At 37.6% G+C, this 72,089-nt stretch overlaps 2 protein-coding genes across 2 annotated transcripts; both read left to right on the top strand.

The window, feature by feature from the left end:
• Window positions 1-25,572: 25,572 nt before the first annotated feature.
• Window positions 25,573-30,565, top strand: LOC113309776 (protein FAR1-RELATED SEQUENCE 3-like). Its single transcript, XM_026558287.1, has 6 exons — window positions 25,573-25,889; window positions 26,041-28,373; window positions 28,517-28,606; window positions 29,323-29,472; window positions 29,807-29,923; window positions 30,220-30,565. Exons 2-6 carry the CDS (start codon window positions 26,121-26,123, stop codon window positions 30,265-30,267), a joined length of 2,658 nt encoding a protein of 885 aa, XP_026414072.1. The 5' UTR covers window positions 25,573-25,889; window positions 26,041-26,120; the 3' UTR covers window positions 30,268-30,565.
• A 4,953-nt stretch (window positions 30,566-35,518) lies between these two features.
• On the top strand, window positions 35,519-38,671 carry LOC113307909 (calcium and calcium/calmodulin-dependent serine/threonine-protein kinase-like). Its single transcript, XM_026556375.1, has 8 exons — window positions 35,519-35,629; window positions 35,780-36,770; window positions 36,898-36,952; window positions 37,097-37,207; window positions 37,373-37,605; window positions 37,704-37,911; window positions 38,305-38,364; window positions 38,444-38,671. The coding sequence occupies exons 2-8, from the start codon at window positions 36,046-36,048 to the stop codon at window positions 38,618-38,620; spliced, it is 1,569 nt and encodes a 522-aa protein (XP_026412160.1). The 5' UTR covers window positions 35,519-35,629; window positions 35,780-36,045; the 3' UTR covers window positions 38,621-38,671.
• The last annotated feature ends 33,418 nt before the right edge of the window (window positions 38,672-72,089 follow it).

The following is a 72,089-nucleotide window of genomic DNA, read 5'->3' as shown; positions in this document are numbered from 1 at the left end:
ATTTCCCACCTTGACTTTCTTTGGAAGATTAAATTTACACTGAGGACAATGTAAAGTTTAAGTGTGGGGGAGTGGTTGTATTTGCATTGTAAATTTTTCAAATTTTTCGACTTTTGTGTAAAATAGTGAATAAGAAAACTCCAACTTGTAGTTAGTTTAGAGTCACATAGTATACATGTCGCTAAGATTACATCGAGATTCTCATAAGTGTGACTGAACTTAGAGATGACAGAGAACATGATCGGGTTTCTTACTTGTATGACAGTTAAAGTTGGATTTAACCATCCCAGTGGCAAATGAGGTGCAGACTGAATTCAGTATTAGATTTGTGATCCCCTATAGTGGAGACTACCCATGTTACATCATGAGAGGCACCGACCTTCAATTTTTTGTACCTGTCTAAATATGTGCTTTTAGAGTGTGTGTCACCGTACGTAAACTCCGGGTAGAATGGTGAGCTACCCAACCTCCCACCAATAGAAACACTATTTTGATCTCTTGAGTGCTATTTTATCAATCATGAATGGTGACATCGAATTGCTAACTTACATACCACTTGTAATCTTGTTCGCAGTTAGCACCATCCACTTTATCTCTCTCTACACCAACAGGTCAATAGAAACACCATCATCATCAACAAGAGGAGCATCACAAATTCGAAGGAAAGTTGAAGACGTTCAAGGTTTACAAGCAACAGTACAGAAATAAGAAGATTTCAGATTCAAGTATAACAACAAGACAAGGAGCAGAATTTTTACAAGTTGAAGACTATTGTACAAGAGCGAATATTATCAAGATGAGAAATTAAGAAGTTTATAATATCGAGACATACAAGTTGTGAAGAATCAAGCGGTAAAGTACTTAAACCATGGCCTTTGTATTTGGGTTTTTATGTTATCTTTATGTTTATTTGTTAATTTGTATTTTATTTTCTCTTGTCCAAAAAAAAAAACAGGAGAAAAGTTTATTAAGTCCATCATGACTTTTAATTTTTTGTTTGTTTTTGGTTTTACTTTATTTATCTTGCATCTCAAAAAAAAAAAATTCATTGCATCATATTTTGGTTTGTTTAGTTCATGTTTGGTTTTGTATTCATTCAATAAAGCCAACGGAAGAAGAAATATCCGTAATGAAGTTTCAAGCAACAAGGAATTAGAGGAAAGAATCACATTGTCAAGATTCTACGAAGTTCAAGATTTCATCATCAAGAGTTGAAGACCGAAGACGAAGATGAAGACACCGATTGAAGACCGAAGACGTTTCTATGGATGCTGTGAGAGTGGTGCTAACTGCACGCCGAACGGATAACGAGGTAAGTAAGCATATTCCCACCTTCGTTAAGTGGTTGATTTCCTTTCTTAGAGATCGTCAGAAAAAAGGGTTTTCAAAATGAATGAAAGATGTGGGTTTTTAAAACAATTCGGAGGGTTTTTGCCTTCCTACCATTCAAGGTGTCGCAGGATTCTCTCTTCATTCCTACCTCGACACATGTGTGACCCATAAAAAGTTGTTTATTATTGAGAGCAAATTCATAAAATCCTTTCTTGTGAGGCAGAGTCGAGACTTTTGATCACTCCGAACCCGAATTTCTTTCGAGAAGGGATGGTTATTTCTCTCTCAACTTTTAAGGATGAGATTGTGTTCATTTATGTGTCTAAATTCTTATGACTAGTGTGCAGAATCTCTATGTCTTCTTAGCGTGTTGGATGATATCCTTTCGGAGAACTAGTAAGTTGGAAAAGTAAGTTTTGTGGGTATATCTCTAGTAAACCCTCACGAGAGTTGTATGTGTATTTTAGAATAAGTTTTGTTTGATTTGCTCGAGGACTAGCAAAGTCTAAGTGTGGGGGAATTTGATAGCTGTTGTAAAACACCTAATTTTATATGTAATATTTATGCTTTATTTGCTATTATCCTTGTGAATTGCATCTCTTATGTTTGTTTTTTGAGTTTTATAGGTGCTTTGGAGTCATTTAGAGCAAAAGAAGAAGAAAGCCTTCAATCGGAGCAAGAAGTGAAAGAGTATCATTTTGCGCAAGAGTGATACCCGGAGCCCAGTCAAGGATAAGGGACCATCAGTGAAGTATGATAAGAATCACTAAAAACGCCCATGGGTGTTAATAGCTGTCCCAGACTATTAGACCTAACTAGGTCGAAATGGTCTTGTTGTTTCAGACAACACAGCCTTCTTCTCTTCAAAATTCAGACACCTACAAATGAATCAGTGAGGAATTTGGATGGGATTAGAATGAAGATAAGTAGTTGTTGTCGATTCTGTTAGTGGACTGAAGCTGAGAGGATAGTCGGAATTCAGATGGGTTCAAGTTGTTGCAGATGGTGGTGAAATTGAAGCTGAATCGAGAAGAACTGGAAGTGGCTGAGATGGATGATTTAAGACGACTTTCTAGTGCTGTTAGGGTTAGAATGAAGATGGGTTTGAAACAGAACTCAAATTTATTAATATCTATGGTGAATTCTGATGTCAAGAAGAACACAGGGAAAAACTGCAATTAGGTTTTTTTTGATGATGGTGATTCTGGTGTTCTAAAGAAGAAATTGAGAGCAGAGTTGAACTGGGTATGCTGGGTTTCTGAAGCTTTGTGTGTTGATGGTAATATTGGTTTCAGATGACGAATGAATTTTTTGATTCAAGAAATCTGAGAGATTCAGATGGTGATATAAACTGGAAGAAGAAGCTGTAGCTGTGATTGGCTGAGTTACAAGGGTTTTGTGGAAAAGATGCAAGTGCCAGTGGAGAAGTTGTGATGCTGGAAAGTCAGAGATGGAGTTAGTGCAATGGCTAGTGTTGTTGGTATATGAAATGGAAGATGCAACAATGGTAGTGATGTTGTCTGTTATGAGTCAAGCAAGGCATTGGTGGTGTTGCTGTTGAAATGCAGTGACAGATGCATGTTAGGTTGCAGGTTTTTGAGCTGAGCAAGGATTGCAGTCAAAAGCTAAATGTGTTGTGTGTTGTTTGAATGAGGCTGGTGCTATGAGATGAGGTGTTGAGTTTGTTGGCCTTTGCAACAGACTGAGGTTGTTGCTCAGATTAAGCAGGAATGGTTCATCTACAGGACTGTGTAGCTGTAATGGTGTTGACAAGCAGCTGATGGAGTGGTTAGAGTTGAATTTGTGGAGTGATGGGTTTGATGATTAAAATTTAAATTGGGTTCTGGTTGTTGGATGAGTTGGTTGTGCTGCTGGTGGTTGTGAGCTGTTGTGAATGGAATTGCAGTGCCTATGGTGTTGTGTGATAATGAGCTCGACAGTGTAGATGAGGTTGCGCAAGAAGAAGCTCAGGCTGGTAATGGAGATGAGATGAACTTGATGTTGAGTGGAACTGTAGGTGGGATTGCAGGTCATAATGGAGCAGTGAGTGATGTTGTTGGATTGTAAATGGAAGTGAGGAAACTGAAGGCAAGTGGAGCAGCATAAGTTAGTCATGCTCATGTGCAATGAACAAATGCAGATTCAGTGATGTTGGTATGACAACGAAATGGGAGAATGTATGATACTGAGCAGGGTGCATTAGTGGTACTGTAATTGGTGAATGAACTGGTGGTACTGGTCTGGAGTAATGGAAGATATAGAGAATGCAGCTGGTGATGCTCGGGTGCTGAGATAGCTGTTGCAGCAGCGAGTTGCGGATGGTGGGATTGCAGTCGAAGTTACAAGATGGCAGTGATCTGGGGCAGTTGAGTTGGTGATGTTGCAATGTATAGATGAATGTTAGGACTTAGTGTTCATTTACAGATGCAGCTGTGGCTAGATCGTTTAGATGAAGTTGCATCTCAGGTGGAAAGGGTGTAGTTGAAATGTTGTCAAATGTGAATGTATGGTTGAGCAGAAAATGAACTAATTGTGGTAATTTCAATTGCATGTGAATACAAGATGAAGTGAAGTGATGGTGGTGATGCAATGAATGCAAGGGAAGATTTGAAATGTTGTAGGAATTGCAGGATGCATATCCATCATGGCTGGATATGAGTTGGTGATGCACAATGATTGTTCTGCATAAGTTCAGGCAGTGCAAATGGCTTTGGCCATGACCACTCAGCTGAGTCAGGCTTGTTAGACTCTGGATCAGGTCTGACTAGACCACCTGACACATTTCAACTCGGTTTGACCGAGTTGACTCGTTGACCGGTGACCGGTTTGACTTTGCCGGTCACCTGAGCTCTTTCCAGTGACTTCTTCGGCCAATTTCCGGCACTTGTACCCGTTTTTAGACGACCTTTGTTGGGGCATATTTTCATATGGGTTCTTCACACACATGGGCTTGGTGGACTTCTTGGTGATGGGCTTTTGAAGACTTGACCTAAGAAGAGCTACAAAAAGGAAAGTATTCTACTTCCTTTGGATCACGTATTATTCTTGGAGCTTTGAGGAGATAGCCGCGACTAGGGTTTGCTTTCGTTTATTTTTCATATTCTTCAATTTATTTTTGATTATGATTATGTTGAACTCAAAAGTTATGAGTAGCTAAACACATATTATTGGTTATGGGATAAAGTTGATTTCCAACATGTTATTTGATTCAATGAATTAGTTTTGTCTCAATACTTTATTGTTTATGATTCATTATTAATATTGTCATATGATTTGATTGTTTGTTTGGTTGAGTCCGGAATCAATCCGATTTACATTCATCTATATTGCTAGATTAGGGTTTTCAATACGAAATAGTTGTTTATCCCTGATTCTAAGTAGCATAGTGTGAGTAGTGCTTGTAATGATATATCCTACTAGTAATATATGAATCATAACCTTTGTTAAAACGAATTAGTGCTTTTACACGTTTGTTTGCATTGATTAGTCTTATTTCATAGAACTTAGTGCTCTTAGATAGTTAAACTTAATTGTGCTTTTACACTTTAGGTTGCTTTCTAGGTAGATTTCACAATAACATCTTTTAATGTTGTTTGTGATAAAATTGGGAAATTAACGAGATATACTTGCGATCAAGATATCCTAGGACTTTTAGTAAATGAGAGATTAAATTCCAATTCTAGTCGTTGATGAAAATACATGTTTGTGAATGATACTATCCCGTGACGAATATTTTCTCCTTATTGATTATTCCAATTATTTACTTTTCTTTCAATTACTTTTATTGCTTAGATAAAAACAAAAATCCCCCCCCCCTTGGTTACTAAGAAACTGAAATTTTATAACAACAAAAGCCTCTCTGTGGGAACGAACTCTTTCTTATCTAGTTGAGTGAGAAAGTGAATTATTTTTGACGCATACGACAACGATCAATAAACCAATCCATATATAATAATGAAACATATCAATTGTATCGAAATTTTGTTAAGTAAAAGCAAAATATATGCACTATAATCAGGCTTTTCTTAAACATGACAAACAATTAACTAACAAATAAAATCGTTACCTCAATTTCCACGACACTTCTTCCCAGAAAGATATATCATTAAGTGCAAGTTCAAATAATAACTCCCCCCCCCCCCTGTGTGTTGTCATCCTATCGCAAGAACAAAAGAACAACAACAAAAGAAACCTTTACCAGAGACAGGTTGAATCTGTTTTAACTAATGCGTGCCAATAGCAAAAGTTGAAAACCCGAAACTCATATGTTATGTTAAACACAACTTATGTAAATATAAATTGATATCAACATATTGTGACTTTTCACACATAAGTTTCAATCGGAACCCCTTATGATCCTTTGATAAAGCCTACCAACATGGGCTAGAACTTAATCGCGCTAAATCAAAAAGCCACACAAATCGTAAGGGCATCACAATATGAGATCGAATATTTTTAGGTTAATAAAAACTGAAACAAAAACATCTTATAGATCCGAAAGCAATAGCAAAAAGATATTCATTCACATAGGCTATGCAAACGAAAACTATCAAATACCAAAACAAAGATTATAAAATAATAATTTTTATTCGTAATAATATTGATAGTTTTATTCAAATAGACTTTACACAAGTCATGAAATAAATCAAAAACTGATTAGTCTATTCCTGGATTAAGTATTACATCATATGACTTAATCCTTAGTGGTGCTTTGATTGTTCACTGAGGTTTATTCGGTGTTCAGACTCTTGAAGCACGTCGCGAGAGAATTGTCAGCAACCACTTCTTATTTTTCTAATTTCAACTTGTTCCTTCATGATTCCAAGATCAACTTTTGTCTCTTTAATTCTATCCTTTAGCCAATCTTGATTTTGAACCATTGTTATGAGATGGGTTCTTAATTATTCAAAACCATTGATAAAGTTTAGCATACTGTCAGTAGGTATCCACTTGGTTTCTTTAGGATCTTGATAATTGAAATCCAAAAGGCATGACTCATCTTGGGATCCGCTAGAACTATCGGACTCATAATCAGACATTTTTTTTGAGATGATCTTCTTCTCCCTTTCTGCACCGATTCCTTGACAATCCTTAACTCTTTGAGCTTCCTCCTTATTTACCTTTGTAATACTGCGAGTTATTGGAGGTATTCTTAAAGATTTAAATAAAAATTAATCAGAGTTTCTCAATACAAGAAAGAGAGAATTTTCTCGGAAGAAACTTTAGGAATGGAAATACCTAGAGACTTCCGTAAATATACAAAGTATATATTTTATTTCCCTGTTGCCCGAAACCCTCATGTTAGAAGATTATAGGATGATTATTAAAATTCAAAAATATTAAATAAACCCTAGTTATGAAAGACCAGTGATAAACATGAACCTTTCTTAGACAAAGATGGATTCACAGTTACCCCAAAATTGTCGAATTTTTTTTATGATAAAACACCGTACATGTGCTCTTGTTTTATATACTTCCTCATCCTATAAATTACGAGCACTAAACTGAATGAGGATGAAAAATCTCCATACAACTAAGTTGTGTTAGAGTAAGCCTTATCATGCTTACAACGAGTATCAGAACCATAGTTCATGTGTCTTCTTGGAGATTTCTGCCCAAGATATTTTCTCCCAAAAGTTTGATCTCTCCTTATGCAAGTTGGATCCTGAGGAGAAAATGGACTGATGCGAAAATTTTCAGAGATAGACAATTTCATATGATTTTCTTATTTTAAGGATTTCCTTATTATGCACATCAGCTTGATCATCAGAAACAATTATTGGAATTTTTCCCTGATTGTTTCTCTTAGCAGAAATTATCTCCTTCCCTCTCTTCTGGAAATTTTTAGTAGGTGTACAACCTTCATGTAAACAGACACTGTTTCGACATAAGTGAGGTGGAACCTTTTTCCAGATTTGAACATCAACTCTTTGATCCGATCCTTTTGAGTTTATTTTATTGGGTTGGGGTATATTATGTCTTTTTACTGAGGAATGATCTTTCAGTTTTTTAAGACAATATACTTCTTTTAACACTTTTATAAGAGTATTTTGAATAAGTACCAGTTTCTTGTCAAGTGACAGAAATCTATATTCCTTAAGATCTTTTCACGGAACCGATTCAAAGTATTCTTTGAACAAGATTTCGTTTGATCATCATTACAGTAGTTGTAGAAGATGTTTTTTCATTCTCTTCTGACTTGATGTAGTTAGGCAAACTACCATCATCATGATCAGTTTCAGATGTGATCAAACAAGTCTTGTCATCACGATCTGCAAAAGCCGAGCAAGGAATTTTGGTTTCTTCATTTGAAAAAATTACAAATAAATCATTGATCAGAGTCTTAAAATGAACCTCTTGTTTTTGAGTGATCTTATCAAGACATTCAACTTTGACAGTGAGATCCATATTCTCTTTGGCCGGAATATTTAGTTGAATGTCTTTTTCTCTGATATCTTGCTTAAGAAGATTAGATTCTGTCTCTAATAATAACATTCTTTGTAGCATCAGAATTTCGCAACGACAATATTTCAGCGAAATTATCAACAACACAATACAACAACGTTGCAGAACAATTTCAGGAAGAATAAGATCACGAGAAAGATGTGATAGTCTTGCAAAAATTAGAGAGCTTGCGAAATTAATATTTGTAAGGTTGCGATAATGTCGCAGATCATACCCGAAAATAAAGGACAGATTAGCTGTCATCCACTATGTATTTCCCTATAAATAGCCGTTCAAGTTGTAAAGAAAGAGAGAGAGATCTTTTTTGAGTAAGAAACAAGTAAATAGGAGAGAGAAAATCTAGAGCAGAGATCATTCTTGATTTCTTTATCTTTTCTTGTAAGAATATTCAAAGATTGATCAATAAAATTAAGAGTGTAAACCTAAAAAGGAGTTGATTAATAATGAAATCATATGAGGGGTGTAGTGTAGGATTTCCTGCAACTACATAATGGCGCTAGAAACAGGGAGATTGAAGATTGAAAATTGAAGATTTTTGTTTAGAATATTCAAATCAAGAAAGTGATTAAATTTGTCAGTGAACCAGTTAAAAGAAAGATGAATAGAATTAATGAAGATGACAAAAGATTGGAGTGTAATATGATAACAAAAACGATGGTTAATGAATTCCATGAAAACATCAAAGGAAGAATACATAAACGAAATTTTGAAGGAAGGAAAGTTATGGCGGTAGAAAAGAAAACACCCTTGAAAGATTGGGAAAAGTAAAAAATTACATTCATGGCGGCAGAAATACCAAAAGAAAATTTGAACCACACATCTCCATTGGTTATCACAGTGCCTATTACGCGAAAAGAGAATGAGACAACGACAAAATCCACATGAGAATGGATATTGAACAGAACTTTAATCGATACAGGAAGTTCAGTGGATATAATATTTTATCACGCATTCCGGGGAATGAGATTTAAAGATGAAGAAATGACCAGTTCAACATATTTTGTTCACGGCTTTGGAAAATCCACAACAAAACCTAAAGGAGAGATAGTGGTACGAATTCCACTTGGAGAAATCGAAACACATGTAACGCTGTGCGTAGTGGATATGGAATCGCCATATAATATGTTATTAGGAAGACCATGGATACATGCGATAAAAGCTGTAGTATCAACGTTTCATCAATGTATTAAATTCCCCACACCAAATGGAGTAGGTGAAATCAGAGGAGATGTTGACAATGCGAAATTATGTCATCAAATTGAAGTAAAGCATTATGAAGGACAAGCAAAAAAGAAACAGTTTCGCAGAAAGTTGGCAAAGGAAGCAAAGAAAGAAGAAGAATTTAGAGTATATATGATAAGGGAAAAAGAAGGCAAAGGAATACCCAGCAAAATTTCGGAAGAAGGAGAAGGACCTATGAAAACAATAAAAGAACCAACACCAATGGGAGAAGCTAAACCCAGTTACACTGCCGTAGAACCAACAAAAGAAATAAACGTTAGGACTATATAAGAACCTTTAATATTGAGAATTGGAACCAAAATGGACGTGTAAGAAGAAGAAAGAACTATTTTGTTGCGAGAATATAAAGATGTTTTCGCAGGAAGCATGGATGAGATACCGGGAATAGATCCATCAATTGCATGCCACAAGTTGGAGATTAACAAAAATGTGAGACCATTTAAACAGAGAATAAGAAAAATTGCAACAACTTACCATTCCCAAATAGAAGAAGAACTACAGAAAATGCTTGATGCGGGAATCATAAGAGAAGCTAAATACCCAGAATGGATAGAGAATATGGTCATTGTCCCAAAGAAAAACAAAGGAATCAGGATTTTCATAGATTTCACTGATTTAAACAAAGCTTGCCCCAAAGATAGTTTTCCGTTACCAGATATTCCTCAAATGGTGGAATCCGCAGCGGGAAACGATAGAGTATCGTCTTTAGATGGGTACAAAGGGTATAACCAAATCCCTGTCGCTGAAGAAGATCAAAAACATACTGCTTTCTTTGCCCCTAGAGGTTTATATTGTTACACGAAAATGCCATTTGGTTTGCGAAATGCCGGAGCGACATACCAAAGGATGGTAGAGAAGGTGTTCGCAAAATGGATACACAAAACATTAGAAGTATACGTGGATGACATGCTAGTAAAGAGTAAAGAAGCTAAAGACCATGTACAAGACCTGAGGGAGATTTTTGAACAAATGCGGCAGTATAACATTAAATTGAATCCTGAGAAGTGTACTATTGGAGTTGCATCGGGAAAATGTTTAGGCTACATTGTATCAAAGGAAGGAATACAGGTTGATCCAGAAAAAGTGCAAGCAGTTCGTGACATGCCAACACCAGCAACAATAAAAGATGTACAGAAGTTGAATGGGCTTCTAGCTTCGCTGGGGAAATTCATTTCGCGATCATCGGACAAATGCAAATATTTTTTCGATATACTCAAGAAGGGTGCGAAATTTAAATGGAATGATGAATATGAAAAAGCTTTTCAAGGTATCAAAGAACATCTTATGAATACAACTATTTTACAAAAAGCAGAATCGGGAGAAGAATTATTGATCTATCTTGCGACGACGTCGCATGCATTAAGTGTTGTGTTATTGCGAGTAGACGCAGGAGTGGAGAAACCCATTTATTACATTAGCAAAACTTTTAATACTGCCGAGAAGAATTACTCAAATATTGAGAAGTTAATCTTAGCATTAGTTTATGCATCATTTAAGCTGCGCATATACTTTCAAGCGCACAAGATAAAGGTATTAACAAAAGTACCAATTGAATCAGTGATGAAGAATTCTAAAAGATCAGGAAGAGTGGGGAGATGAAATGCACAAGTAGGCCACTTTGATATTAAATATGAAATTTTATCTTCACCAAAATCACAAGTTGTTGCAGATTTCTTGGCAGAATTTCCTTTAGAAGAAGATGAAGCAGTAGAAGAAATGATGGATGTAGAAGAAGAGCATGGAGATCCAAAAGATTAATTAACAGAACCAAATAGATGGGAGATATTGGTATATGGATCATCAAATGGAGTTGGAATTGTTTTAATTTCGCCAGAAGGAATAAAGATGGCTTTTTCATTCAGATTGGAATTTACATCCACTAATAATGAAACAGAATATGAAGCTGTGATACATGCCTTAAAATTCGCAATAGAAATGAAACTAGAAAATGCCAGGATCACTAGTGATTCACAGCTAGTTATTCGCCAAATAAAGGGAGAGTATACTACAAATGAACCATCCTTGAATAAATACAAGAAGCTGGTTGAAGAATTGTCAGCAAAAATCCCAAAAATAAAATGGAGGCACATTTCAAGAAAGGATAACAGACTCGCAGACGCTTTTGCTTTCATCTCAAGCATGATGACAGATCCAACTGTGAGATGCATAAAAATACAAACACTTATGTCACCATCAATCAATAAAGAAGAAGAAGACGTGGATGTGATGATAATAGACAATGAAGAAGAAGAACAAATGAACAATATCGCAGACTGGAGAATGGAACTTCATGCATATTTGGCGAAAGGAGAAACACCAAGAAATAAATTGGAAACACACAAATTAAAAAGTCGTGCAACGAATTATGAATTAAGAGACTCAGATATTTGACATGAGAGGAAGGAGAAAAAGTGCTAAAAATGTTACATAGTGGGGATGCTGGCAATCATAGCGGAGGAAGATCTTTGGCACATAAAGCAAAAACGCAAGGTTATTACTGGCCATACATGCACGAAGATGCAAAACGAATATCAAGACTTTCGAAGATTGTCAGCGGCATGGAAAGAAAATACATGCACCTGGAGCACCACTATCATCTTCAACCAGTGTGTGACCTTTTGGAAAGTGGGGCTTAGATATTGTGGGACCATTTTTACCAGGTTCTGGACAAAGAAGATATTTAATATCCGCAACAGATTATTTCACAAAATGGACAGAAGTGAAGGCAGTACAACATATTCGCAACAAAGATATCTTTACATTCATATTCGAAAATATCATTTGCAGATTCAGAATTCCTGCACAGTTGGTATCTGATAATGGGAGGTATCTGATAATGGGAAACAATTTGAAGGACAAAACATAGAAATGCTACTTAACGCATTCAAGATAAAATGTGGAAAGTCTACTCCTTTGTATCCACAAGCTAATGGGAAGGTAGAAGCAACAAACAAAACAATTGCAGATATATTAAAGAAGAAATTGGAAGGACATCACAGAGCATGGTGCGAACAAGTACATAATGCAGTATGGTCTTATAATATAACTAGAAGAGAAGCTACTGGAATGTCACCTTTTTGTTTAACATACGGAGTTGAAGCGGTGTTACCAACAGGAGTTGTTATTCCGACAACAAAAAGAGAAGCTTGGGAGAAAAATCTTAGTGCGGGCTTGAATTTAAATAAACTTGATGAATTAGAAGAAAGAAGAGAAAAAGGTTTACAACATATGGAGAATTATCAGCGAAGATTAGCCCGAGAATATAATAAACGTGTCAAAATACGCGAATTTCAACCAGGAGATTTAGTTCTGCGAGAAACACCAATATATCAGCGAGAAAGTGGTGGAAAATTAGCGAAAAAATGGGATGGACCTTACATCATTAAGGAGATAGTTGGAACATGAGCTTATAGATTAATGGATCCAGAAGGAAGAGATGTTGGTCATAGATTAGATAGACCATGGCACAGATTGTACTTAAAAAGATATTATCCGTAAGAAGATTTGAGAAGTTATGGATTCTGAAAGAATAATTGCAAGATTACTCATATCAAAACAAGATCATGATGTGCGAAATTTTCGCAGAGATAATCACAGAACAATGACATAAAAGAAAGGGGAGAACCTTTATGGCGTACACCCTAGTTGGCGAATAAAATTTCGCAAGAGGCAAATGTAAGACCTAAAGTACGTCATATTAGGGGGTACCTGTTGCATGGCTCAGGGAAAGGCTACACCGCCACCGGAACCTGAGTCATGGAGATTTGGGGTCAATAAAGCCCATCTGGGAGAGGCACCTTGGATTCTTAACTTAAGCATATGAATTGGGTTTGGCAACTAAGGTAATAAGGACTCTCCCAAGGAGTGAAAATCTGATCAAGGCGCCGAGGTACACGGTTGAGTCAAGAGTGCCAGAGACGTTTGAAGAGTACTTTGCCATTTTTGACAAGTCTTGGCTTATACTGCACTCAGCCTGAAGAAAACCCCACTTAGGGTGCAGTCTCGTAACCATAAGCCTTATAGGTAAAAGGGATAAGAGGATGCGAAAATAACTGGTTGTTGTTAAGACTGTATGGGAGGATCTAACCTTGTATGGTAAAAGTACGCCTCCTTGAAGGGTCAACCAGGGGGGAGATAAGGGCAGCACCCTCCATTAGGGAGCTGATAAGTGTCTTAAGACGCAAATGTCATGAGGCTTTTTATTCGCAAGGATATTAAGGCTTGTCATATTTGTGCAACAATCCTGAAGAGGCAATAATATAAAAGAAAAAGATAAGACGAGATCAATGGGTTTTCGCATGAAAGTGCGAAGACGTCCTGCAATTTCGTCGCAAGACGGCAATGTCATGGGGCTTTATTTTCGCAAGAATATTTAGGCCTGTCATATTGTCGCAACATTCCTGAAGAGGCCATAATACAAAAGAAAAAGTTAAGGCAAGATCAATGGGTTTTTGCATGAAAGTGCAAGGACGTCCTGCGATTTTGTCGCAATGACAAGAGGTGGCATAATAAGACCTTTAATTAAGAAGGCAAAATAAGACCACATGATAAAACAAAATATTTATAAGTATTCGTAACAGATTATTTTTTGCAAGAAAGATAATGATAGGAAAGTATGGGAATCAATATACAAGAAGCATTATCTTTCTCATCAACAAAATATTAAAAGGAAAAGTTGATTCCAAAGTTGGTTGAAAAATGTAACTCGCAAAAGTGATAAAAATAAGACAGTTCAAAAAGACAAAGCTAGATAAGAAGCTCAAGCCTCAATATTAATTTCAGTAGCAGGAGATAACAGAAATTCTTCGCCAATATTCTCGCAAGCCTCTCCTTCATTTCGGTTTTGATCTTCGCCTTGACTAGCATCTTGATTATCGCCAGCAATTACTTCTTCAGGAGAAATTTCTTTCTCATTTTGATTAACACCAGCAGATGCTTCTTTAGAAGGAATCCCTTCTTCATCTTCCAAGAAATTATCCTCTGCACCGCTTTCGTAATCATAATCACTATCAGCAGGACGAGGAACTTCATCATCATCTACTTCTAAAGGATCAATTGATGTAGGAGGAAGAGATTTGGACAATAAAATGTCATTTACAAGGACTTCAGCCCGGAGATGAACTTGACGAAGAAGTGCTCTCTGATGATTCCTATCTTGAATATCCTTAAAATAAGCAAGATAATCAAGTTTTCTTTCTGCTCGGTCGCGAGAACCAGTAAGGGCAGAGACGAGCAATGCATTTTCTTTGCGAATTTTGGAATATTTAGCCTCCAAAACAGAAATGGAAGAGTGAAGATTCTTCTCAGACTCTGTGAAAGATAGAATACAAAATTTCATTAAAATGAAGAATTCAGAAAGATATGACAAAGAAAAGATAATTAAGGCAGTCAAACTATTATGACTACCTTCCTTTTGCGAAATAAGGTGTTGAATCAAGGACAGATAACTATTCTCCCGACGGTCCATTGCGTCATCAAATTTATCTCCAACTAAACCTTTAAGTCGAGACTGAAGATTTTTCTCTTTAGAAATAAGAAAGGCATTTTTCTTCGCAAGAGAAGAATAAGATTCTTCTAATTTGGAATATTGTTCTTTAAGCTGATTCGCCTTTACACTTAAAGTTATTCTACCTTGAATGAGTGTATCTCTTTCAGCGATAGATGACTCTGTTACTTATTTAAGTTCATTTCTCAAAGAGCGAAGAGATTGCTCTTGGTCATCACATACTTTTTGAAGAATACTAAGTTGTTGCGAAGATATCGCCATCTTGTTTAAATAAGTTCGCTTCTCTTGAGATAAGGTTTTATTCTCATCTGATAAAGTTTACATCCCTAAATTAGCTTTAGTTAAAGAATAAGAAATACGAGATACTTCATTACTTAATAAATCTTGTCTTTGAATTAATTGGGTATTTTCATTGGTAAGATTATTTATATGATCAAGAGAATATGAATAGAGGTTATTTAATTGGTTATATTGATCCATCAAGATTTCTTTATCAACACGGGCTTCTTCAACAGCAGATTCAAATTGATATCTCTCCATTATTCGTTTCTGGTTTAAAGCTTAACATGCGAAAGAGGGATTTCAAGGATAATTAAATATGGGAAGGATAAAACCATTAAAAAGGCAAATTAAAGACACAGATAAGAAAATCATACCTCTCAATTCATCATTCTTCTTGCGAAGATTGTCACGATCCAGCAAAATATTCTGAAGCTTCTGATTTTCGAGACGAAGAGCATTACATTCTTTTTCCAAAGCTGTCTGCGAAGCAGCTCTGTCAGAACCCAAATGCTTGCTCAGAATTTCGCAAACATTAGACTTGATAGGATCAATAGAAGACTTCTTAACATCATCCAGAACTTCAGATAAAACTTTGAAGGCAATATCTATCCCTTCCACAGTTTCTTTCGAAAGAGGAAGAGATTTAGGTAGAGAACTGGTAGAGATAGAAGGTTGAGAAACATTCTCAATGCGAAGAGAAGAGGTTTCATTCACATAAGGATCAACAAGGGGGGTTTCAATCATTGAAAGGTCAGCTGAAGAAATAAAGTCCGAGGCAGCTTTTTCACGAATTGGAGATAAAGGTTTATCTTGCGAAGATGTCGCAGGAGATTTAGAAGAGATGAGTAAGTGGAAGGGAACAGAAGTTGGAACAGTTTTAAGGTGGCGAGATTTCTTGAGAGGTTTATTAACATTTTTATCACCCTGCGAATTATAATCCAGATAAGAAACAGAGGCAACAATATTGTTATTAGAAAAGGATAGTGTTTCTTACTACCTTCTCATTCGCAGACTTTCTTTTATGCGCAACAACCTTATGCTGCGATTTGGGAATGTTAGGGTTCTGAACTGTAAATCTAGTGTTGGAGGCGCTTTTGCTGAAATAACAAGAGTATGGGAATCACATAAACAACATCAAATAAGGAAATAAACAAGATCAATTTCAGCAAAACTCATAAAGAAGAAAAAAGAAAACTAACCTTGATGAATCCATGGAAAGCAATAGCAGAGAGATTTTTTTGAAGAAAATTACGAACTATGAAGATTTGCAGAAGAAATAGTATGGAGATGAAGAAGAACTTAAAAAGATTGAAGAAGAAAGAAGAAAAGTTGCAATAATGGAATTTGCAGAAGAACGATGAAGTTGCAGAGAAATAAAAAGAAAGAAAAAGAGAGTGAGAAGGAATATATATAGAGGGAATTTTTCCTCGAGAAAATAAACACGATTAATACGGAAAGATATAAGCGGTTAAAAAGCAACAGTTACAAAAGACGTGTCGAGAAATAGATGAAGAAAGAATACGTGTGATAAATGCAGAATATGAAGAGGAGAACAGCTGCGGCATTTCTCACATCATTCTCTACTTCGCAGAAAAGATATGAGAAGAGGAAAGATGTAGGATCAGAATCTCTCAACGACAATATTTCAGCGAAATTATCAACAACACAATACAACAGCATCGCAGAACAATTTCATGAAGAATATAATAAATGACGTCAGCTAAGATGACGAGAAAGATGTGATAGTCCTGCGAAAATTAGAGAGCTTGCAAAATTAATATTTGTAAGGATGCGAGAATGTCACAGATCATACCCGAAAATAAAGGACAGATTAGCTGTCATCCACTATGTATTTCCCTATAAATAGTCATTCAAGTTGTAAAGAAATAGAGAGATCTTTTTTGAGTAAGAAACACGTAAATAGGAGAGAAAAAATCTAGAGCAGAGATCATTCTTGATTTCTTTATCTTTTCTTGTAAGAATATTCAAAGATTGATCAATAAAATTAAGAGTGTAAACCTAAAAATGAGTTGATTAATAATGAAATCATATGAGGGGTGTAGTGTAGGATTTCCTGTAACTACATTCTTGTAGACAGAGATTTGATAGGCTTTGGGAGTTTTATCAACTCTTTTTCAGCATCTTCTTTGACATCAAAGTTTGACTCAAATGTACAATTGACCTCCTTATCTCCTGGATCATGAGTTAAGGATTGTAGTATCATTCTCAGCTTTTGAGTATTTGCAGTCTTGCATAACGTTAACTGAATCAGTCATAGATTCAAATATTATAGGTTGGATCGCACCAAACACAAATTGTTAGATCTTTTCGTGCTTGCCTGCTTTGATACCAATATAAAACACGAGGGTACCCAAATTATACACCACAATCTTTTAAATATCAACCTATAAGTCTGATACCAAGTGTGATCGTCTATGGACAAAGTCGAGACAATACGACAACTTGATATTCACTTGTTAATAGTTACAGTACGAAATCGATTCACTATAGGATCAATATCAAGTGATTGGGATTAACGCACAAGTGGATTTATTTTATTATATTATAAAACAATTATAATGCGAAAGTAAAGCAAATAACACAATACAAGATTTTGTTAACGAGGAAACCGCAAATGCAGAAAAATCCCGGGACCTTGTCCAGTTTTGAATACTCTCAGAATTAAGCCGCTATACAAAATATAATACCAACTTCCTATAGTTGAGACCAAACAGACTACCCCTAGATACTTAGTTCCCTAAGTATCCCTACGCCTTCGACTTCTAGAGTCACGCACGTGAATAACAAGTCCTTCGGATCGTATTCCAAACAGCAAAGGAATAATCTATTTGGTAACCACTCTAATCAATCTTGCTACATATATGTTGAGTTGTTGACGAAGGCTCTTACGTTTAAACTAATAAACTCCTTTGTCTGGTTATATCAATCTAAACTTTGATTACCGAAATAATCAAATTCTAGATATGCATACATTCAATATAGATTTTAAAGAGAAACTATAAGGTGATGCCGATCTCACACAACTAATCAATCAAGTATATCAAATATAAACAAGATCAAATTTGGATCCCAGCCGATCAAGATTTGTGCACTAAACCACAAGATACGAAAAGTAATAAGAATTCTTCTTCGTCTTCAAATCTTCCATTGCCTTCAAAAACCTGCACAACAACACTTGAATCCTCTTGTGATCAATCATGCACAAAATGGAGTCTGTTAACAATGGATTACCACAAGATGTCTTTAGATCCGAAGATGGTTCTAAAAATCCCGACGATACTTTGATCTAGTTTGAATGAGCCGTATATCCAAAGAGAAGGTTCTCAAGAATAAACAAACTAGGTGCAATACGACAATCTTTAGTCAATCAAATCAATAATCGAAAACTACAATAACAATGCAATTATCTAGTTTCCCACCAACGATACTCGTAAAACTTCTTGATCCCACGGAAGTCTTTAAACGAGCGATCCCAAGAGATTTCGCATAATTAGGGTACTTTTCTCTCATAATAGATGGCTCCATCGGAAACAACAAGAATGAAGTTTGCATGGCTCTTAGGATAGTTTGCAAGAAATGCAAACTCATAAGTTTATAGACCAAGGTTGTTTGGACAACAAGGAAATTCCAAAATTGAAAATATTCTCAAGATATGCAATAAGTACTTGTTTTTCGATATTCCTATTCCCAATTAATGTTAACCAACATTTCCGAAAACTCCCCTAGAAAACTTCTATTATTAGACTAGCACATTAACTAATAATACTTTTCAGAGGATATGTTTTAATTGCTGGTAATTAAAACATATATGATGAAAATCATAATTAAATGCTTTTCAATATTTAGGTCTGAGATCACCTTGAATATCAAGAAATATCCTTGAGCAATAAATGATAAGAGTTATGTACATGTTCAATATGTCGACATCGACAAAACTTCTCATCTTGACAAACCCAAAACCCTAATTCACACACACCATGAAGAAATATGTGAACCATGGATATTGGTTTTGCTCGTGGAACCGATTAATCCATCACTCCAAAATATGTTGTGAATAGTTATAACATGATTCCCAATATAGGTCGTAATCGGTTACACCTTGCTCCATGAAGTAGCTTATGACCGGTTACACCTTGCTTTCCGTAGTATCTTGCGACCGGTTACACCTTGCTTCCCAAAGGTATCTTGTGACCGATTACAACTAACTTCCCAATTCATCTTGTGACATGTTATACCTTGAATTTCAAAGTACCTTGTGACTGGTTACCACTAGCGTTTCAATATAGCTTGTGATCGGTTACACCTTGAATTCCAAAGTTACTCGTGAACGATTCCAATTATCTATATCCATAGGTTGTGGCCGGTTATACCTTAAGTCTCAATAAAGTTAAGATAGGTTCTACCATAATCATCTTCTATTGGTCATCCAAAAGATATTAAATGAATAACAAGACCAACCATGATTTCCATTTCGATTATAAAAACAAGTTCATACATCTATTTCCTTAAACTAATGTAATGATACATAGTTTGCTAGGATGAAATCACACCTATATAATGCACTCATAATCAAGTAACTAAATACAATAGATTATGTCAATGTCGTATTTACGAAGTTCCAAAAGATAAGCGTTTATACTTTGTAATATGTTTCCTTAATATTATGATCATACTGTTATGACCAAGTCTCATCATTAGAGTATTATATACAATACATACAGCTTCGCATGTTATGTTTTCAATATAGCATGATTTGAAAGATACGTTTGGAATGGAAACAAGATCAAGTCAAAATTACTAACCTGAAATGGAATGATGATGTCTTCGTTGTAGTCATTACTTCTTCTTATTCTTCGGGTCTTCAAAGCAATACTTGTATGTCTCAACATTCCTAAACTTTCTAGTCCAACCTAAACGAAGTTGACTCAAGTATTTAATCAAGCGACTCTAGATGAGTTTTGATACTAAAATATGACAACCAAACTTTACATACCAATGCTTAGTGGGTTCAACCAATCTAAGCTATCAACTTTCAGTTGTATTCCAAGAAAAGAAACAAGTTTTTACAGCAAATATTGAGTCAAGCTATCTACATTCAGTACAACAGGAAGCTACAACGCCGATATGAGTAAGAAACTTGATACGACAATGGTAATGTAAATCGTCATATTTTTCTGGAAGCATTTGATGAAGATGATGATTGGCTCATACCAGAAGGTGGAGGATTAGTTAGGGAAGGTGATGATCTTACCTGGGAACAAGCTAATGCAGCCAGTGGAGCTATGAAAGTTGGACCAAGCACAAGAGAAAAGAAGTAAGGAAAGATCAGATACACATCCCTCATTCAGTCTTCTCTCTGAGACACTCAATGCTGATACTCTTCCTCCATTTGATATCGACATTGATGAAAGTGATGATTCAAATTTTCAATTTGAAATGGATTATCATAAGCGCATGGAATCTAATAGAAGTAATGATACTAATGGAGACAAAGCTGAGGAAGAAGATGATATAGTTGAAATTTAGTCATTAGACTTAGCTCAGGAAGCTGGTGCAGGTGTTTTTATTTTTTGAAACCAGTTTTTTTTTAAACCAGAATAGAACTTAGGAAGATGATATAGTGTTCATTCAGTTTGGTCGAGTCTGGCAGAAGTCTAGGGATGTTATGCATTGACAGATTAATGCATTAACACTTAGTAGAACTTTGATGTTTGTTTTTCTACTATTAGAAGACTTTATAGGATTTAAAGTATTTAATCTGATCATGAATTGTTGTTATGCATTATAAATTATATATGTGAGACCTATGACCTCAAATATTCGATAGGAAAATGTACAGGTTTGGGGATCGCCGAATTACTTGGCTGGGATTGGGGATCGCCCTCCAGGCGATCCCGAGCCGTACAACATTGCGCATCAAGGCTAGAGACATGTTCCATACACATGTACTTGACGGTTAATAGTTGGTTACACGAGTTTGTGTTTGCTTTATGCTTTTTAAAGGCTAGGAACTGCGTATGTGGCTTTAAGGAATAAGTTAAGCAAGTTGGCAAGGTTAGCCAACTGCCTTGTATAAAATAAATCTGTAACTGCTAGTCATTTATTTGTTTATAGCTTTTTTAAGGCTATAAAAGTCTGATCTTGTGAAGGTTTGAGTGTCCAGAATAAGGAGAGTTTGTGTAACCATAAGTGTGTGCAGTAATAATAAGACTTCGACCAAGATTAAAGCTAAATTATGTTGGTGCATTTATCCCTTTGTTTGACATATTGTTTTATGCATCAAGTGGAGTGTGTGTACTGATTTGTTGGCTTGAGTGATTGTGAGCAGAACCTCTGTTTAATATGGGTTGAATAGAGTTTTAGTCAAGAAGTGAAGAAATTTTCTAATTAAGGGAGAACTAGATGAGACTGGGGATGTGGAACATAGTGTCGTTGTCAAGATTGGCTGTTGCATTTGGATAGTTCGAACCTGTGAAAATTCGGGTACCAGAGCCCTGGTTTTAGGGTTTCTCTGTTCACGTTGGATTATAGAAGGATGGTTGAGTTTGTTGTTGTTCTTGCAGTTGGTTGTGAATTTTATTTGAAGTGAAGGATCCACATTAAGAGTACAAGGCCTAGAAATGATAAGACGAAGATCATGCCAAAGGTTAGCATTAAAGGTATGTGAACCTTATATCCAAAAATCAGCAAGTAATGATCATACACGAAGGATATTCTCGGAACAACTTGATAAGGGTGAAACGAGTTGTTCTACATATCATAACTACAACAAGGCTACCGGACACGCTGCAAGTGACGATGAGAAACAACACGTCGTTGGGAAGGATCGGCGTGATGTTGATATGGTTCAACATCGCAACATCAGTCGCTTATTAGGGAGTAAGGCACACACCAAAAATAAAATGTCTTCTGGACTGATGTACATTGGTGTGGAGATCAATGGAGAGTGGTATTAGTGATGACTGATACTGGTGCTACTAAGTCTTCTATTCATCCAAACATTGGCTTAACATTGAAATTAATAATCACCAGAGCGGCTAGCACCATCAATGCTATAACAGAACCACAAACCAGTCAAGGGAAAGTTCGCAATGCGGATGTTCAAGTTGGAGAATGGAAAGGAAAACTAGATTTCTAGTGATGCTAATGGATGATTATGACCTTATATTGGGTATGGATTTCTTTTGCGCGACAAAGGCATCGCCACTTCCTCATAGAGATGGGATATTGATTCAGCACCCTCAATACCCATGCTTTGTCCCTAAGGTGAGACAAAGTGATGAACCATACAAGACACTTAATTCATGTTTGTCTGCGATTCAGGTGAAATAAGGTCTACGTAAAGGCTTCACTACTTTCCTAGGCGTGTTGGTTGAGATCAAACCAGGAACTGTAGTAGAAGTTGAAGATGGGATAGATGAGGACTTAGAAGAGGTTGCAGACATGATGCATGCAGAACTACCTAAGACGCTACCGCCACGGCGTAGGATCGATCATATGATTGAGTTGGTGCCAGGGATGAGGTCACCTGCACAAGCACCATATATTATGTCACCGATATAACTCGAGGAAATGCGCAAGCAGATTTTTGAACTGCTGGAAGCAACTTATATACAACCGTCTAAAGTTTCATTTGGTGCTCCAGTTCTGTTCCAAAAGAAGCAAGATGGCTCGACTCATATATGTGTAGACTATAGAGCTTTAAATAAGCTAACTGTAAATAACAAGTACCCAATTCCGCTATTGGTCGACTTGTTCGATAGATTATCCAAAGCTAAGTTCTTCACCAAGTTGGATTTGCGCCCAAGTTATTACCAAGTGCGCATAACAGAAGGAGATGAACCAAAGACTGCAATGGTAACCATGTATGGCTCTTATGAGTACCGTGTAATGCCATTCAGCTTGATGAATGCTCCTGCAACTTGATAAATAACGTATTCTCTAAGTATATTGACCGCTTTGTAGTAGTATACTCGAACGACATAGTTATTTACATCGAGACTTTGTAAGAGCATGCAATGCATCTTCCTGAAATGTTTGCAAAGATTAAGTAAGACAGTTTGTATGTGAATAAGGAAAAGTGTGAGTTTTCCCAGACCACGATAACTTTACTTGTCTATTTGATATCGCAATGATGCGTGCATATGGACCAAGATGGTTAGTAACATGATCAAATGAGGCATCAACATTAAGTTTAAAAATACCAGGTGAGGGAGGTTTCCATTATGATATCTTATGAAAGCTTAAACTAGTATGAACTGACTCATTGCCATGCAGATGAGAGTTTAAATGATAATGAATCTTATGTACAGAGTTGTAAGAGTTTAGAGTGACTCCCTGAAAGATCGATTCACATCTATCTTTCCATATTATCCACGCCCCTATCATTAATATTTACATCCATTTTCATCTTGAGTATCAATGCTGCTTGAGATCATCTCTCAACTCTTTTTAATATGTTGTTGCAGTTGCTTCTAACTTGATCAATATTAACATGTACTCCTATCCAATCAACTCTCGCATGCCTGCACTAAAAAAACAGGTGTTCTATTATTTCTTCACCGTTACTACAAACTCCACATCGAGTATCAATGTACTCATTGTAAAAAGCTAATCTATTTATGGTGGGATTTAATTCTCTTATGCATTTCCATGCAAATAACTTAATTCTGTGGGCATTGTTGCATTTCCATAGTGATTCCAAACTGCAAAAGGAATTGTTCTCCCGTTAATTTGAACCTCTGCGTGATTCAAAGTGAGCTTTTTATACGTATTTTTCACTGAGAATTTTCCGTTCTTTTATAATCTAGCAATTTTGATGTGGTTTTTTCTTCTTAAAAAGAAGTTCTTCTCATAAAAATATGAGAGTAATATGCCGAAAACCTTAAATTTGGTTTATTTTTCCGTTATATTTTTCAGTTTTTTTTTTAAGATGAACGTGGTGCCTCCATGTTTAATGTAATAAACCATTCACGTAGAGTCCGACTTTGTGCACCCCAGCTTAACCGGGGTGCACATTCCTCCTTTCTTTATTGGGTTTCTTAATTAACGGAATATATTTTCTTTTTTTATTTATCTATGAACTTTTTTATCAAAATTATTAAATTCTCTCTAATGATTCATCACCTTCATATGTTTCTGTTTTCAAATCCTTCATCAGTCTATCTGTTTTAGAAGATTAAAATGTTTCAGATGCTTCTTTGCATCTCGCCTTAACAAGTCAATTACTATATTTTAACAGTATTCTTGCATTCAATCTCATCAAAGGGAATATTACTCACTCCATCATCATCCATGAGATCAAAGATGGTATACCCATAAATTATTTAGAGATTCACCAACAACAAAATCAAACAAAGTTGGGAATCAACCCCAACTGAACAGTGAACCCACCTAGGATCACTAAAAATCTTCCACTTTGCTTTAATAACAAGGATCATAATATTCGAAGCTTTAAAATTTCATACCATCATTTCATCAAACAGATTTGGTGCAATACACCAATCTGATAATTTCACCTGATCTGGTATAAAACATATGCATTTTCGTTTGTAAAGGGTGTATGGAGAAAACCCATTGGAGAAATTCAATCAGAGAAAATTACAGTGGATAAAAAAAATAATACCTAAGCTTTGATGGGAGTTTAAAGTTAGGCTTGTTCGTGAATTTGTTTTAGCTTAGAAGTCTCATTGTTATAAAGCATTTCAAGTTCAGTAAGGAGGGTTAAGTAATGTTGGGATGCAGAAGCAACGAAGTAAGGAAGATGGAAGAAGAAAGACGAAGAAAAAAAAAATTACGTTTTGGAACTTGTACTTTCTTTTTTCTCTAGACGAAATTATGAAAGAAAAAATCATTCTTGAACGGTAAAAAATCCCGTTAACTCCAGCAAATCAACTGGGGAGGAATGTGCACCCGCGGATGCACAAAGTCGGACTCATTCATGTAGATAAATTAGTCATTTATAGTTATAGATACTTATAATTTATTATATATGTCTGCCGAATTTTGTATGCCGAACTTATATCTCGGAAACGAATTATACACGTACGTATGTCGTTTCGAACTACTGTCGAACCACGAACTGAAGACCGGATCTTTGACCAAACTTTATTTTTACAAATCCAAATAATACCCGTACGTTTGCCGTTCCGTACGTATGCTGAATCCCGAATTGCTAACTAGGGGCTCGACTAATATGCTTTTTTAGACGCGTTTTTGGACTTAACCCGTTTTTCTTCCTTCTTTTTTTGGACAGTCATTTACCAAATTAAGAAATTACATCTCAAAAAAAGTATCATCCGGCAGGAAATCTAGCAACAAGTGGAGCTCCAACCCCTTCTGAATGACCACATCTAACCTGTGAAAAAGAAAAAAAATAATCCCGCGGGCTATGGGGTTCAAACCCATGCACACTTATGTGCACAAGATCTTAAGTCTTCCCCTTAACCACTCGGGCAACCAGCTGGTTAAATTTGTAAATGACAAGTTAAATTGTATCGTAAGTACAATGCATTCGTAGTCGTACCTCGCCAAAGTTGTTCTCTAAAGTTCACACTTCACACTAGCCGGCAGTCGCATCAATAAGCGTGAATACATGGGTCCCACGTTTTGCTACAGAAACGCAATAAGTTGCCCTAGATGTATTCTAAACCATTGATCTTCATCCAACGGTGGAAAATACACACCTTTTCTATGTCCATCTCCGATCGTTTGGTTTCGTTTCCATCTCTCTGCTCCCGTGCTCCGTTTCTCTGTAATTCCTTCCGTCTCTCTCTCTTCCTCTCAGGCAAAGAGAACCAAGAAAGCTCCAAGTTCCTACACCAGAAAGAAGAACCCTAGAAGTTTCCCGACAACCCTTTTCATATCATCTCTCACTTAGGGCGGACTCAACAAAGTCCATAAGAAACCCTAAAAAGTTTTCTTTTTCTTTGTGGGATTTCTTTAACCCAAACAAGGAGCTATTCATTTACAATTGGGTGTGTTCTTGACTTGTTGTTTGTTGCCACCAATAATTTTGGTGTTGTTCTGTTGATCATCACAGGTTAGTTTACTCTGTACCTGACTATATAAGCTCGTACTTTTACAATTTCCAGTGTTCCATGACAGTATTTCTCAGCACCCACTCTGATAATGTCGTAATATTCAGTATTCATTTGTTAATTTCTAGTTTTTTCTTATATTAATATGCACAGATTTAGATGAAATTGAAGTTTTAGGACATTGCTGCAAAAGGTTTGGGAGAGAATTAGTTGGTTCATAAAATTTTACATAAATGAATGTTGAAGAGACGAACGTGGAAAGCGATAATAATAGAACAGAGATGGGTGAAACCAATGATGCTGGAGAAGATGGAGTGAATGAGAGTCCTGCTGATAAGGAATTGACTTCTCAAGATGAAGAAGAAGCTGCAGAACCTCAAGTGGGTATGGAGTTTGATACTGAAGATGCTGCAAAGACATTTTATGAAGCATATGCAAGGCGTATGGGTTTTAGTACCCGTACTGGTCAAAACAGACTTCCTAAGTCTGACGGGACAGCTGCCTATCGTGAGTTTGCATGTTCTAAAGAAGGTTTAAAAAGAAAGAGTGCAGAAAGTTGTAATGCGATGTTCAAGATAGAGAAAAAGGATTCTGGCAAATGGGTTGCTACCAAATTTGTAAAGGAACATAATCATTCTACAGTGAGTCCTAGTAAGGTGCACCATTTGAGACCCCGTAGGCATTTTGCTGCAGCAAAGGCACCAGCTGAAACATATAGTGGGGCAGGGGTTGCGGCAAGTGGTGCAATGTATGCTTCCATGGAGGGAAATCGTGTGTCAGTAGAAGCAAATTTTCCTGCTAGGAATATTTCATCGGTTGATGCAAGTCGTGCAGCTAGGTTCACGGCTCCTGCTAGTTATATGAAACCTTGTAACAGAAAGAAAACACTCGGTAAAGATTCTCAAAATTTACTCGATTATTTCAAGAAGATGCAGGCTGAGAACCCTGGTTTCTTTTACGCCATACAACTTGATGATGATTGCCGCTTGAGCAATGTATTTTGGGCAGATGCAAGGTCGAGAATTGCTTACAGTCATTTTGGGGATTCAGTTACCTTTGACACTATGTTTAGACCAAATCAATATCGAGTGCCGTTTGCTCCCTTCACAGGAATAAACCATCATGGACAGATGGTGTTGTTTGGTTGTGCTCTAATTCTAGATGAGTCTGAGTCCTCCTTTTTGTGGGTTTTTAAGACATGGCTCGAGGCAATGTCTAATCGTGCTCCTGTCTCTTTGATCACTGACCAGGATAGAGCCATACAGGCAGCTGTAGCTCAAGTTTTCCCAGGAACTCGTCACTGTATTTGCAAGTGGCACATACTAAGAGAAGGCCAGGAAAGACTGGCTCACGTTTGTGTTCTTCATCCTAATTTTCAAGGAGAGCTTTACAATTGCATCAACATGACCGAGACAATCGAGGAGTTTGAATCTTCTTGGAGCTCTCTTCTTGATAAGTATGAACTTAGGCAAAATGACTGGCTTCAAGCTTTGTACAATGCTCGCCAGCATTGGGCCCCGGTGTACTTTCGCGATACTTTCTTTGCTGCCATTTCTTCAAACTCAGGGGTTGAAGTTATTACTTCGTTTTTTGATGGGTATGTAAACCAACAAACTACTTTGCCTTTATTCTTTAGGCAGTATGAAAGAGTTCTGGAAAACTGGTATGAAAAGGAAATAGAAGCTGATTTTGACACAATTTGCACGACACCAGTACTGAAGACGCCATCTCCGATGGAGAAACAAGCAGCCCACCTTTATACAAAGAAAATATTTACTAAATTTCAAGAGGAATTAGTTGAAACTTTTGTGTACACTGCCAACAAAATTGACGGGGATGGCACAATCAGCACGTACAGGGTTGCAAAGTTTGAGGATGACCACAAAGCATACACCGTAACAATGAATGCTCCTGAAATGAAGGCGAATTGCAGCTGCCAGATGTTTGAGTTCTCCGGTATTCTCTGTAGACATATATTGACAGTTTTCACTGTAACAAATGTTCTTACTTTGCCATCTCATTACATCTTAAAGCGGTGGACAAGAAATGCGAAGAGTTCTATAGGGTCGGATGAGCGAGGTAATGAACTGCAAGGCCAAGAATCACTTACCATGCGGTATAACAGTCTATGTCGCGAAGCCATCAAGTATGCTGAGGAAGGTGCAATTGCCTCTGAGACGTACAATGTAGCAATGGGTGGTCTAAGGGATGGTGGAAAGAAGATTTCTGTTGTGAAGAAAACTGTTGCAAGAACTCCACCTCCTAGTTCTCTAATCAGTGGAGGCAATGTGGAAGACAGTAACAAGAAGAAAGCTACATCGGTTTCAGACGTGTCACCATCATTGTGGCCTCGACAAGATGAAGTTGCGCGTCGCTTTAATCTTAATGATACCGGTGCTTCTACACCAACCACATCTGTTGCTGATTTGAATTTGCCACGCATGGGACCTGTTTCTCTTCACCGTGATGAGGGCCCTGATAACATGGTATAGTATGGGGAAAGCTGCTTTATTAGAATTATTCACGTTATTATACCCATTTCAGTTTTCCTGTAAGATGCCTTTATATATGAAGAGTTAAATAAGTTGGGCGAGGCTTTGCCTCAAAAACGTTTTTTCCATGGATACAGGTTGTTCTTCCGTGCCTTAAATCAATGACTTGGGTCATGGAGAATAAAACCTCATCACCAGCTCATCGCGTAGCAGTGATCAATCTGAAGGTATGTCCATTGATCTCAATTCGCTTCTAACTTGAATTCTTTTAGGATGCTTGTTACTTTTTCTGCTTATTTGGATCCAACCTTGAGTACGTATGTTACGGTTCTAGTGGGTGTTGAATTTCTTCTTCTTAGTGTAAACCACTGCCTGCTCATTTTGATAGAGGTAAGTACACTGCCAGCATATATGAACAGTTGAAAACTTTTTATGAACACTTGCGTGCCCTTTCAAAAGTAACGGTTCAATCTGTTAGAAGGGTTATGAACATGAACAATGCACCCTTTTCTTATCCGTTTCACTAGATATGGCTCCTCCACATGATGTTAACAATGCATTGATCTTGACCTTTGTGATCAACAGATCACTTATTATGTGATATATTCTATATAAGGAAAATGTCATTGTTTGTCTCATTATACCAACCTCCAGGATATACTTCTTGTAATTATAGTAAGTGAAAAAAAGTAAGTAGCAGTTCGTAAGGCGATGCATGGGTCTACCAGCTCAGTTTTGAGCTGTTTGAAGCTGCATTGAATAGTAGGGGTTGGTGTAACCATGCATGGATTATCTTGTAAGCTGTAAAGAAAACATTGAGGGGTCTGAGGTCATCTTGGACTCTCAACTTGAGTTGCTTTTGTTGAATTTGACAAAATGTTGTGAATTTTACGATCCTTGCCTTTTGTTTTGATTACAAACTTTTCTTTTATTCTCACTCCAGTTGCACGATTATGGCAAGAGTCTCTCGGGAGAGTCAGAAGTGAAGTTTCAGCTCTCCAGGGTCACATTGGAACCCATGCTGAAATCTATGGCCTACATTGGTGAGCAGCTATCCGCCCCAGCTAATAGGGTTGCTGTTATCAACCTGAAGGTATGAAGATCCAGATTTAGGTTTTCATGGTTCAGTTTGTATGAACCTTTTGTTATTCTTATTGTCTTGCACATCTATGATTTGGAACTATATTTGCTCTCATGCATATCCAAACTAAGGTTGGCATGACAAGACCTGGAAAAGTCGTCCCAATTTTTTTTGTCCCTTTGATGCTGCATGCATTTTATCAGACTATGTACACAAATAATTCATCTGCCTCTGCAAACACCGTTGCATTGTAATTGACTGGTGAGCCTTAGAAGACAACAAACTTCTATTCGCATTATACACATGACGTTGTTTTGATGAAGTTATATGTATTTTTCCTTTTCAGCTACAAGATACTGAGACAATCTCAGGCGAATCTGAAGTTAAATTTCAGGTATCTAGAGATACACTGGGTGCTATGTTAAGATCGATGGCTTACATTCGCGAGCAACTTTCAACTAATGTAGGCACTCTTTCCTCTTTCTTTTACCACGCTTTAAGTTTTACAAGCGGATCTGTTACAAAACCTTTATTTGGAACAAGAAGAAAGTGGTTTTAATTTCTGTGTTTTTGGTATTAATATCTTTTGATTGCACTAAAGTACCGAGGAAGAGGCAATGTTAGCATGTAGGACATAAATTGTTATGCATTTCTGGTGGGAGCACTCTCTTACCGCTGTTTTCTCACCCAAACAAGTGATGACCTTCTTGTTTTATCATCTCATTCACTCGTAATGTTTTTTTTTTTCCTTTCTTTCAGGCTGAGCCGCAACCTGAGCCTCCATTAGCAAAGAAGCAAAGAAAATAAGAGGTCTGGATTCTGTCAGTCTGTTTATAACCTAACCTATGTGTGTGCCAGGTGAGGATCAATGAGGGCTAGTTGTCTACTTGTCAAGGTATCATCCAAAGTCGGATCTCTCTATAGGGACGTAAATTGGGTGTAACCTTGTAATAGGAAGTGGCGTACCAAAACAATTGCTGAATGTAATTAAAAAATTCTAAGCAATGTAAGATCCTAGGTTTTCTAACTACTGAATCATTATCCCCCTTTTCGGTGAGAATTCATTGAATCATTGATGTCAAGAGTTGATCATTTATTTCTCTTAGGATTGTTTTTATTGAGTGGTAATGATCGTGGTTTGTGACAATCTGATGTGAGCCCAATGCCACTGAGGTATATAATCAGTCTCAAATCAAATCAAGGCGATATTGTTCTTTTGTTTGTTTGAGATCAAACATATTCTCACGGTTCAACAATCTTTCTCAGAATGGGAATCTTCTATTCTCTGTCATAGAGTCACTGTTCAATGAATTTTCTCTCTAATACTCGTGAGAAAAACAGAAACCTGGTTAAAGGCAACTCTGGAGCAGGGTAATCTCGTTCGTTGTTACTACAATCTCTGCTAAGATAACTGTACCTACTGTCCAGTGAAGGACTTGTTGTGAGTTCGGATGATACTATTAGGTCAGTGAGAGAGGTAACATTTGGGTCTTTTGGAGGAATTTTCTGGCAAGGCCGAATGTTTTATCCTCTTCAAAACAAGCAATCACTTTGGATTTTTCTGGTGATTATATCACGGTTGTGCATGCTTCTTCTGATGCGGCGGCAAGGAGATCTCTTTGGCGTCAATTGGGGTTGGGTTTTATTTCTATTGGTGTTGGGGGATTTTAATTGTGTGCTGCATTTGGACGAAAAGAAGGGTGGTAGGCCGATTAAAGAAATTTATATGAATGAGTTTCGAAGTTGGATCTCTCACAATGGTTTGGTGGAAGCAGATGCTATTGGGAAGAAATATACTTGGACTAATTGTCGGAGTGGCATACATAGAATCGCTTCTAAACATGATAGAGCTGTTATTAACGATGCTTGGTATGATAAGTATGCTAATTGGAGGTGTAAAGCTATGCCAAGAGTTTGCTCTGATCATTCCCCTCTGTTTGGTTTTGCTTTTGACAGTCCAAGGCCAAATATGGCTCCTTTTAGAATTCAGAAAATGTGGCTTTCTCATCCATCTTTTTTGGACTTTGTAAAGGAAAATTGGAGTGTTAGGCTGGATGGTGCGCCTCCTTTTGTTTTCACTGCTAAGTTGAAGAGACTGAAGGGAGCCTTGAAGGTTTGGAATAGAACTGTGTTTGGGGATGTTCAGTTTCGTCTAAAGCAAGCGGAATTGAATCTTGATAAGGAGAATGATATTTTGGATCAAAATGTTAGGTGTGAGTTGCAATTTTTGAAGGTTGCTGATGCTAGAAAGGTTGTTGATGAGGTGCGAACTGAGTTGGCAGTTATGCTTAAACAAAAATCGAAAACTAGTTGGTTGGAAGATGGTGATCAAAACACTCGATTTTTCCACAACACCATACGCATGAGGAGAAGCCAAAACATAATCTCTGGATTGAAAATTTCTACTAACTCTACTTTGTTTTTGCAGGATGAAATTAAGAATTACATTGTTGATCACTACCGTGCAAAATTCAATGGTGGAGGCGTGCATATTGATCCAAAGTTGTTTGATTATGATCATGAAAGCATCTCAGCTGCTGAAAGTGCTTTTATGGATGCTATTCCGTCTTTGGATGAAGTTAAGGAAGCAGTTTTCGATTTGGGCGCAGACTCTGCACCTGGCCCTGATGGTTTTACAGGTTCTTTCTATAGAGTTTGTTGGAACATTATTTCTAGAGATCTTTTTAATGCTATTGCAAACTGTTGGGCGATGCGGAAAATTCCTAATGACATTAACTCTAGTTTTATTGTTCTAATCCCAAAGAATAACAAATCTGATGCTATTAAGGATTACAGGCCAATTGGTTTAAGCAACTTTTTCTTCAAAATCATTACAAAGATTATGGCTACCAGACTTGGTACAGTGCTGAATAAATTGATTTCTGAGGAGCAAGTGGCGTTTATGAAGGGAAGAAACATTCATGAAAACATAGCTTTGGCGTCGGAACTGATCAATGAGATTAGTGCGGAAAGGAAGCATGGTAATGTTGGCCTCAAACTGGATATAGCCCAAGCTTTTGGCACGGTTAGTTGGGAATTTTTTGTTGAAGTTTTTCGGCAATATGGTTTTTCTGATGCATGGTGTTTGTGGCTGCTTAATATTCTTAACTCTGCTCGGATTTCTATTTTGATTAATGGTAGCCATGAAGGTTTTTTCAGTATCACTAGAGGTCTGCGTCAAGGTGATCCTCTTCCACCTTTGATTTTTGTTCTTATTGAAGATGTTTTGAGCCGCAACCTCTCTAAGTTGTTTGCAGCAAGAAGTATGCACCATATGGTGAGCAAGAAAGGTGTTGCGCCAACTCATTTACTCTTTGCGGATGATATTCTTATTTTCTGTAAGGGTAATCTTCACAGTTTGCGGCATTTGAAGGAGATGCTTGGTATGTACCAACTTGCTTCTGGTCAATACGTTAGTTATGCCAAAAGCAAGTTCTATTATGGTGGTGATAAACATTCTCGTGCTGTTGCTATTGCAAACTATATGGGCATGGAAAGGGCGCTATTCCCAGATAAATATTTGGGAATCCAATTAAAACCTGGTATTGTGCGTCATATTCATGTTCGGCAAGTAATGGAGAAGATTATGGATAAACTGGCAGGTTGGAAGGGTAAGCTCTTATCTTTTCAGGCTCGACTAGTTTTGATTAAATCAGTGATTTCTAGTTATTTGCTTCATTTCATGGCTGTGTATAAATGGCCATGCACGGCTATCAAGTCAGTTGAGAGGGCCATTCGAAATTTCTTGTGGTATGGGGATGTTGAGAAACATAAATATTTTACGGTTCTTTATGATGATTTATGCCGCCCAAGGCGTGAAGGTGGTCTTGGTCTTAAGAAATTGATTGATGTTAATAGGGCCATGCTTATGAAGTTGTGGGTTTCGATTCGTGACTCTGATAAGACTTGGGCCAGATTTTTGAAGGCGAAGTATTTCAAGTTAAATGACAACTTGATAGATTATAAATTGGGTTCTTCGGTTTTTCCAGGAATCAGATTGGTGTATAACTTTGTGCAAAAGCATACGCGCACAATTATAGGTAATGGTGCTAATACTTCCTTATTTTTTGATAATTGGTGTGCTGATTTTTCAATTGCGCAAAAGCTTGGCATCACTAAAATGGGTCCTAATGACTTTAAGGCTAAGGTTAGTGATATTATTGTTGATGGTTCTTGGGTTATTCCTCCAAAGACTAAGGAATTGATGTTACGTTGCAATATTGATGTTGATAATTTGCCTCTTATTGGTGGTGGAGATGATTACAAAATTTGGGACTTGGACAACAAGGGCGTTTTCTCTGTCAAGTCGGCTAAGGCTGCCATCAGGGCACCTGCGGAAGTTTCGCCAACTGCGGCTCTTTTCACTAGAAGTGTTGTGCATCCTACCTTAAGTGTACAATACTGGAAGTTATTTAATAAACAATGCTGCGCTACTGAAGATAACATCATTAAGAAGACAGGTAGGGAGATGCCTTCTATGTGCCGCTTGTGCAGGGAGGATTGCGAAGATGTCAGCCATATCACTTGGCATTGCAAAATTGCTAAGAAGATTTGGGATTGGGCGGCTGATATTTTTAAACTAAAACCGAATGAAGATCTTGTGGCCTCTTACAAGGTTGCAAAAGGGTGTAGTAGGATGATAAAGGATCTGTGGCTTGTTGCAAATCTTGCAATAGTTACGGAATATGGAAGTTGCGCAATAAGGCTTATTATGAGAACATGCGAGTTCGATGGCTTGAATTTAAGGGATGGATTCATCAGGTAATTCGTGATAACTCAATTAGAATGAAAGGCCACATGTACAACACCTTAGATGATTTGCGCATTTTGAATTTCTTTAGAGTGAAGCACAGATCTTGCAAACACTCTATTCCAATTGAAGTTACTTGGACGCCGCCTAATTCAGGTGAGCTTATGATCTGTTGTGATGGTGCATCACTTGGCAACCCGGCCAAGCTGGTTCTGGTGTAGTTTTTCGTGATTCTAACTCGGCAGTTCTGGGAGTTTTGTGCGTTGGACTGGGCTGGCATACCAATTACTATGCTGAAGTATGTGCGGTTATCCATGGCGCAGTTGTTGCTCAAAGGTGGAATGTCAAAAATCTATGCGTCAGATCGGATTCGATGAGTTGCATATTAGCTCTTCAGAAAGGGGAGTTGCCGTGGCAGCTAATGCAGAAGTGGAGAATGGCGAAGAGTTTTTACAACAATATTAGCTATGTTCATAGCTACAGAGAGGCTAATTTTTCAGCTGATGCCTCGGCCAAACAAGCATGTTTGTTGGCTGAGGAAAGTTGTGAGTTTTATGAGGGTAGGCCAGATTTCATTCAGTCTGTTGAATGGCCTGGAGAGGTTTATTTTCGTTTCAAATAGGTCTTATTGGCGTGCAGCCTAACAACTTAGCGCTAATATAGCCTAGTCCCTATACAGTTTCGCTTTTTATTTTATTTTATGTTGACCGAGTAAAAAAAAAGAGTGTCCCGTCCTACTCAAACTGTACATGATCCGCCTGCTGGTTGAAAACAGGTCAGAAGCATAACAAAAGGTCAGTCTTCACTGAAACATTCTTCTATTGGTGCACATATAGATGGCCAAAGGAATGATTCATTTTCCTGAGGATTATATAACCCAACAATGAATGTTTATGTTTGATTCTTTAACCACAATGAGTAATTGACTTTCTTAAAAGAGTGATGATGCCTCAAATCGTCACTTCCTTTCAAATATGCCAAGAGAAACAAAAGATTCTTCCAGTAAAGGATGAGAGCTTCACAAGAGAGCCTAAGATGGACTTACACTAAAAATTCAACATTAGTTGAGTTTCTCTAGTCTCCATTTCTTCATCTCTTACCTGACTAATTTTATTCTCTTCTTCTTCCGTTTAATATTTTTAATCTACACCTGTTATCTTAAGCCATAATTTAATCAGGAGAACTGTTCATACAGGAGTTGTTGGCAAGTTATGATCACAATTAAGTTTTAAAAAAAGAAAGATACTTGTCTAATTTCTTTGACCTGTTCTTGAGTTTTGTTTAGTTAAACTGGTTGTTTATATCCTTAACCATTTCTCCTTCTCCTTCTGCGTTGCAGACTTTGTTGTTTTTTCATTTATTTTTCCAGCATAGTCGCTCCATATCTCATGGGTCTTTCTGAATTGTCTGGTTTCTAAGGTGCAGTGTTTCAAACTTGTTTTGTCAGATAACATTTTGTATTGTCTCTTGAACTTTTCTCCCGTTTCTTCTTTAACGGTTTTGGTATTGTTTACTGTGTTTTATACAACTTTCTTCTTTTCTATTGACCTCATATATCGTCTTATGCAGTAAATTAATCCGTTGGGGGACTTGCAAGGATCCTTCCCTCATTTTATTTTTTTTGGCTTCTTGTTATGGTTTTGTCATCCAAATGGCACCTCCTAAGACTTGAATAGCGATACTAGTTCTGCTCAGTTGCAGCTCAACTTACTTGCAAAGAACTTCAGAGTTTTGAAATCGATTTCGATATACTAGCTTCCTTCACTCCCTTTACTAGTGTGGTAATTTGAAGGAATTTTATCTCTTTTTTGTTGGTGGGAAAATTGTGCATACTAATGACAGACAAAGAATCAAGAAAACTATCCGATCAATATGAAGTTGCTGATGTTCTTGGTAAAGGTGGATTCTCAGTTGTGAGAAGGGGGGTAAGCAAATGTCCATCAACTGGAGAGAGATCTCATGTAGCCATAAAAACACTAAAGAGGTTTGGGTCAACTCCTCTAGGGCTGCCTAGAAATCGAGCTGGTGAGAAGGGTTTAGCTTCATTAGGATTTCCAATGTGGAAGCAAGTGTCAATTTCAGATGCGCTGTTAACAAATGAGATTCTTGTCATGAGGAAGATAGTTGAAGATGTTTCTCCTCACCCAAATGTGATTCATCTTCACGATGTTTATGAGGATTCAAATGGTGTTCACCTTGTATTGGAACTATGTTCAGGGGGAGAACTTTTTGATAGAATTATGGCTCAGGATAAGTACAATGAGGTTGATGCTGCAGCTGTGGTTCGCCAAATAGCAGAGGGATTGGTAGCCCTGCATAAGGCTAATATCGTGCACCGCGATTTAAAACCTGAAAACTGTCTTTTTCAGAGCAAAAGTGAGGATTCACCTTTGAAGATCATGGATTTTGGGTTGAGTTCTGTGGAGGAGTTTACTGACCCTATTGTTGGATTGTTTGGTTCAATTGACTATGTCTCACCAGAGGCATTATCTCAAGGCAAAATATCAGCAGCAAGTGATATGTGGTCTTTGGGAGTCATCTTGTATATCCTTCTCTCAGGGTAATCACCTAGACCGCTCTACGATTATATGTCATGGCTTTCTTACAGTTCTTTCTTGTTCCTATTTCTTTGTTTCTTTCTCTTTCACATTGATTCCTGGCTTTATGTAGCTTCTCAAACTTGTCAGGTACCCTCCTTTTCATGCAACTTCGAATAGGCACAAGCAACAACTCATTTTGGCTGTGAGTATATCCAGTCTACAATTTGCTAAAGACATGTTTTAGTTGCTCGAATCTCAATCATAAGTTCTATTCAAGTTTACACAAAAACAGAAGGATAAACTTGACCATTTTTTCATAGTTAACAGTCATTTGGTTTGTCAACAGGGTGATTTCAGCTTTGACGATCACAGCTGGAAGACCATTTCTTCGTCAGCGAAGCAACTAATTTCCAGTCTCCTAACTGTCGACCCGCATAGGAGACCTACTGCTCAACAGGTACAAGATTTGTCCGGATGGGTTACGAGTACAATCAAGTACCTTCTGAAAATCTCAGCATTCCTTAGTGTTTTTTTTTTTTGGGGTTCAGATTTCAATTTACGTTTAACGACAGCGACCAGTTGCTGATCTGTTGTTGGTTTTATGTATCCGAACTACAAACAGATTCTGCAACATCCTTGGGTCACAGGGGATTCAGCAAAACAGGATCTCATGGATGCTGAGGTTGTTTCTCGTCTCCACAGTTTTAATGCTCGCCGTAAATTCCGTGCTGCTGCTATAGCTAGTGTCGTGAGTAGCACATTTTTCTTGAGAACAAAGAAGTTAAAGAATCTGTTAGGGTCTCATGACCTTACGCCCGAGGAAATTGGGAAGCTGATGACGCATTTCAAGAAAATGTAGGTTTATTTCTTTGATCAGCTTTTTCTGACATTTAAAGACCGATTTTGGGGATTTATAAGCTCTAATTCGGGATTGAAATCTTACGCAACTACAGATGCACGAAGGGTGACAATGCAACTACATCCGAGTTCGAGGAAGTTCTGATAGCGATGGGTATGAGCTCATTGGTCCCTCTTGCTCCTCGCATCTTTGATTTATTCGACCACAACCGGGATGGGACTGTGGATATGAGAGAAATAGTCTGTGGGTTCCAGAGCCTTAGAAGTTCACAAGGAGATGAGGCTCTTCATCTCTGTTTCCAGGTTTCACACTTCTGTCTACTCATACTATCTTAGGCATACTCACTCCGTTTCTAAAAAATAGTCAAGTTTTGTTTTCACAAAAATTAAGAAAACCAATCATTGTAGCCATTTTTTCATGTTTTTTCCTAAACTATTCTTTAGTCCCCACTCATTTGTTATTAGAGAAAGAGGAGAGAGAACTGGTCCCCTTTTTGTATTAGGAGAAAAAAAAGAGAGAGAGAAGTGGTCCATTTATGGGTATAGTAGTAAAATCATAACATTTGACTTTCCACATATGAAAACAAGACTATTTTTTTGACATACCCAAATTTAGAAATGGAGGGATTATTTCTTATCTGATCATCTCAATGTACATCTAAATTGTTAGTGATAATTTGTATCTATTTGTTTCAGATGTACGATACAGACAAGTCGGGATGTATCTCCAAGGAAGAAGTAGCTTCAATGCTTAGGGTCAAAATCTATCTCCTTGATCACTTAAACTTTGTTTTCTACTGATCTGGAACAAAATAATGACTTTCTTTTTGTACAGGCTTTGCCACAGGACTGTCTACCTGCTGACATTACAGAACCTGGAAAGCTTGATGAGATTTTCGACCGAATGGATGCTAACAGTGATGGAAAGGTAACATTTGATGAGTTTAAAGCCGCCATGCAGAGAGATAGTTCTCTACAAGATGTGGTCCTTTCTTCTCTTCGTCCGCTCTAATTCTTCCCTAGTCCTATCTTTCTCTGGTCATATTTGAATCTCAGTGTTTGTTGGAGAAAATGAGTTTTAATTAAAAAGATTTTATGGTCTTGGTATGGTTTGATCTAATGACCTAAGGGTCTAAGGATACTCACTCATTTTTGGGTGAATGAAGTGGAACCTTTAGTCCCACATTGTGGAAAACTAAAGAGGAGCTCCACTATATAATCATACACTTATGTATGAATTGTAAAACGTGGGTGGAGCGGGTGGGCAAAAATACATATTTTTACCCATGCGATATACGCGTATACCATGCACCAAGTCCCTTTCCTATTCGGATTTACTTTTTGGAGAATTTTTTCTTTAGGAATTTAATTCCAAAATTATTTTTTAAGAGTTTTATTTGTGGGAAATTCCTTTTACGAGTTTTACTTGTTTTTGAAGAAAACAAAAAAACCTAACTTGATTTGCAAGTATCTCATCCTATAAATATGACTCGAAATTCTGTTTTTAAAAAACACACAAGCAGCGACTATCTTTAGGTCTACTTTTCTTCTTCTTCTTATATTTTGTGCGGCGTTTTGCTTCCATCCCTGTTGCTGAGTTCAAGAGTGGGTAACTTGCGTTGTGCTAACTCAAGTTATATCGGGCAGTCTTATCCTGGACACATCTTCGCACGTTGGGGTTTAGCATTACTTCAGAGTATACCCGCGAACTAATGTGTTAAGGACAGCTTGTTGAACCTGTGATTCTGCCCTCATCAATTTGTTCGTGGTAGAGTTGTACTTGTTTTGACCCATGCGATATACGCGTATACCATGCACCAAGTCCCTTTCCTATTCGGATTTACTTTTTGGAGAATTTTTTCTTTAGGAATTTAATTCCAAAATTATTTTTTAAGAGTTTTATTTGTGGGAAATTCCTTTTACGAGTTTTACTTGTTTTTAAAGAAAACAAAAAAAAACCTAACTTGATTTGCAAGTATCTCATCCTATAAATATGACTCGAAATTCTGTTTTTAAAAAACACACAAGCAGCGACTATCTCTAGGTCTACTTTTCTTCTTCTTCTTATATTTTGTGCGGCGTTTTGCTTCCATCCCTGTTGCTGAGTTCAAGAGTGGGTAACTTGCGTTGTGCTAACTCAAGTTATATCGGGCAGTCTTATCCTGGACACATCTTCGCACGTTGGGGTTTAGCATTACTTCAGAGTATACCCGCGAACTAATGTGTTAAGGACAGCTTGTTGAACCTGTGATTCTGCCCTCATCAATTTGTTCGTGGTAGAGTTGTACTTGTTTTGACCCACGCGATATACGCGTATACCATGCACCAAGTCCCTTTCCTATTCGGATTTACTTTTTGGAGAATTTTTTCTTTAGGAATTTAATTCCAAAATTATTTTTTAAGAGTTTTATTTGTGGGAAATTCCTTTTACGAGTTTTACTTGTTTTTGAAGAAAACAAAAAAACCTAACTTGATTTGCAAGTATCTCATCCTATAAATATGACTCGAAATTCTGTTTTTAAAAAACACACCAGCAGCGACTATCTCTAGGTCTACTTTTCTTCTTCTTCTTATATTTTGTGCGGCGTTTTGCTTCCATCCCTGTTGCTGAGTTCAAGAGTGGGTAACTTGCGTTGTGCTAACTCAAGTTATATCGGGCAGTCTTATCCTGGACACATCTTCGCACGTTGGGGTTTAGCATTACTTCAGAGTATACCCGCGAACTAATGTGTTAAGGACAGCTTGTTGAACTTGTGATTCTGCCCTCATCAATTTGTTCGTGGTAGAGTTGTTTGATACTGTTCTTTATATTTATTGTTTGATACATCTGACGTTTCTTCAATTGTTGCAAGATTCCAACATATGATGGGAAAGATGTAGTCTTGCAAAATTTAAAGCAGATTTGCTTGCGTAAAGTTTCTAATGAAGTTGGGAAACCATGGATTTGGTGGGAGTATGTAACTGATTTTGCAATTTGCTATCCAATGAAAGAACAAAATACACCAAGGAATGTGCAGATCAAGTTATCCAGTCATTGGGACGAAACCGTAGGTTTTAATTATATCAATTTTCAAATTAACCCTCGGTTTTGTTTATAACATTTTTTTACGCGGAGAACAGAACCCCATTGTGGAAAACTAAAGAGGTGCTCCACTATATAATCATACACTTATGTATGAATTGTAAAACGTGGGTGGAGCGGGTGGGAAAAAATACATATTTTGACCCATGCGATATACGCCTATACCATGCACCAAGTCCCTTTCCTACACGGATTTATTTTTGGGAGAATTTTTTCTTTAGGAATTTAATTCCAAAATTATTTTTTAAGAGTTTTATTTGTGGGAAATTCCTTTTACGAGTTTTACTTGTTTTTGAAGAAAACAAAAAACCTAACTTGATTTGCAAGTATCTCATCCTATAAATATGACTCGAAATTCTGTTTTAAAAACACACAAGCAGCGACTATCTCTAGGTCTACTTTTCTTCTTCTTCTTCTTATATTTTGTGCGGCGTTTTGCTTCCATCCCTGTTGCTGAGTTCAAGAGTGGGTAACTTGCGTTGTGCTAACTCAAGTTATATCGGGCAGTCTTATCCTGGACACATCTTCGCACGTTGGGGTTTAGCATTACTTCAGAGTATACCCGCGAACTAATGTGTTAAGGAAAGCTTGTTGAACCTGTGATTCTGCCCTCATCAATTTGTTCGTGGTAGAGTTGTTTGATACTGTTATTTATATTTATTGTTTGATACATCTGACGTTTCTTCAATTGTTGCAAGATTCCAACATATGATGGGAAAGATGTAGTCGTGCAAAATTTACAGCAGATTTGCTTGCGTAAAGTTTCTAATGAAGTTGGGAAACCATGGATTTGGTGGGAGTATGTAACTGATTTTGCAATTTGCTGTCCAATGAAAGAACAAAATACACCAAGGAATTTGCAGATCAAGTTATCCAGTCATTGGGACGAAACCGTAGGTTTTAATTATATCAATTTTCAAATTAACCCTCGGTTTTGTTTATAACATTTTTTTACGCGGAGAGCAGAACCCCATTGTGGAAAACTAAAGAGGAGCTCCACTATATAATCATACACTTATGTATGAATTGTAAAACGTGGGTGGAGCGGGTGGGAAAAAATACATATTTTGACCCATGCGATATACGCCTATACCATGCACCAAGTCCCTTTCCTACACGGATTTATTTTTGGGAGAATTTTTTCTTTAGGAATTTAATTCCAAAATTATTTTTTAAGAGTTTTATTTGTGGGAAATTCCTTTTACGAGTTTTACTTGTTTTTGAAGAAAACAAAAAACCTAACTTGATTTGCAAGTATCTCATCCTATAAATATGACTCGAAATTCTGTTTTAAAAACACACAAGCAGCGACTATCTCTAGGTCTACTTTTCTTCTTCTTCTTATATTTTGTGCGGCGTTTTGCTTCCATCCCTGTTGCTGAGTTCATGAGTGGGCAAAAATACATATGACCCATGCGATATACGCGTATACCATGCACCAAGTCCCTTTCCTACACGGATTTATTTTTGGGAGAATTTTTTCTTTAGGAATTTAATTCCAAAATTATTTTTTAAGAGTTTTATTTGTGGGAAATTCCTTTTACGATTTTTACTTGTTTTTGAAGAAAACAAAAAACCTAACTTGATTTGCAAGTATCTCATCCTATAAATATGACTCGAAATTCTGTTTTAAAAACACACAAGCAGCGACTATCTCTAGGTCTACTTTTCTTCTTTTTCTTATATTTTGTGCGGCGTTTTGCTTCCATCCCTGTTGCTGAGTTCAAGAGTGGGTAACTTGCGTTGTGCTAACTCAAGTTATATCGGGCAGTCTTATCCTGGACACATCTTCGCACGTTGGGGTTTAGCATTACTTCAGAGTATACCCGCGAACTAATGTGTTAAGGACAGCTTGTTGAACCTGTGATTCTGCCCTCATCAATTTGTTCGTGGTAGAGTTGTTTGATACTGTTCTTTATATTTATTGTTTGATACATCTGACGTTTCTTCAATTGTTGCAAGATTCCAACAATCTTAACACATTAGTATTCATTGTAACAATGGGAAAGAACGATGTTGAAAGACCACAGAAGTTTAACGGAAAGGATTTCAAGAGATGGCAATCCAAGATGTTATTTTATCTAAGCCATCATGAACTGGATTTTGTACTTGTTCCACATGCTGAATTGATGAATGCTAAAGGTTTAACTGAGGAGGCGATCGAGTATAACAAGAGGTGTAATTTTCTGGCGAAAAATCATATCATGAATGGTTTGGAAGATGCGATGTATGATTTTTACAATGCTAAAGAAAATTTCAGTGCTTATGATTTGTGGACTGCGTTAGAAGAAAAGTATCAAGCGGAGACTGCAGGGAGCAAGAAATTTCTGGTGGCGAAGTTTATGGACTTCAAGATGACGAATGATAAACCTGTTGTTGATCAATTTCTCGAATTTCAACAGATCATTAATGAGATTCTTGCTGAAGGTATGGTCATTGATGAGACGTTTCAAGTATCTGCGGTAATTGAGAAGTTACCATCTCCTTGGTCTGAATACAAGAAAAAGCTAAGACATGAAACTGCTATAGCTTCTGTCCATAACCTACAGATACATCAAATGGATGTAAAGACAGCGTTTTTGAATGGTGAATTAGATGAAGAAATTTATATGGAACAACCCGAAGGATTTGTAGTTAAAGGTTGTGAGAAGAAGGTTTGTAAACTGAAGAAATCTTTGTATGGATTGAAACAAGCACCTAAACAGTGGCATGAGAAATTTGATCATGTGATGATTTTTTCTAGTGGTTTTAGAATTAATGAATCTGATAAGTGTGTTTATACTAAACTTGTCAAGGATGCCTGTGTGATTGTATGCCTGTATGTTGATGATATGCTTATACTAGGTACAAACATGGATGTTATTAATACCACTAAGAAAATGTTGAATGAGAACTTTGACATGAAAGACTTAGGCCCCGCTGATGTCATATTAGGGATGAAGATTAGAAAAACTTCTAATGGCTATAGTCTGAGTCAGTCTCATTATGTTGAATCCATACTTAAGAAATATAATCAGTTTGACTGTAAACCTGTTTGCACTCCATATGATTCTTCTTGCAAACTCATGAAGAATAAGGGTGTAGGTGTTAACCAACTTGAATACTCGAGAGTCATAGGAAGTCTGATGTATTTGATGAATTGTACGAGACCAGACATTGGTTATGCTGTGAGTAGGTTAAGCAGGTATACTTGTAATCCAGGGCAGAAACATTGGGATGCACTTAATAGAGTGCTAAAGTACTTGAAGTACACAATGACCTTTTGTTTGAATTACGAAGGGTATCCGGCCGTCCTTGAGGGATTTTGCGATGCGAACTGGATAGCAGACTCAGAGGAGTCTAAGTCTACGAGTGGATATGTATTCACTCTAGCAGGTGCGTCTGTATCTTGGAAGAGTTCCAAACAGACATGTATAGCTCGCTCAACTATGGAGTCGGAGTTTATTGCGTTAGATAAAGCAGGAGAGGAGGCCGAATGGCTAAGAAACTTTTTAGAAGACATTCCTCTCTGGCATAGGCCTGTGCCAGCTATATCTGTACATTGTGACAGCAAATCTGCAATAGGTAGAGCTAAAAATAGCTTCTACAATGGAAAGTCTATACATATGCGTAGAAGACATGATTCTTTGAAATTACTAATCTCAACAGGCGTTATTTCCATAGATTGGACAAGGTCCAAGGAGAATATCGCGGACCCTTTGACGAAAGGCTTGTCCAAGGAGATAGTTAGTAAAGCATCGAAGGGGATGGGGCTTAGGCTCAAATAATTAAACTTGCCATGAAGGATACTCAACCTTGCTGACTGGAGATTCCAAGATCAAGGTTTCGAATGAGACAACTAATTTGTGGTAGTTAAAGGTAAACACTATCAGATAATTTTATTATCTGTCCCTTCCCTATGGTGTTGATGTGATAGTATGACTGCATGTGGAGGATGATTTTTAATTAAGTCTTAATGAGTTCTATAGTTTCAATTTAAGATTGAAGTGGGGGTGTAGCAGTAAACACTCTTGATGGAACTCACTTATCTGAATGAGGAAGTGGGTCGCTTCCTATGAGAATGGATCCAATTCTTTAGAGCATTCTGAGAAACAGGATATGTCCAGGGCCAAAATGGACAAAACGGCACGAACTTAGCAACACTTGGAGGATATCATGCGTGGATATTATTTGAACTACACCAAACGCTAGCAGTTCAAGACATCGCGTTCACTGTTTAGCTAGTAGTTCCGGTAACTTCTCACTAAGCAAGGTTCAAGACCTCATGGACACCTTTGCCTAAATGGTATTTTCCTTACTCTGATTTTTTCGTTTTCCGACATTTCATTCATGTGGGGGATTGTTGGAGAAAATGAGTTTTAATTAAAAAGATTTTATGGTCTTGGTATGGTTTGATCTAATGACCTAAGGGTCTAAGGATACTCACTCATTTTTGGGTGAATGAAGTGGAACCTTTAGTCCCACATTGTGGAAAACTAAAGAGGAGCTCCACTATATAATCATACACTTATGTATGAATTGTAAAACGTGGGTGGAGCGGGTGGGCAAAAATACATATTTTGACCCATGCGATATACGCGTATACCATGCACCAAGTCCCTTTCCTATTCGGATTTACTTTTTGGAGAATTTTTTCTTTAGGAATTTAATTCCAAAATTATTTTTTAAGAGTTTTATTTGTGGGAAATTCCTTTTACGAGTTTTACTTGTTTTTGAAGAAAACAAAAAAAAAAAAAAACCTAACTTGATTTGCAAGTATCTCATCCTATAAATATGACTCGAAATTCTGTTTTTAAAAAACACACAAGGCAGCGACTATCTCTAGGTCTACTTTTCTTCTTCTTCTTATATTTTGTGCGGCGTTTTGCTTCCATCCCTGTTGCTGAGTTCAAGAGTGGGTAACTTGCGTTGTGCTAACTCAAGTTATATCGGGCAGTCTTATCCTGGACACATCTTCGCACGTTGGGGTTTAGCATTACTTCAGAGTATACCCGCGAACTAATGTGTTAAGGACAGCTTGTTGAACCTGTGATTCTGCCCTCATCAATTTGTTCGTGGTAGAGTTGTTTGATACTGTTCTTTATATTATTGTTTGATACATCTGACGTTTCTTCAATTGTTGCAAGATTACAACAATCTTAACACATTAATATTCCTTGTAACAATGGGAAAGAACGATGTTGAAAGACCACAGAAGTTTAACGGAAAGGATTTCAAGAGATGGCAATCCAAGATGCTATTTTATCTAAGCCATTATGAACTGGATTATGTACTTGTTCCACATGCTGAATTGATGAATGCTAAAGGTTTAACTGAGGAGGCGATCGAGTATAACAAGAGGTGTAATTTTCTGGCGAAAAATCATATCATGAATGGTTTGGAAGATGCGATGTATGATTTTTACAATGCTAAAGAAAATTTCAGTGCTTATGATTTGTGGACTGCGTTAGAAGCAAAGTATCAAGCGGAGACTGCAGGGAGCAAGAAATTTCTGGTGGCGAAGTTTATGGACTTCAAGATGACGAATGATAAACCTGTTGTTGATCAATTTCTCGAATTTCAACAGATCATTAATGAGATTCTTGCTGAAGGTATGGTCATTGATGAGACGTTTCAAGTATCTGCGGTAATTGAGAAGTTACCATCTTCTTGGTCTGAATACAAGAAAAAGCTAAGACATGAAACTGGCGAGATCAACATGGTTGAATTAGGAAAGAAAATTCAAGTGGAAGAGATGCTGTGCACCAAGGATAAGAACGTGTCTTCTGCAAGGGACATGAGTAACAAAGCTCATATGACTGAACACAGATCTTCCAAAGCTGGAGAAGGTGAGAGTAACAATCGTAACTCTAAGCGTGGTCCTCCCAAGAAAGGTATGTTTCGAAAACCAGAGTCTAGCATTACTAAAATTAAGGGTGCTTGTTATGCGTGTGGAGTTACTGGACATATGGCAGTTCACTGTAGACATCGTAAGGACAAAAAGGATAGTGCTAACTTGGTTGAAAAGAACAAGGACGAGTTTTCTGCAGTAGTGTCTGAAGTTAATTTGGTGACCAATGTGATGGACTGGTGGGTAGACTCTGGAGCTACCAAGCATGTTTGTGGGAACAGAGACCTGTTCACCTCCTACCAGAGGGTAGGGGAAGGCGAGAAACTCTATATGGGTAACTCATCTGCATCAGAGGTTGCAGGAAAAGGAAAGGTCGGTCTGAAGCTCACATCTGGCAAGACTCTCACATTGAATGAAGTTCTTCATGTTCCAGACATCTGCAAAAATCTTGTTTCTTGTTCTGTTTTAGATGATAAGGGTTTTAAAGTTTCAATTGAGTCTGGAAAACTTATAGTAACTAAGGGCAATGATTATGTGGGTAAGGGTTATAAGACTGGAGGTCTTTACAAACTTAATGTAACCTGTCCTGAAGTGAAATTGAATGATTCTTCTGCTTACATGTGTGTGTCATCGAATGTTTGGCATGGTAGACTTGGTCATGTAAATTACAAATCAATGCATAAACTGGCTAGCGTAGGCTGCATACCAAAATTCACTTTGGATAAAAGTTATAAGTGTGAGATTTGCGTAGAATCTAAGCATGCTAAGAAATCATTCAGGAAGAATGTCCAGAGAAACACTAAACCCTTAGAATTGATTCATTCAGACGTAGTTGACATGAAGTCAGTTCAAACTAGAGGTGGTAAGAAATGGTTTGTCACTTTTATAGATGATTGTACGAGGTACTGTCAGGTTTATTTGCTTAGAGGGAAGGACAATGCCTTAGAAGCCTTTAAGATATATAAACGTGAAGTTGAAAACCAATTGAATGCTACCATTAAAACTTTTAGGTCTGACCGTGGTGGTGAGTATCTAATTCCTATTGGAGATTTCTGTGAAGAACATGGGATAATACATGAAACTACAGCCCCTTATTCACCTCAATCCAATGGTGTAGCTGAACGAAAGAACCGTACACTTAAGGATATGATGAATGCCATGTTGATTAGTTCAGGATTACCTTCGAATTTGTGGGGGGAGGCTATCCTCTCAGCCAATTACATCCTGAACAGAGTACCCTTTAAAGGATCAGATAAAAGTCCATATGAGTTATGGAAAAGTAAACAACCATCTTATGATTACTTCAAAGTGTGGGGGTGCTTGGCAAAGGTGGCCATCCCTCCTCCTAAGACAATTAAGATAGGACCCAAAACCGTTGATTGTGTTTTTATAGGGTATCCTGAGCATTCTAGTGCTCATAGGTTTATGATTGTGAGTTCTGAAATTTCTGACATAGGGTTGAATACTATCATGGAGTCTAGGGATGCTGAGTTCTTTGAGAATGTTTTTCCTATGAAACGTGATTCTCGAAAGAGATGTTTAGATGATCCCCTAGAATTTACATCATCCAGTCAGTCATTACCTTTAGAGGAAGATGAACCAGAAATAGAACCTAGAAGAGGTAAAAGGGTTAAAACTATGAAAACCTATCCTGGTTGCATTACATACCTAGCCGAGTCTGATCCTCAGACTTACAAAGAAGCCATGACTTGTCCTGAAGCTCCATGGTGGAAAGAAGCTTCAATTAGTGAAATGGATTCCATTCGAGAAAACGGTACTTTTGAACTTGTAGATTTACCTCCAGGGTCTAAGGCCATAGGTTGTAAATGGATTTTCAAGAGAAAACGTAATATAAATGGAACTATTGAAAAATACAAGGCTAGGTTGGTAGCGAAAGGCTATAAACAGATAGAAGGTATAGACTTCTTTGATACATATTCACCAGTAAGTAGAATTAGCTCCATTAGGATGTTAATTGCTATAGCTTCTGTCCATAACCTACAGATACATCAAATGGATGTAAAGACAGCGTTTTTGAATGGTGAATTAGATGAAGAAATTTATATGGAACAACCCGAAGGATTTGTAGTTAAAGGTTGTGAGAAGAAGGTTTGTAAACTGAAGAAATCTTTGTATGGATTGAAACAAGCACCTAAACAGTGGCATGAGAAATTTGATCATGTGATGATTTCTAGTGGTTATAGAATTAATGAATCTGATAAGTGTGTTTATACTAAACTTGTCAAGGATGCCTGTGTGATTGTATGCTTGTATGTTGATGATATGCTTATACTAGGTACAAACATGGATGTTATTAATACCACTAAGAAAATGTTGAATGAGAACTTTGACATGAAAGACTTAGGCCCCGCTGATGTCATATTAGGGATGAAGATTAGAAAAACTTCTAATGGCTATAGTCTGAGTCAGTCTCATTATGTTGAATCCATACTTAAGAAATATAATCAGTTTGACTGTAAACCTGTTTGCACTCCATATGATTCTTCTTGCAAACTCATGAAGAATAAGGGTGTAGGTGTTAACCAACTTGAATACTCAAGAGTCATAGGAAGTCTGATGTATTTGATGAATTGTACGAGACCAGACATTGCTTATGCTGTTAGTAGGTTAAGCAGGTATACTTGTAATCCAGGGCAGAAACATTGGGATGCACTTAATAGAGTGCTAAAGTACTTGAAGTACACAATGACCTTTTGTTTGAATTACGAAGGGTATCCGGCCGTCCTTGAGGGATTTTGCGATGCGAACTGGATAGCAGACTCAGAGGAGTCTAAGTCTACGAGTGGATATGTATTCACTCTAGCAGGTGCGTCTGTATCTTGGAAGAGTTCCAAACAGACATGTATAGCTCGCTCAACTATGGAGTCGGAGTTTATTGCGTTAGATAAAGCAGGAGAGGAGGCCGAATGGCTAAGAAACTTTTTAGAAGACATTCCTCTCTGGCATAGGCCTGTGCCAGCTATATCTATACATTGTGACAGCAAATCTGCAATAGGTAGAGCTAAAAATAGCTTCTACAATGGAAAGTCTATACATATGCGTAGAAGACATGATTCTTTGAAATTACTAATCTCAACAGGCGTTATTTCCATAGATTGGACAAGGTCCAAGGAGAATATCGCGGACCCTTTGACGAAAGGCTTGTCCAAGGAGATAGTTAGTAAAGCATCGAAGGGGATGGGGCTTAGGCTCAAATAATTAAACTTGCCATGAAGGATACTCAACCTTGCTGAATGGAGATTCCAAGATCAAGGTTTCGAATGAGACAACTAATTTGTGGTAGTTAAAGGTAAACACTATCAGATAATTTTATTATCTGTCCCTTCCCTATGGTGTTGATGTGATAGTATGACTGCATGTGGAGGATGATTTTTAATTAAGTCTTAATGAGTTCTATAGTTTCAATTTAAGATTGAAGTGGGGGTGTAGCAGTAAACACTCTTGATGGAACTCACCTATCTGAATGAGGAAGTGGGTCGCTTCCTATGAGAATGGATCCAATTCTTTAGAGCATTCTGAGAAACAGGATATGTCCAGGGCCAAAATGGACAAAACGGCACGAACTTAGCAACACTTGGAGGATATCATGCGTGGATATTATTTGAACTACACCAAACGCTAGCAGTTCAAGACATCGCGTTCACTGTTTAGCTAGTAGTTCCGGTAACTTCTCACTAAGCAAGGTTCAAGACCTCATGGACACCTTTGCCTAAATGGTATTTTCCTTACTCTGATTTTTTCGTTTTCCGACATTTCATTCATGTGGGGGATTGTTGGAGAAAATGATTTTTAATTAAAAAGATTTTATGGTCTTGGTATGGTTTGATCTAATGACCTAAGGGTCTAAGGATACTCACTCATTTTTGGGTGAATGAAGTGGAACCTTTAGTCCCACATTGTGGAAAACTAAAGAGGAGCTCCACTATATAATCATACACTTATGTATGAATTGTAAAATGTGGGTGGAGCGGGTAGGCAAAAATACATATTTTGACCCATGCGATATACGCGTATACCATGCACCAAGTCCCTTTCCTACACGGATTTATTTTTGGGAGAATTTTTTCTTTAGGAATTTAATTCCAAAATTATTTTTTAAGAGTTTTATTTGTGGGAAATTCCTTTTACGAGTTTTACTTGTTTTGAAGAAAACAAAAAACCTAACTTGATTTGCAAGTATCTCATCCTATAAATATGACTCGAAATTCTGTTTTAAAAACACACAAGCAGCGACTATCTCTAGGTCTACTTTTCTTCTTCTTCTTATATTTTGTGCGGCGTTTTGCTTCCATCCCTGTTGCTGAGTTCAAGAGTGGGTAACTTGCGTTGTGCTAACTCAAGTTATATCGGGCAGTCTTATCCTGGACACATCTTCGCACGTTGGGGTTTAGCATTACTTTAGAGTATACCCGCGAACTAATGTGTTAAGGACAGCTTGTTGAACCTGTGATTCTGCCCTCATACATTTGTTCGTGGTAGAGTTGTTTGATACTGTTCTTTATATTTATTGTTTGATACATCTGACGTTTCTTCAATTGTTGCAAGATTCCAACATATGATGGGAAAGATGTAGTCGTGCAAAATTTACAGCAGATTTGCTTGCGTAAAGTTTCTAATGAAGTTGGGAAACCATGGATTTGGTGGGAGTATGTAACTGATTTTGCAATTTGCTGTCCAATGAAAGAACAAAGTACACCAAGGAATGTGCAGATCAAGTTATCCAATCATTGGGACGAAACCGTAGGTTTAAATTATATCAATTTTCAAATTAACCCTCGGTTTTGTTTATAACATTTTTTTACGCGGAGAGCAGAACCCCATTGTGGAAAACTAAAGAGGAGCTCCACTATATAATCATACACTTATGTATGAATTGTAAAACGTGGGTGGAGCGGGTGGGCAAAAATACATATTTTGACCCATGCGATATACGCCTATACCATGCACCAAGTCCCTTTCCTACACGGATTTATTTTTGGGAGAATTTTTTCTTTAGGAATTTAATTCCAAAATTATTTTTTAAGAGTTTTACTTGTGAGAAATTCCTTTTACGAGTTTTACTTGTTTTTGAAGAAAACAAAAAACCTAACTTGATTTGCAAGTATCTCATCCTATAAATATGACTCGAAATTCTGTTTTAAAAACACACAAGCAGCGACTATCTCTAGGTCTACTTTTCTTCTTCTTCTTATATTTTGTGCGGCGTTTTGCTTCCATCCCTGTTGCTGAGTTCAAGAGTGGGTAACTTGCGTTGTGCTAACTCAAGTTATATCGGGCAGTCTTATCCTGGACACATCTTCGCACGTTGGGGTTTAGCATTACTTCAGAGTATACCCGCGAACTAATGTGTTAAGGACAGCTTGTTGAACCTGTGATTCTGCCCTCATCAATTTGTTCGTGGTAGAGTTGTTTGATACTGTTCTTTATATTTTTATTTTTTGATACATCTGACGTTTCTTCAATTGTTGCAAGATTACAACAATCTTAACACATTAATATTCCTTGTAACAATGGGAAAGAACGATGTTGAAAGACCACAGAAGTTTAACGGAAAGGATTTCAAGAGATGGCAATCCAAGATGCTATTTTATCTAAGCCATCATGAACTGGATTATGTACTTGTTCCACATGCTGAATTGATGAATGTTGAAGGTTTAACTGAGGAGGCGATCGAGTATAACAAGAGGTGTAATTTTCTGGCGAAAAATCATATCATGAATGGTTTGGAAGATGCGATGTATGATTTTTACAATGCTAAAGAAAATTTCAGTGCTTATGATTTGTGGACTGCGTTAGAAGCAAAGTATCAAGCGGAGACTGCAGGGAGCAAGAAATTTCTGGTGGCGAAGTTTATGGACTTCAAGATGACAAATGATAAACCTGTTGTTGATCAATTTCTCGAATTTCAACAGATCATTAATGAGATTCTTGCTGAAGTTATGGTCATTGATGAGACGTTTCAAGTATCTGCGGTAATTGAGAAGTTACCATCTTCTTGGTCTGAATACAAGAAAAAACTAAGACATGAAACTGGCGAGATCAACATGGTTGAATTAGGAAAGAAAATTCAAGTGGAAGAGATGTTGTGCACCAAGGATAAGAACGTGTCTTCTGCAAGGGACATGAGTAACAAAGCTCATATGACTGAACACAGATCTTCCAAAGCTGGAAAAGGTGAGAGTAACAATCGTAACTCTAAGCGTGGTCCTCCCAAGAAAGGTATGTTTCGAAAACCAGAGTCTAGCATTACTAAAATTAAGGGTGCTTGTTATGCGTGTGGAGTTACTGGACATATGGCAGTTCACTGTAGACATCGTAAGGACAAAAAGGATAGTGCTAACTTGGTTGAAAAGAACAAGGACGAGTTTTCTGCAGTAGTGTCTGAAGTTAATTTGGTGACCAATGTGATGGACTGGTGGGTAGACTCTGGATCTACCAAGCATGTTTGTGGGAACAGAGACCTGTTCACCTCCTACCAGAGGGTAGGGGAAGGCGAGAAACTCTATATGGGTAACTCATCTGCATCAGAGGTTGCAGGAAAAGGAAAGGTCGGTCTGAAGCTCACATCTGGCAAGACTCTCACATTGAATGAAGTTCTTCATGTTCCAGACATCTGCAAAAATCTTGTTTCTTGTTCTGTTTTAGATGATAAGGGTTTTAAAGTTTCAATTGAGTCTGGAAAACTTATAGTAACTAAGGGCAATGATTATGTGGGTAAGGGTTATAAGACTGGGGTCTTTACAAACTTAATGTAACCTGTCCTGAAGTGAAATTTAATGATTCTTCTGCTTACATGTGTGTGTCATCGAATGTTTGGCATGGTAGACTTGGTCATGTAAATTACAAATCAATGCATAAACTGGCTAGCGTAGGCTGCATACCCAAATTCACTTTAGATAAAAGTCATAAGTGTGAGATTTGCGTAGAATCTAAGCATGCTAAGAAATCATTCAGGAAGAATGTCCAGAGAAACACTAAACCCTTAGAATTGATTCATTCAGACGTAGTTGACATGAAGTCAGTTCAAACTAGAGGTGGTAAGAAATGGTTTGTCACTTTTATAGATGATTGTACGAGGTACTGTCAGGTTTATTTGCTTAGAGGGAAGGACAATGCCTTAGAAGCCTTTAAGATATATAAACGTGAAGTTGAAAACCAATTGAATGCTACCATTAAAACTTTTAGGTCTGACCGTGGTGGTGAGTATCTAATTCCTATTGGAGATTTCTGTGAAGAACATGTGATAATACATGAAACTACAGCCCCTTATTCACCTCAATCCAATGGTGTAGCTGAACGAAAGAACCGTACCCTTAAGGATATGATGAATGCCATGTTGATTAGTTCAGGATTACCTTCGAATTTGTGGGGGGAGGCTATCCTCTCAGCCAATTACATCCTGAACAGAGTACCCTTTAAAGGATCAGATAAAAGTCCATATGAGTTATGGAAAGGTAAACAACCATCTTATGATTACTTCAAAGTGTGGGGGTGCTTGGAAAAGGTGGACATCCCTCCTCCTAAGACAAATAAGATAGGACCCAAAACCGTTGATTGTGTTTTTATAGGGTATCCTGAGCATTCTAGTGCTCATAGGTTTATGGTTGTGAGTTCTGAAATTTCTGACATAGGGTTGAATACTATCATGGAGTCTAGGGATGCTGAGTTCTTTGAGAATGTTTTTCCTATGAAACGTGATTCTCGAAAGAGATGTTTAGATGATCCCCTAGAATTTACATCATCCAGTCAGTCATTACCTTTAGAGGAAGATGAACCAGAAATAGAACCTAGAAGAGGTAAAAGTGTTAAAACTATGAAAACCTATCCTGGTTGCATTACATACCTAGCCGAGTCTGATCCTCGGACTTATAAAGAAGCCATGACTTGTCCTGAAGCTCCGTGGTGGAAAGAAGCTTCAATTAGTGAAATGGATTCCATTCGAGAAAACGGTACTTTTGAACTTGTAGATTTACCTCCAGGGTCTAAGGCCATAGGTTGTAAATGGATTTTCAAGAGAAAATGTAATATAAATGAACTATTGAAAAATACAAGGCTAGGTTGGTAGCGAAAGGCTATAAACAGATAGAAGGTATAGACTTCTTTGATACATATTCACCAGTAAGTAGAATTAGCTCCATTAGGATGTTAATTGCTATAGCTTCTGTCCATAACCTACAGATACATCAAATGGATGTAAAGACAGCGTTTTTGAATGGTGAATTAGATGAAGAAATTTATATGGAACAACCCGAAGGATTTGTAGTTAAAGGTTGTGAGAAGAAGGTTTGTAAACTGAAGAAATCTTTGTATGGATTGAAACAAGCACCTAAACAGTGGCATGAGAAATTTGATCATGTGATGATTTCTAGTGGTTTTAGAATTAATGAATCTGATAAGTGTGTTTATACTAAACTTGTCAAGGATGCCTGTGTGATTGTATGCTTGTATGTTGATGATATGCTTATACTAGGTACAAACATGGATGTTATTAATACCACTAAGAAAATTTTGAATGAGAACTTTGACATGAAAGACTTAGGCCCCGCTGATGTCATATTAGGGATGAAGATTAGAAAAACTTCTAATGGCTATAGTCTGAGTCAGTCTCATTATGTTGAATCCATACTTAAGAAATATAATCAGTTTGACTGTAAACCTGTTTGCACTCCATATGATTCTTCTTGCAAACTCATGAAGAATAAGGGTGTAGGTGTTAACCAACTTGAATACTCAAGAGTCATAGGAAGTCTGATGTATTTGATGAATTGTACGAGACCAGACATTGCTTATGCTGTGAGTAGGTTAAGCAGGTATACTTGTAATCCAGGGCAGAAACATTGGGATGCACTTAATAGAGTGCTAAAGTACTTGAAGTACACAATGACCTTTTGTTTGAATTACGAAGGGTATCCGGCCGTCCTTGAGGGATTTTGCGATGCGAACTGGATAGCAGACTCAGAGGAGTCTAAGTCTACGAGTGGATATGTATTCACTCTAGCAGGTGCGTCTGTATCTTGGAAGAGTTCCAAACAGACATGTATAGCTCGCTCAACTATGGAGTCGGAGTTTATTGCGTTAGATAAAGCAGGAGAGGAGGCCGAATGGCTAAGAAACTTTTTAGAAGATATTCCTCTCTGGCATAGGCCTGTGCCAGCTATATCTATACATTGTGACAGCAAATCTGCAATAGGTAGAGCTAAAAATAGCTTCTACAATGGAAAATCTATACATATGCGTAGAAGACATGATTCTTTGAAATTACTAATCTCAACAGGCGTTATTTCCATAGATTGGACAAGGTCCAAGGAGAATATCGCGGACCCTTTGACGAAAGGCTTGTCCAAGGAGATAGTTAGTAAAGCATCGAAGGGGATGGGGCTTAGGCTCAAATAATTAAACTTGCCATGAAGGATACTCAACCTTGCTGACTGGAGATTCCAAGATCAAGGTTTCGAATGAGACAACTAATTTGTGGTAGTTAAAGGTAAACACTATCAGATAATTTTATTATCTGTCCCTTCCCTATGGTGTTGATGTGATAGTGTGACTGCATGTGGAGGATGACTTTTAATTAAGTCTTAATGAGTTATATAGTTTCAATTTAAGATTGAAGTGGGGTGTAGCAGTAAGCACTCTTGATGGAACTCACCTATCTGAATGAGGAAGTGGGTCGCTTCCTATGAGAATGGAGCCAATTCTTTAGAGCATTCTGAGAAACAGGATATGTCCAGGGCCAAAATGGACAAAACGGCACGAACTTAGCAACACTTGGAGGATATCATGCGTGGATATTATTTGAACTACACCAAACGCTAGCAGTTCAAGACATCGCGTTCACTGTTTAGCTAGTAGTTCCAGTAACTTCTCACTAAGCAAGGTTCAAGACCTCATGGACACCTTTGCCTAAATGGTATTTTCCTTACTCTGATTTTTTCGTTTTCCGATATTTCATTCATGTGGGGGATTGTTGGAGAAAATGAGTTTTAATTAAAAAGATTTTATGGTCTTGGTATGGTTTGATCTAATGACCTAAGGGTCTAAGGATACTCACTCATTTTTTGGGTGAATGAAGTGGAACCTTTAGTCCCACATTGTGGAAAACTAAAGAGGAGCTCCACTATATAATCATACACTTATGTATGAATTGTAAAACGTGGGTGGAGCGGGTGGGCAAAAATACATATTTTTACCCATGCGATATACGCGTATACCATGCACCAAGTCCCTTTCCTATTCGGATTTACTTTTTGGAGAATTTTTTCTTTAGGAATTTAATTCCAAAATTATTTTTTAAGAGTTTTATTTGTGGGAAATTCCTTTTACGAGTTTTACTTGTTTTTGAAGAAAACAAAAAAACCTAACTTGATTTGCAAGTATCTCATCCTATAAATATGACTCGAAATTCTGTTTTTAAAAAAACATACAAGCAGCGACTATCTCTAGGTCTACTTTTCTTCTTCTTCTTATATTTTATGCGGCGTTTTGCTTCCATCCCTGTTGCTGAGTTCAAGAGTGGGTAACTTGCGTTGTGCTAACTCAAGTTATATCGGGCAGTCTTATCCTGGACACATCTTCGCACGTTGGGGTTTAGCATTACTTCAGAGTATACCCGCGAACTAATGTGTTAAGGACAGCTTGTTGAACCTGTGATTCTGCCCTCATCAATTTGTTCGTGGTAGAGTTGTTTGATACTGTTCTTTATATTATTGTTTGATACATCTGACGTTTCTTCAATTGTTGCAAGATTACAACAATCTTAACACATTAATATTCCTTGTAACAATGGGAAAGAACGATGTTGAAAGACCACAGAAGTTTAACGGAAAGGATTTCAAGAGATGGCAATCCAAGATGCTATTTTATCTAAGCCATTATGAACTGGATTATGTACTTGTTCCACATGCTGAATTGATGAATGCTGAAGGTTTAACTGAGGAGGCGATCGAGTATAACAAGAGGTGTAATTTTCTGGAGAAAAATCATATCATGAATGGTTTGGAAGATGCGATGTATGATTTTTACAATGCTAAAGAAAATTTCAGTGCTTATGATTTGTGGACTGCGTTAGAAGCAAAGTATCAAGCGGAGACTGCAGGGAGCAAGAAATTTCTGGTGGCGAAGTTTATGGACTTCAAGATGACGAATGATAAACCTGTTGTTGATCAATTTCTCGAATTTCAACAGATCATTAATGAGATTCTTGCTGAAGGTATGTTCATTGATGAGACGTTTCAAGTATCTGCGGTAATTGAGAAGTTACCATCTTCTTGGTCTGAATACAAGAAAAAGCTAAGACATGAAACTGGCGAGATCAACATGGTTGAATTAGGAAAGAAAATTCAAGTGGAAGAGATGCTGTGCACCAAGGATAAGAACGTGTCTTCTGCAAGGGACATGAGTAACAAAGCTCATATGACTGAACACAGATCTTCCAAAGCTGGAAAAGGTGAGAGTAACAATCGTAACTCTAAGCGTGGTCCTCCCAAGAAAGGTATGTTTCGAAAACCAGAGTCTAGCATTACTAAAATTAAGGGTGCTTGTTATGCGTGTGGAGTTACTGGACATATGGCAGTTCACTGTAGACATCGTAAGGACAAAAAGGATAGTGCTAACTTGGTTGAAAAGAACAAGGACGAGTTTTCTGCAGTAGTGTCTGAAGTTAATTTGGTGACCAATGTGATGGACTGGTGGGTAGACTCTGGAGCTACCAAGCATGTTTGTGGGAACAGAGACCTGTTCACCTCCTACCAGAGGGTAGGGGAAGGCGAGAAACTCTATATGGGTAACTCATCTGCATCAGAGGTTGCAAGAAAAGGAAAGGTCGGTCTGAAGCTCACATCTGGCAAGACTCTCACATTGAATGAAGTTCTTCATGTTCCAGACATCTGCAAAAATCTTGTTTCTTGTTCTGTTTTAGATGATAAGGGTTTTAAAGTTTCAATTGAGTCTGGAAAACTTATAGTAACTAAGGGCAATGATTATGTGGGTAAGGGTTATAAGACTGGGGGTCTTTACAAACTTAATGCAACCTGTCCTGAAGTGAAATTGAATGATTCTTCTGCTTACATGTGTGTGTCATCGAATGTTTGGCATGGTAGACTTGGTCATGTAAATTACAAATTTGTGGGGGGAGGCTATCCTCTCAGCCAATTACATCCTGAACAGAGTACCCTTTAAAGGATCAGATAAAAGTCCATATGAGTTATGGAAAGGTAAACAACCATCTTATGATTACTTCAAAGTGTGGGGGTGCTTGGAAAAGGTGGCCATCCCTCCTCCTAAGACAAATAAGATAGGACCCAAAACCGTTGATTGTGTTTTTATAGGGTATCCTGAGCATTCTAGTGCTCATAGGTTTATGGTTGTGAGTTCTGAAATTTCTGACATAGGGTTGAATACTATCATGGAGTCTAGGGATGCTGAGTTCTTTGAGAATGTTTTTCCTATGAAACGTGATTCTCGAAAGAGATGTTTAGATGATCCCCTAGAATTTACATCATCCAGTCAGTCATTACCTTTAGAGGAAGATGAACCAGAAATAGAACCTAGAAGAGGTAAAAGGGTTAAAACTATGAAAACCTATCCTGGTTGCATTACATACCTAGCCGAGTCTGATCCTCAGACTTATAAAGAAGCCATGACTTGTACTGAAGCTCCATGGTGGAAAGAAGCTTCAATTAGTGAAATGGATTCCATTCGAGAAAACGGTACTTTTGAACTTGTAGATTTACCTCCAGGGTCTAAGGCCATAGGTTGTAAATGGATTTTCAAGAGAAAACGTAATATAAATGGAACTATTGAAAAATACAAGGCTAGGTTGGTAGCGAAAGGCTATAAACAGATAGAAGGTATAGACTTCTTTGATACATATTCACCAGTAAGTAGAATTAGCTCCATTAGGATGTTAATTGCTATAGCTTCTGTCCATAACCTACAGATACATCAAATGGATGTAAAGACAGCGTTTTTGAATGGTGAATTAGATGAAGAAATTTATATGGAACAACCCGAAGGATTTGTAGTTAAAGGTTGTGAGAAGAAGGTTTGTAAACTGAAGAAATCTTTGTATGGATTGAAACAAGCACCTAAACAGTGGCATGAGAAATTTGATCATGTGATGATTTCTAGTGGTTTTAGAATTAATGAATCTGATAAGTGTGTTTATACTAAACTTGTCAAGTATGCCTGTGTGATTGTATGCTTGTATGTTGATGATATGCTTATACTAGGTACAAACATGGATGTTATTAATACCACTAAGAAAATGTTGAATGAGAACTTTGACATGAAAGACTTAGGCCCCGCTGATGTCATATTAGGGATGAAGATTAGAAAAACTTCTAATGGCTATAGTCTGAGTCAGTCTCATTATGTTGAATCCATACTTAAGAAATATAATCAGTTTGACTGTAAACCTGTTTGCACTCCATATGATTCTTCTTGCAAACTCATGAAGAATAAGGGTGTAGGTGTTAACCAACTTGAATACTCAAGAGTCATAGGAAGTCTGATGTATTTGATGAATTGTACGAGACCATACATTGCTTATGCTGTGAGTAGGTTAAGCAGGTATACTTGTAATCCAGGGCAGAAACATTGGGATGCACTTAATAGAGTGCTAAAGTACTTGAAGTACACAATGACCTTTTGTTTGAATTACGAAGGGTATCCGGCCGTCCTTGAGGGATTTTGCGATGCGAACTGGATAGCAGACTCAGAGGAGTCTAAGTCTACGAGTGGATATGTATTCACTCTAGCAGGTGCGTCTGTATCTTGGAAGAGTTCCAAACAGACATGTATAGCTCGCTCAACTATGGAGTCGGAGTTTATTGCGTTAGATAAAGCAGGAGAGGAGGCCGAATGGCTAAGAAGCTTTTTAGAAGATATTCCTCTCTGGCATAGGCCTGTGCCAGCTATATCTATACATTGTGACAGCAAATCTGCAATAGGTAGAGCTAAAAATAGCTTATACAATGGAAAGTCTATACATATGCGTAGAAGACATGATTCTTTGAAATTACTAATCTCAACAGGCGTTATTTCCATAGATTGGACAAGGTCCAAGGAGAATATCGCGGACCCTTTGACGAAAGGCTTGTCCAAGGAGATAGTTAGTAAAGCATCGAAGGGGATGGGGCTTAGGCTCAAATAATTAAACTTGCCATGAAGGATACTCAACCTTGCTGACTGGAGATTCCAAGATCAAGGTTTCGAATGAGACAACTAATTTGTGGTAGTTAAAGGTAAACACTATCAGATAATTTTATTATCTGTCCCTTCCATATGGTGTTGATGTGATAGTGTGACTGCATGTGGAGGATGACTTTTAATTAAGTCTTAATGAGTTCTATAGTTTCAATTTAAGATTGAAGTGGGGTGTAGCAGTAAGCACTCTTGATGGAACTCACCTATCTGAATGAGGAAGTGGGTCGCTTCCTATGAGAATGGAGCCAATTCTTTAGAGCATTCTGAGAAACAGGATATGTCCAGGGCCAAAATGGACAAAACGGCACGAACTTAGCAACACTTGGAGGATATCATGCGTGGATATTATTTGAACTACACCAAACGCTAGCAGTTCAAGACATCGCGTTCACTGTTTAGCTAGTAGTTCCGGTAACTTCTCACTAAGCAAGGTTCAAGACCTCATGGACACCTTTGCCTAAATGGTATTTTCCTTACTCTGATTTTTTCGTTTTCCGATATTTTATTCATATGGGGGATTGTTGGAGAAAATGAGTTTTAATTAAAAAGATTTTATGGTCTTGGTATGGTTTGATCTAATGACCTAAGGGTCTAAGGATACTCACTCATTTTTGGGTGAATGAAGTGGAACCTTTAGTCCCACATTGTGGAAAACTAAAGAGGAGCTCCACTATATAATCATACACTTATGTATGAATTGTAAAACGTGGGTGGAGCGGGTGGGCAAAAATACATATTTTGACCCATGCGATATACGCGTATACCATGCACCAAGTCCCTTTCCTATTCGGATTTACTTTTTGGAGAATTTTTTCTTTAGGAATTTAATTCCAAAATTATTTTTTAAGAGTTTTATTTGTGGGAAATTCCTTTTACGAGTTTTACTTGTTTTTGAAGAAAACAAAAAAAAACTAACTTGATTTGCAAGTATCTCATCCTATAAATATGACTCGAAATTCTGTTTTTAAAAAAACACACAAGCAGCGACTATCTCTAGGTCTACTTTTCTTCTTCTTCTTATATTTTGTGCGGCGTTTTGCTTCCATCCCTGTTGCTGAGTTCAAGAGTGGGTAACTTGCGTTGTGCTAACTCAAGTTATATCGGGCAGTCTTATCCTGGACACATCTTCGCACGTTGGGGTTTAGCATTACTTCAGAGTATACCCGCGAACTAATGTGTTAAGGACAGCTTGTTGAACCTGTGATTCTGCCCTCATCAATTTGTTCGTGGTAGAGTTGTTTGATACTGTTCTTTATATTATTGTTTGATACATCTGACGTTTCTTCAATTGTTGCAAGATTCCAACAATCTTAACACATTAATATTCCTTGTAACAATGGGAAAGAACGATGTTGAAAGACCACAGAAGTTTAACGGAAAGGATTTCAAGAGATGGCAATCCAAGATGCTATTTTATCTAAGCCATCATGAACTGGATTATGTACTTGTTCCACATGCTGAATTGATGAATGCTGAAGGTTTAACTGAGGAGGCGATCGAGTATAACAAGAGGTGTAATTTTCTGGCGAAAAATCATATCATGAATGGTTTGGAAGATGCGATGTATGATTTTTACAATGCTAAAGAAAATTTCAGTGCTTATGATTTGTGGACTGCGTTAGAAGCAAAGTATCTAGCGGAGACTGCAGGGAGCAAGAAATTTCTGGTGGCGAAGTTTATGGACTTCAAGATGACGAATGATAAACCTGTTGTTGATCAATTTCTCGAATTTCAACAGATCATTAATGAGATTCTTGCTGAAGGTATGGTCATTGATGAGACGTTTCAAGTATCTGCGGTAATTGAGAAGTTACCATCTTCTTGGTCTGAATACAAGAAAAAGCTAAGACATGAAACTGGCGAGATCAACATGGTTGAATTAGGAAAGAAAATTCAAGTGGAAGAGATGCTGTGCACCAAGGATAAGAACGTGTCTTCTGCAAGGGACATGAGTAACAAAGCTCATATGACTGAACACAGATCTTCCAAAGCTGGAAAAGGTGAGAGTAACAATTGTAACTCTAAGCGTGGTCCTCCCAAAAAAGGTATGTTTCGAAAACCAGAGTCTAGCATTACTAAAATTAAGGGTGCTTGTTATGCGTGTGGAGTTACTGGACATATGGCAGTTCACTGTAGACATCGTAAGGACAAAAAGGATAGTGCTAACTTGGTTGAAAAGAACAAGGACGAGTTTTCTGCAGTAGTGTCTGAAGTTAATTTGGTGACCAATGTGATGGACTGGTGGGTAGACTCTGGAGCTACCAAGCATGTTTGTGGGAACAGAGACCTGTTCACCTCTTACCAAAGGGTAGGGGAAGGCGAGAAACTCTATATGGGTAACTCATCTGCATCAGAGGTTGCAGGAAAAGGAAAGGTCGGTCTGAAGCTCACATCTGGCAAGACTCTCACATTGAATGAAGTTCTTCATGTTCCAGACATCTGCAAAAATCTTGTTTCTTGTTCTGTTTTAGATGATAAGGGTTTTAAAGTTTCAATTGAGTCTGGAAAACTTATAGTAACTAAGGGCAATGATTATGTGGGTAAGGGTTATAAGACTGGAGGTCTTTACAAACTTAATGTAACCTGTCCTGAAGTGAAATTGAATGATTCTTCTGCTTACATGTGTGTGTCATCGAATGTTTGGCATGGTAGACTTGGTCATGTAAATTACAAATCAATGCATAAACTGGCTAGCGTAGGCTGCATACCCAAATTCACTTTGGATAAAAGTTATAAGTGTGAGATTTGCGTAGAATCTAAGCATGCTAAGAAATCATTCAGGAAGAATGTCCAGAGAAACACTAAACCCTTAGAATTGATTCATTCAGACGTAGTTGACATGAAGTCAGTTCAAACTAGAGGTGGTAAGAAATTGTTTGTCACTTTTATAGATGATTGTACGAGGTACTGTCAGGTTTATTTGCTTAGAGGGAAGGACAATGCCTTAGAAGCCTTTAAGATATATAAACGTGAAGTTGAAAACCAATTGAATGCTACCATTAAAACTTTTAGGTCTGACCGTGGTGGTGAGTATCTAATTCCTATTGGAGATTTCTGTGAAGAACATGGGATAATACATGAAACTACAGCCCCTTATTCACCTCAATCCAATGGTGTAGCTGAACGAAAGAACCGTACCCTTAAGGATATGATGAATGCCATGTTGATTAGTTCAGGATTACCTTCGAATTTGTGGGGGGAGGCTATCCTCTCAGCCAATTACATCCTGAACAGAGTACCCTTTAAAGGATCAGATAAAAGTCCATATGAGTTATGGAAAAGTAAACAACCATCTTATGATTACTTCAAAGTGTGGGGTGCTTGGCAAAGGTGGCCATCCCTCCTCCTAAGACAAATAAGATAGGACCCAAAACCGTTGATTGTGTTTTTATAGGGTATCCTGAGCATTCTAGTGCTCATAGGTTTATGGTTGTGAGTTCTGAAATTTCTGACATAGGGTTGAATACTATCATGGAGTCTAGGGATGCTGAGTTCTTTGAGAATGTTTTTCCTATGAAACGTGATTCTCGAAAGAGATGTTCAGATGATCCCCTAGAATTTACATCATCCAGTCAGTCATTACCTTTAGAGGAAGATGAACCAGAAATAGAACCTAGAAGAGGTAAAAGGGTTAAAACTATGAAAACCTATCCTGGTTGCATTACATACCTAGCCGAGTCTGATCCTCAGACTTACAAAGAAGCCATGACTTGTCCTGAAGCTCCGTGGTGGAAAGAAGCTTCAATTAGTGAAATGGATTCCATTCGAGAAAACGGTACTTTTGAACTTGTAGATTTACCTCCAGGGTCTAAGGCCATAGGTTGTAAATGGATTTTCAAGAGAAAACGTAATATAAATGGAACTATTGAAAAATACAAGGCTAGGTTGGTAGCGAAAGGCTATAAACAGATAGAAGGTATAAAATTCTTTGATACATATTCACCAGTAAGTAGAATTAGCTCCATTAGGATGTTAATTGCTATAGCTTCTGTCCATAACCTACAGATACATCAAATGGATGTAAAGACAGCGTTTTTGAATGGTGAATTAGATGAAGAAATTTATATGGAACAACCCGAAGGATTTGTAGTTAAAGGTTGTGAGAAGAAGGTTTGTAAACTGAAGAAATCTTTGTATGGATTGAAACAAGCACCTAAACAGTGGCATGAGAAATTTGATCATGTGATGATTTCTAGTGGTTTTAGAATTAATGAATCTGATAAGTGTGTTTATACTAAACTTGTCAAGGATGCCTGTGTGATTGTATGCTTGTATGTTGATGATATGCTTATACTAGGTACAAACATGGATGTTATTAATACCACTAAGAAAATGTTGAATGAGAACTTTGACATGAAAGACTTAGGCCCCGCTGATGTCATATTAGGGATGAAGATTAGAAAAACTTCTAATGGCTATAGTCTGAGTCAGTCTCATTATGTTGAATCCATACTTAAGAAATATAATCAGTTTGACTGTAAACCTGTTTGCACTCCATATGATTCTTCTTGCAAACTCATGAAGAATAAGGGTGTAGGTGTTAACCAACTTGAATACTCAAGATTCATAGGAAGTCTGATGTATTTGATGAATTGTACGAGACCAGACATTGCTTATGCTGTGAGTAGGTTAAGCAGGTATACTTGTAATCCAGGGCAGAAACATTGGGATGCACTTAATAGAGTGCTAAAGTACTTGAAGTACACAATGACCTTTTGTTTGAATTACGAAGGGTATCCGGCCGTCCTTGAGGGATTTTGTGATGCGAACTGGATAGCAGACTCAGAGGAGTCTAAGTCTATGAGTGGATATGTATTCACTCTAGCAGGTGCGTCTGTATCTTGGAAGAGTTCCAAACAGACATGTATAGCTCGCTCAACTATGGAGTCGGAGTTTATTGCGTTAGATAAAGCAGGAGAGGAGGCCGAATGGCTAAGAAACTTTTTAGAAGATATTCCTCTCTGGCATAGGCCTGTGCCAGCTATATCTATACATTGTGACAGCAAATCTGCAATAGGTAGAGCTAAAAATAGCTTCTACAATGGAAAGTCTGTACATATGCGTAGAAGACATGATTCTTTGAAATTACTAATCTCAACAGGCGTTATTTCCATAGATTGGACAAGGTCCAAGGAGAATATCGCGGACCCTTTGACGAAAGGCTTGTCCAAGGAGATAGTTAGTAAAGCATCGAAGGGGATGGGGCTTAGGCTCAAATAATTAAACTTGCCATGAAGGATACTCAACCTTGCTGACTGGAGATTCCAAGATCAAGGTTTCGAATGAGACAACTAATTTGTGGTAGTTAAAGGTAAACACTATCAGATAATTTTATTATCTGTCCCTTCCCTATGGTGTTGATGTGATAGTGTGACTGCATGTGGAGGATGACTTTTAATTAAGTCTTAATGAGTTCTATAGTTTCAATTTAAGATTGAAGTGGGGTGTAGCAGTAAGCACTCTTGATGGAACTCACCTATCTGAATGAGGAAGTGGGTCGCTTCCTATGAGAATGGAGCCAATTCTTTAGAGCATTCTGAGAAACAGGATATGTCCAGGGCCAAAATGGACAAAACGGCACGAACTTAGCAACACTTGGAGGATATCATGCGTGGATATTATTTGAACTACACCAAACGCTAGCAGTTCAAGACATCGCGTTCACTGTTTAGCTAGTAGTTCCGGTAACTTCTCACTAAGAAAGGTTCAAGACCTCATGGACACCTTTGCCTAAATGGTATTTTCCTTACTCTGATATTTTCGTTTTCCGATATTTCATTCATGTGGGGGATTGTTGGAGAAAATGAGTTTTAATTAAAAAGATTTTATGGTCTTGGTATGGTTTGATCTAATGACCTAAGGGTCTAAGGATACTCACTCATTTTTGGGTGAATGAAGTGGAACCTTTAGTCCCACATTGTGGAAAACTAAAGAGGAGCTCCACTATATAATCATACACTTATGTATGAATTGTAAAACGTGGGTGGAGCGGGTGGGCAAAAATACATATTTTTACCCATGCGATATACGCGTATACCATGCACCAAGTCCCTTTCCTATTCGGATTTACTTTTTGGAGAATTTTTTCTTTAGGAATTTAATTCCAAAATTATTTTTAAGAGTTTTATTTGTGGGAAATTCCTTTTACGAGTTTTACTTGTTTTTGAAGAAAACAAAAAAACCTAACTTGATTTGCAAGTATCTCATCCTATAAATATGACTCGAAATTCTGTTTTTAAAAAAACATACAAGCAGCGACTATCTCTAGGTCTACTTTTCTTCTTCTTCTTATATTTTGTGCGGCGTTTTGCTTCCATCCCTGTTGCTGAGTTCAAGAGTGGGTAACTTGCGTTGTGCTAACTCAAGTTATATCGGGCAGTCTTATCCTGGACACATCTTCGCACGTTGGGGTTTAGCATTACTTCAGAGTATACCCGCGAACTAATGTGTTAAGGACAGCTTGTTGAACCTGTGATTCTGCCCTCATCAATTTGTTCGTGGTAGAGTTGTTTGATACTGTTCTTTATATTATTGTTTGATACATCTGACGTTTCTTCAATTGTTGCAAGATTACAACAATCTTAACACATTAATATTCCTTGTAACAATGGGAAAGAACGATGTTGAAAGACCACAGAAGTTTAACGGAAAGGATTTCAAGAGATGGCAATCCAATATGCTATTTTATCTAAGCCATTATGAACTGGATTATGTACTTGTTCCACATGCTGAATTGATGAATGCTGAAGGTTTAACTGAGGAGGCGATCGAGTATAACAAGAGGTGTAATTTTCTGGCGAAAAATCATATCATGAATGGTTTGGAAGATGCGATGTATGATTTTTACAATGCTAAAGAAAATTTCAGTGCTTATGATTTGTGGACTGCGTTAGAAGCAAAGTATCAAGCGGAGACTGCAGGGAGCAAGAAATTTCTGGTGGCGAAGTTTATGGACTTCAAGATGACGAATGATAAACCTGTTGTTGATCAATTTCTCGAATTTCAACAGATCATTAATGAGATTCTTGCTGAAGGTATGGTCATTGATGAGACGTTTCAAGTATCTGCGGTAATTGAGAAGTTACCATCTTCTTGGTCTGAATACAAGAAAAAGATAAGACATGAAACTGGCGAGATCAACATGGTTGAATTAGGAAAGAAAATTCAAGTGGAAGAGATGCTGTGCACCAAGGATAAGAACGTGTCTTCTGCAAGGGACATGAGTAACAAAGCTCATATGACTGAACACAGATCTTCCAAAGCTGGAAAAGGTGAGAGTAACAATCGTAACTCTAAGCGTGGTCCTCCCAAGAAAGGTATGTTTCGAAAACCAGAGTCTAGCATTACTAAAATTAAGGGTGCTTGTTATGCGTGTGGAGTTACTGGACATATGGCAGTTCACTGTAGACATCGTAAGGACAAAAAGGATAGTGCTAACTTGGTTGAAAAGAACAAGGACGAGTTTTCTGCAGTAGTGTCTGAAGTTAATTTGGTGACCAATGTGATGGACTGGTGGGTAGACTCTGGAGCTACCAAGCATGTTTGTGGGAACAGAGACCTGTTCACCTCCTACCAGAGGGTAGGGGAAGGCGAGAAACTCTATATGGGTAACTCATCTGCATCATAGGTTGCAGGAAAAGGAAAGGTCGGTCTGAAGCTCACATCTGGCAAGACTCTCACATTGAATTAAGTTCTTCATGTTCCAGACATCTGCAAAAATCTTGTTTCTTGTTCTGTTTTAGATGATAAGGGTTTTAAAGTTTCAATTGAGTCTGGAAAACTTATAGTAACTAAGGGCAATGATTATGTGGGTAAGGGTTATAAGACTGGAGGTCTTTACAAACTTAATGTAACCTGTCCTGAAGTGAAATTGAATGATTCTTCTGCTTACATGTGTGTGTCATCGAATGTTTGGCATGGTAGACTTGGTCATGTAAATTACAAATCAATGCATAAACTGGCTAGCGTAGGCTGCATACCCAAATTCACTTTGGATAAAAGTTATAAGTGTGAGATTTGCGTAGAATCTAAGCATGCTAAGAAATCATTCAGGAAGAATGTCCAGAGAAACACTAAACCCTTAGAATTGATTCATTCAGACGTAGTTGACATGAAGTCAGTTCAAACTAGAGGTGGTAAGAAATGGTTTGTCACTTTTATAGATGATTGTACGAGGTACTGTCAGGTTTATTTGCTTAGAGGGAAGGACAATGCCTTAGAAGCCTTTAAGATATATAAACGTGAAGTTGAAAACCAATTGAATGCTACCATTAAAACTTTTAGGTCTGACCGTGGTGGTGAGTATCTAATTCCTATTGGATATTTCTGTGAAGAACATGGGATAATACATGAAACTACAGCCCCTTATTCACCTCAATCCAATGGTGTAGCTGAACGAAAGAACCGTACCCTTAAGGATATGATGAATGCCATGTTGATTAGTTCAGGATTACCTTCGAATTTGTGGGGGGAGGCTATCCTCTCAGCCAATTACATCCTGAACAGAGTACCCTTTAAAGGATCAGATAAAAGTCCATATGAGTTATGGAAAAGTAAACAACCATCTTATGATTACTTCAAAGTGTGGGGGTGCTTGGCAAAGGTGGCCATCCCTCCTCCTAAGACAAATAAGATAGGACCCAAAACCGTTGATTGTGTTTTTATAGGGTATCCTGAGCATTCTAGTGCTCATAGGTTTATGGTTGTGAGTTCTGAAATTTCTGACATAGGGTTGAATACTATCATGGAGTCTAGGGATGCTGAGTTCTTTGAGAATGTTTTTCCTATGAAACGTGATTCTCGAAAGAGATGTTTAGATGATACCCTAGAATTTACATCATCCAGTCAGTCATTACCTTTAGAGGAAGATGAACCAGAAATAGAACCTAGAAGAGGTAAAAGGGTTAAAACTATGAAAACCTATCCTGGTTGCATTACATACCTAGCCGAGTCTGATCCTCAGACTTACAAAGAAGCCATGACTTGTCCTGAAGCTCCGTGGTGGAAAGAAGCTTCAATTAGTGAAATGGATTCCATTCGAGAAAACGGTACTTTTGAACTTGTAGATTTACCTCCAGGGTCTAAGGCCATAGGTTGTAAATGGATTTTCAAGAGAAAACGTAATATAAATGGAACTATTGAAAAATACAAGGCTAGGTTGGTAGCGAAAGGCTATAAACAGATAGAAGGTATAAACTTCTTTGATACATATTCACCAGTAAGTAGAATTAGCTCCATTAGGATGTTAATTGCTATAGCTTCTGTCCATAACCTACAGATACATCAAATGGATGTAAATACAGCGTTTTTGAATGGTGAATTAGATGAAGAAATTTATATGGAACAACCCGAAGGATTTGTAGTTAAAGGTTGTGAGAAGAAGGTTTGTAAACTGAAGAAATCTTTGTATGGATTGAAACAAGCACCTAAACAGTGGCATGAGAAATTTGATCATGTGATGATTTCTAGTGGTTTTAGAATTAATGAATCTGATAAGTGTGTTTATACTAAACTTGTCAAGGATGCCTGTGTGATTGTATGCTTGTATGTTGATGATATGCTTATACTAGGTACAAACATGGATGTTATTAATACCACTAAGAAAATGTTGAATGAGAACTTTGACATGAAAGACTTAGGCCCCGCTGATGTCATATTAGGGATGAAGATTAGAAAAACTTCTAATGGCTATAGTCTGAGTCAGTCTCATTATGTTGAATCCATACTTAAGAAATATAATCAGTTTGACTGTAAACCTGTTTGCACTCCATATGATTCTTCTTGCAAACTCATGAAGAATAAGTGTGTAGGTGTTAACCAACTTGAATACTCAAGAGTCATAGGAAGTCTGATGTATTTGATGAATTGTACGAGACCAGACATTGCTTATGCTGTGAGTAGGTTAAGCAGGTATACTTGTAATCCAGGGCAGAAACATTGGGATGCACTTAATAGAGTGCTAAAGTACTTGAAGTACACAATGACCTTTTGTTTGAATTACGAAGGGTATCCGGCCGTCCTTGAGGGATTTTGCGATGCGAACTGGATAGCAGACTCAGAGGAGTCTAAGTCTACGAGTGGATATGTATTCACTCTAGCAGGTGCGTCTGTATCTTGGAAGAGTTCCAAACATACATGTATAGCTCGCTCAACTATGGAGTCGGAGTTTATTGCGTTAGATAAAGCAGGAGAGGAGGCCGAATGGCTAAGAAACTTTTTAGAAGATATTCCTCTCTGGCATAGGCCTGTGCCAGCTATATCTATACATTGTGACAGCAAATCTGCAATAGGTAGAGCTAAAAATAGCTTCTACAATGGAAAGTCTATACATATGCGTAGAAGACATGATTCTTTGAAATTACTAATCTCAACAGGCGTTATTTCCATAGATTGGACAAGGTCCAAGGAGAATATCGCGGACCCTTTGACGAAAGGCTTGTCCAAGGAGATAGTTAGTAAAGCATCGAAGGGGATGGGGCTTAGGCTCAAATAATTAAACTTGCCATGAAGGATACTCAACCTTGCTGACTGGAGATTCCAAGATCAAGGTTTCGAATGAGACAACTAATTTGTGGTAGTTAAAGGTAAACACTATCAGATAATTTTATTATCTGTCCCTTCCCTATGGTGTTGATGTGATAGTGTGACTGCATGTAGAGGATGACTTTTAATTAAGTCTTAATGAGTTCTATAGTTTCAATTTAAGATTGAAGTGGGGTGTAGCAGTAAGCACTCTTGATGGAACTCACCTATCTGAATGAGGAAGTGGGTCGCTTCCTATGAGAATGGAGCCAATTCTTTAGAGCATTCTGAGAAACAGGATATGTCCAGGGCCAAAATGGACAAAACGGCACGAACTTAGCAACACTTGGAGGATATCATGCGTGGATATTATTTGAACTACACCAAACGCTAGCAGTTCAAGACATCGCGTTCACTGTTTAGCTAGTAGTTCCGGTAACTTCTCACTAAGCAAGGTTCAAGACCTCATGGACACCTTTGCCTAAATGGTATTTTCCTTACTCTGATATTTTCGTTTTCCGATATTTCATTCATGTGGGGGATTGTTGGAGAAAATGAGTTTTAATTAAAAAGATTTTATGGTCTTGGTATGGTTTGATCTAATGACCTAAGGGTCTAAGGATACTCACTCATTTTTGGGTGAATGAAGTGGAACCTTTAGTCCCACATTGTGGAAAACTAAAGAGGAGCTCCACTATATAATCATACACTTATGTATGAATTGTAAAACGTGGGTGGAGCGGGTGGGCAAAAATACATATTTTGACCCATGCGATATACGCGTATACCATGCACCAAGTCCCTTTCCTATTCGGATTTACT

The sequence above is a fragment of the Papaver somniferum genome, chromosome 9 (genome assembly GCF_003573695.1).
Source record: "Papaver somniferum cultivar HN1 chromosome 9, ASM357369v1, whole genome shotgun sequence".
Taxonomy (NCBI): Eukaryota; Viridiplantae; Streptophyta; class Magnoliopsida; order Ranunculales; family Papaveraceae; genus Papaver; species Papaver somniferum.
This window is presented reverse-complemented; position numbering and strand designations above follow the sequence as displayed.

What these genes read in the sequence shown, in the direction of transcription:
- LOC113307909 (XM_026556375.1), top strand. Translation starts at nt 36,046, where the DNA reads ATGACAGACAAAGAATCAAGAAAACTATCCGATCAATATGAAGTTGCT. An exon ending in TTGTATATCCTTCTCTCAGG is followed by an intron (nt 36,771 to 36,897) that starts GTAATCACCTAG and finishes CAAACTTGTCAG; the next exon opens with GTACCCTCCTTTTCATGCAA. An exon ending in CTCTTCATCTCTGTTTCCAG is followed by an intron (nt 37,912 to 38,304) that starts GTTTCACACTTC and finishes TATTTGTTTCAG; the next exon opens with ATGTACGATACAGACAAGTC.
- LOC113309776 (XM_026558287.1), top strand. Translation starts at nt 26,121, where the DNA reads ATGAATGTTGAAGAGACGAACGTGGAAAGCGATAATAATAGAACAGAG. An exon ending in ATGAGGGCCCTGATAACATG is followed by an intron (nt 28,374 to 28,516) that starts GTATAGTATGGG and finishes CCATGGATACAG; the next exon opens with GTTGTTCTTCCGTGCCTTAA. An exon ending in TAGCAGTGATCAATCTGAAG is followed by an intron (nt 28,607 to 29,322) that starts GTATGTCCATTG and finishes TTCTCACTCCAG; the next exon opens with TTGCACGATTATGGCAAGAG.